This window comes from Rhinoderma darwinii, chromosome 7 (genome assembly GCF_050947455.1).
Source record: "Rhinoderma darwinii isolate aRhiDar2 chromosome 7, aRhiDar2.hap1, whole genome shotgun sequence".
Taxonomy (NCBI): domain Eukaryota; kingdom Metazoa; phylum Chordata; class Amphibia; order Anura; family Rhinodermatidae; genus Rhinoderma; species Rhinoderma darwinii.
In genome coordinates, this window is record NC_134693.1 from 131,253,158 (window position 1) to 131,325,246 (window position 72,089).

The following is a 72,089-nucleotide window of genomic DNA, read 5'->3' on the forward strand; positions in this document are numbered from 1 at the left end:
ACCTCTAATTATAATAGCACCATACACTGTGTCCCTGATTATAATAGCACCATACACTGTGTCCCACACACAGTGCTCCCCGTAGATAGTGCCCCTATAGAGTCCCCTGTAGACCGTGCCCCACATATAGCCACCCCTGTAGATGGTGCCCCACATATAGCCCCTCCCCCATAGATATTGACCCACATATAGCCTTCCCTGTAGATTGTGCCCCACATATAGCACCCCCTGTAGATGGTGTTCCACATATAGCCTCCCGTGTAGATAGAGCCCCACATATGGCCACCCTGTATATGGTGTCCCACATATAGCCCCCCCTTAGTGTCCCACATATAGCCTCCCCCTGTAGACTGTGCCCCACATATAGACTCCCCTGTAGATAGTGTCCTACATATAGCCTCCCCTGTAGATAAGGCCCCACATAAAGACTCCCCGGTAGGTTGTGCCCCACATATAGCTCCCCCTGTATATAGTGGCCCACATATAGTCCCCCTTAGTGTCCTACATATAGCCTCCCCTGTAGACTCTGCCCCACACATAGCCTCCCCTGTAGATAGTGTACCACATATAGCCCCCCCTCCTGTAGATAATGCCACTCACACTTGTAAGTGGAAAAAACAACAACATACTCATCTTGATCCCGTTCCCATGCCGTCCTTTGTCAATGCAGGCCTGATCTCTTCTGAGCAGATCTGCTGCGGCTGAACGGCGACACTGATTGGCAGGACAGAATGACTTTCCCCGTCAATCAGCGCCTTTCAACAACGAATGCGGCACAATGATGTAATCGCGCCGCTAGTGTCGTTGAAAAGCACTGATTAGCAGGGCAAAATGACTTGTCAATCCAATAAGTAAATAAAGAAGCAAAAAGCACGGCGCCACATAGTGCAGGTCAACAGGACTAAAAAGGAATAGAGATCGTAGTTGGTTATGCTCACCACGTAGAGGTTTGATAAAGGCAATAAGTAAATCCACTGGTGCTGCTGCCAGGATCCAAACCGGTGAACCGAATGGTCACCGCTAATAGAAACACATGAGGATAGTGAAAAAAGGACGGATCCTATTGCCCTGCCAATCAGCGCCTTTCAACGATGCTAGCGGCACGATGACGCCATCGCACCGCTTACGTTGTTGAAAGGCACTTATTGGATTGCACATGAGGATAGTGAAAAAAGGACGGATCCTATAGGGCGCTGCTGCGTGGCAATTTTTCATCTACAGTGATGAGTTGCGTGTTTTGGGTTTGGTCCTGTGCCCGCCTCCATGTGGAAGTGCTCAATGACCTGGTCGGACTGAGAACGGCTGTGGCTGCCTTCCTCAACAACAAGACTTGTTGGAGGCTGGCACAGGACCAAACCCAAAACACGCAACTCATCACTGTAGATGAAAAATTGCCATGCAGCAGCGCCCTATAGGATCCGTCCTTTTTTCACTATCCTCATGTGCAATCCAATAAGTGCCTTTCAACAACGGAAGCGGTGCGATGGCGTCATCGTGCCGCTAGCATCGTTGAAAGGCGCTGATTGGCAGGGCAAGTCATTCTGTCTTGCCAATCAGCGTCATTGTAAGGCAGGTATAATTAGTGCAGGAAGGGGTGGCGGCAGCTGGTTTCAGATGCGCCGCCACCCCCTGAGAGAGGCAGCAGGCCGCCGACACCAATTGTTTGGGTGGCCAGCAGGCGTCCCGCTGTTAACCAGCCCATTTGGCATTTGGCAGAACTGCCAGATGACCAGCCAGGCCCCGTATTTATCTATCCAATATCTATCTATCTATCTATCTATCTATCTATCTATCTATCTATCTATCTATCTATCTATCTATCTCATATCTATCTATCTATCTATCTATCATCTATCTATCTATCTATCTATCTATCTCATATCTATCTATCTCATATCTATCTATCTATCTATCTATCTCATATCTATTTATCTCAGTGGCGTAGCTAAAGGCTCATGGGCCCCGATGCAAAAGTTCTTATTAGCCCCCCCCCCCCCCGCAAACTCCTCATGGCCGACGGTCCGCAGCTTTCAGCTGCATCGCTGGGTCTCCTAAGTGACCCAACAATGCAGCACTAGCAGCCGGGGCGTCACTAAGGCTGGATTCACACACCCTATTTACGGACGTAATTCGGGCGTTTTAGCATTGAATTACGTCCGAAAATGCGGCTCAAAAGCGTTGGCATACATCTGCCCATTCATTTGAATGGGTCTTACGATGTTCTGTGCCGACGGTCATTTTTTTTACGCGCCGCTGTCAAAAGGCGGCGCGTAAAAAAGACGCCCGCGTCAAAGAAGTGCCTGTCACTTCTTCAGACGTAAATGGAGCCGTTTTCCATGGAAACAACACCGGAATTTCAGCCGTAATGGACGCTGCCGTGTGAACATACCCTCAGGGCTTAAAATGTCAGAGGAAATAGCCCCAATGCATATGTGTCCGCCCAAAAAGGAATGTGTGTATAGAAGACAGCATAGCATATCTATAGCACTACGACCCTATAAACTATGGATAGGATTAGATACATTGGCTCAGCAGACAGTATCACACATGATAGGATTAGATACAGTGGCTGAGCAGACAGTATCACACATGATAGGATTAGATGCAGTGGCCCAGCAGACAGTATCACACATGATAGGATTAGATACAATGACTCAGCAGACAGTATCACACATGATAGGATTAGATACAGTGGCTCAGCAGACAGTATCACACATGATAGGATTAGATACAGTGGCTGAGCAGACAGTATCACACATGATAGGATTAGATACAGTGGCTCAGCAGACAGTATCACACATGATTGGATTAGATATAGGGCCCAGCAGACAGTATCACACATGATTGGATTAGATACAGTGCTCAGCTCGCTGACATTGCGGCTCCAGCGCTGGACGCAGGAAAGGTAAGAATAATAATTTTGCTTCTTTATGTGTTACTGATTATTTTTGTGTGTTTGTGTTTTTTTTACAGGTTCGGTTGTTTGACTTCGGATTCGAGGACTTCAATGACGACGTTTTTTTTATTCTCAATAAAATGGTTAATGAGGGTTGTGTTTTTTTATTTCAATAAAATATTTTTTCCATGTGCTTGTATCATTTTAAACTTTATTATCACCGCCTTAGTAATGGCCGCTGGCTGATTGACAACCTCCATTACTAAGGCGGGGCTTAATGTTAGCAGGTGCAGAGGCCAACACTAACCCCCATTATTACCCCGGTACCCACCGCCACCAGGGACGCTGGGAAGAGCCGGGTACGAACCAGTACCCGACCATCTGTAGTGACGGGCAGGCACCGGGGTGGCCGCAGGCTGGTAGTATTAGGCTGGGGAAGGCCAAAAACAGTGGCCCTTCCCACCCTTGTAATGCTGCCTGCTGCTGCTGTGTTGTATCTGGCTGGTTATGAAAATTGGGGGGGACCCCACATCGTTCTTTCAAATTATTTTTTATTTTTTTTAAATGACGTGGGGCCCCCCCCATTTTTCATAACCAGCCAGATACAATAAAGCAGCAGCAGCCTAGCATTAGCAGGGTGGGAAGGGCCACTGTATCTGGCCTTTCCCCTCCTGATAATACCAGCCTGTGGCCGCCCCAGTGGCCGACCATCACTACAGATGGTCAGGTACTGGATCGTACCCGGCTCTTCCCAGCACCCTGGTGGCGGTGGGTATCGGGGTAATAAAGGAGGTTAGTGTTAGCCTCTGCACCGGCTAACACTAAGCACCGCCTTAGCAATGGATACTGTCAATCAGCCGGCGGCCATTACTAAGGCGGTAGTAATATAGTTTAAAAAAAAACACAGACATAGAAAAAATATTTTATTGAAATAAAAAAAAAAACACACAACCCTCATTAACAATTTTATTGATAATAAAAAAAAAGCCATCATCGAAGTAGTCCTGGAATCCAATGTAGTCCAACGACCGAACCTGTAAGAAAACACAAAAAAAAACGATTAGTAACACATGTGTTAGGCATAGATACAGGGCCCATGTGTGATACTGTCTGTGGGACCCTGTATCTAAGCCTACTACAACGTAGGCTTAGATACAGGGTCCAGCAGACAGTAATCTTATACAGTATAAGATTACTGTGTGCTTGGGCCCTGTATCTAAACCTACAGTGTGGTAGGCTTATATACAGGGCCCAGCAGACAGGATCATGCATGGGCCATGTATCTAAGCCTACCATGTGATTGGCATAGATACAGGGCCCAGCAGACAGGATCACACAATCTGTGATCCTGTCTCATGGGCCCCCTAAGCCTGCTACATCGTAGGCTTAGGGGTTGTGCAGTCCCTAAACATTGATGGCCTATCCACAGGATAGGCCATCAATAGCTGATGTGTCTCCCGGGACCCGCCAATCAGCTGTTTTGAAGGGGCCGCAGCACTCGTACGAGAGCTGCTTCCCCTTCATTTCACTACTCGCCCACACTGTGAATCGCCGACACGGATTCACAGTGTGACCGGAATGAAGTGACAGGAATGAAGGGGAGCAGCTCTCGTACGAGTGCTGCGGCCCCTTCAAAACAGCTGATTGGCGGGTCCCGGGAGTCGGACCCCGCCAGTCAGGGCTAATCTTACCTTCCTCTTCAGCCGCGGCGGTAGTTCTGTCGTCTCGATGCTGTGCGCGGCGCGGCGCGATGCTGTGGGCCCCCCTGGCTTCGGGGCCCGGTCGCATTTGCGACCGCTGCGACCCCTATAGCTAAGCCAGTGATCTATCTCATCTATCTATCTCATCTATCTATCTATCTATCTACTGTAAATCCTTTATAAAAAAATGGAAAGAATATGGCACGGCTACGAACCGGACAAGAGAAGGTGCCCACCAAAACTCACAGACCTGGCAAGGAGGACATTAATCTGAGATTCAACAAAGATACCAATGATAACACTGAAGAAGCTTCAAAGATCCACAGATGGAAGTATCTGTTTATTAGACCTATATATCTGTCCATAGGACCACTATATCCGTCCATAGGACCCTTATATCTGCCTATAGGACCCCTATATCTGTCCATAGGACCCCTATATCTGTCCATAGGACCACTATATCTGCCCATAGGACCACTATATCTGTCCCTAGGACCCCTATATCTGTCCCTAGGACCACTATATCTGCCCATAGGACCCCTATATCTGCCCATAGGACCCCTATATCTGTCCATAGGACCCCTATATCTGCCCATAGGACCCCTATATCTGTCCCTAGGACCACTATATCTGCCCATAGGACCCCTATATCTGTCCATAGGACCACTGTTTCCTCCTCCATACCACAGATGGGGAAGGGGAATGGCAACAATCTGAAATGGAACCCCAATATACAGAACCCCTCCACCCATGATAGCTGTAGCAGCTGTCTCTATGGAATACTCTTCCATCATTTCTTAGATAATTCCCAGTGAATAATTGTCACATTCTGCAATAACTTTCTGGGGTTTATTTGTTACAAACCAAGACAAAAAAAAGTTCCTTGGCAAAACACCTTATTTAGAAGAATGAGACTGTTAAATGTGCGGTCGGGGAATGCCTCTCCCCTGGGGTGACAAGCCCGACTTTCATTCTGTGAGATTTTCCAAATACTTTGGAACCAAAACCCAAGAAGTGAAATCTCCTTCAGCCACTAAACAGATTTGTTTTTGTCATGTTTGTTTTTTGATGTTTTTTGCCGGAGGTAATCTCCATCCAGCGACTGATTCTACACAAGGGTTATAATTATGTGCAGAGTGTGACTTGTGTTACTTATCTGAGGCCTTTGGCTTATTGTTAGCAACACGTTATTAAAAAAAAAAAAAAAAAATCCAAACTCCACCAGGATCCAATAATAATTACTGGTGAGAAAATTGTAATGTTCTTTGTTTCTCTAATACTTTTATATGTGTATTTTCCTGCAAAGGAGAGATCTATCTATCTATCTATCTATCTATCTATCTCATATCTATCTATCTATCTATCTCATATCTATCTATCTATCTATCTATCTATCTCATATCTATCTATCTATCTCATATCTATCTATCTATCTATCTATCTATCTATCTATCTATCTATCTATCTATCTATCTATCTATCTATCTCATATCTATCTATCTATCTATCTATCTATCTATCTATCTATCTATCTATCTATCTATCTATCTATCTATCTATCTATCTATCTCATATCTATCTATCTATCTCATATCTATCTATCTATCTATCTATCTATCTATCCCATATCTATCTATCTATCTATCTCATATCTATCTATCTATCTATCTATCTATCTATCTATCTATCTATCTATCCTATATCTATCTATCCTATATCTATCTATCGAGTGGCGGATCATCATTAGGACAGTTTGGGCGGCCGCCCGGGGCCCAAAGCTCCCGGGGGGCCCATGGCCACTGGAACCGCACATGACCGCACAGGCCCCTTCATGCCCGATGGTGTCGCTAGCACCGGAGGGGGCCCCGGTGCTAGCGGCAGCCACATTCATTTGTATCTGAGTCCTCAGGATACAAATTAATTTTATAGGTAGCAGGCCACGTTAGGCCTGCAACCTATAAGGCGCTGGGAAGACTCCCTGCGCATGCGTCTAGTCCGGAGGATTCACATGCATCCAGCTGGAGCAGCCGCCACGGGGCAAGGTAAGTAAAATATATATTTTTAGGTGGGGGTAGCGCTGTGTATATATTCAAGGAGGGGGGGGAGTGCTCTGTTGCACTATATACAAGGGGGAGTGCTGGGTGGCCCTATATACAAGGGGGAGGTTAGCGCTGTGTGGGCCCATATACAAGGGGGAGGGGAGCGCTGAGTGACACTATATACAAAGGGGGGAGTGCTCTGTGACACTATATACAAGGAGGGGAGTGCTGTATGGCCCTATATACAAAGGGGGAGCGCTGTGTTCCCTATATACAAGGGGGGAAGCACTGTGTGTATGTAGTGTTTTACAGTGTGTGGTATTATTATATTCAGGCGTGCAGTGTTTGGTGCTATAATATTTAGAGGCACAGTATCTAGCAACATGATAATTTTATTTTCGTTTATAGGTGTGGAAATGTTTGAAAAGTGAGTAGCCGAAGACATCTGAGTGGCAAATTCTGCAGAAATGGGTCATGGCCGGCAGAAGTCGTCATGAGCTCTGGACCGGATGTAGAAGAAAAGATGGAAAAAAACGACTAGAATCTGAGACGTTGTCACCTGTGAGTCACTAGATTTATAGAGAATCTGTCACCTCTCCTGACATTATTTATTTATTATAGGAAATCCTTGTATTTCACCAAAAGTCTTTCTGCAGTCCAGGACTGATAGACAATTCCCCTTGTCAGGAGGATGTGTCCCTGCACAGTGTGATACTGTCCGTATGTAGGGACACAGCCCTTTGACAAGGAGAATCGTAACACCCATTTGTTAATGCTTGCCCAACTATCTATCTGTCTATCTATCTATCACTCAATATTGACATAATTATCTATCTATCTATCTATCTATCTATCTATCTATCTATCTATCTATCTATCCATCTATCTATCACTCAATATCGACATAATTATCTATCTATCTATCTATCTCATATCTATCTATCTATCTCATATCTATCTATCTGTCTATCGTTATTGCATTTGTACCTTTTCTATAGGAAATGTTAGTGGAGGTAAAAACTGAGGTTGAGGGGGGGGGGGGGGATTGCTACACCTACATCCAACCATCTATCTATGCAACAACGTTATTTTTATCTTCCGACCAGTTCCAGTGGTGCATGCAGCCACACATTAGCTTCAGATCTTCTTATGTGGGAGCAGGCATATATAATGGCTGGCTTGTTATTGCACAAGAAAAGAAGTAAAGAACTACCGAGCTCACTGCCGTTTTATGCATAAGTCGCATAAGTCGCCACTCGGAGTGTGATGACACGTCATGGCCACGGTGCATGTTATCACCCTGTTATGGCGTTCAGACCATACATCCCGGCACCCAAAAACCTTAGGAGCAAGCAAGCCAACCATTCTTTGCCATACCTGCAAATGAACAATTAAAACAGGCAGGATAGCCACACTGATACAATTGCCATACATCACAGTGGCCGGACTGCAACGCCACCTATGGAGAACAAAATAGCAGATAACAGCACAGCAATAGCACACAATTAGAGGCAGTGTGCCAAAACGATCACATTAGCATAGACAGACAGACAGACAGACAGACAGACAGACAGACAGACAGACAGACAGACAGACAGACAGACAGACAGATAGATAGATAGATAGATAGATAGATAGATAGATAGATAGATAGATAGATAGATAGATAGATAGATAGATAGATAGATAGGTAGGTAGATAGGTAGGTAGGTAGGTAGGTAGATAGATAGATAGATAGATAGATAGATAGATAGATAGATAGATAGATAGATAGATAGATAGATAGATAGATAGATAGATAGATAGATAGATAGGTAGGTAGGTAGGTAGGTAGGTAGGTAGATAGATAGATAGATAGATAGATAGATAGATAGATAGATAGATAGATAGAATTTATTTTTTAGAGCGTAAAACATATACATAACATTTTTGACTGCAAGTTCCTACCTCACTGCTGCATTCACATTTCTTCTGGCTGTTGAGATAAAATTTTCCAGCATCCCCAGCTGGATCAGTGTCTGCACAGAGTTTGCTCTGGTTATTTTCAGCACTCACTATACAGTAACCTGACACAGCACAGCTCTGGAGTATAATACAGGATGTAACTCAGGATCAGTACAGGATAAGTAATGTAATGTATGTACACAGTGACTCCACCAGCAGAATAGTGAGTGCAGCTCTGGAGTATAATACAGGATGTAACTCAGGATCAGTACAGGATAAGTAATGTAGTGTATGTACACAGTGACTTCACCAGCAGAATAGTGAGTGCAGCTCTGGAGTATAATACAGGATATAACTCAGGATCAGTACAGGATAAGTAATGTAATATATGTACACAGTGACTTCACCAGCAGAATAGTGAGTGCAGCTCTGGAGTATAATACAGGATGTAACTCAGGATCAGTACAGGATAAGTAATGTAGTGTATGTACACAGTGACTTCACCAGCAGAATAGTGAGTGCAGCTCTGGAGTATAATACAGGATATAACTCAGGATCAGTACAGGATAAGTAATGTAATATATGTACACAGTGACTCCACCAGCAGAATAGTGAGTGCAGCTCTGGAGTATAATACAGGATGTAACTCAGGATCAGTACAGGATAAATGATATAATGTATGTACAGTTTTTCATGTAGATTATATTTATGTATAAGTTTATGGTACTTGAAGGTAAGCCTACACATTAAGAAGTATTGTATAACTTATCCATATCAACCTATATGACTGTACAATCTGTGTGATCACAATGACGGAGCTGTTGGAACACGCCATACTCAGGGGTCACATACCGTGACCTGTGTTCTGTTGGTTTAATTAAATAACTGATGGATGGATTTTGTTAGCTGGAGGCACAAGAAAAGAATCAAAGGTTTGTTTGCACGTGAGGGGAAGAATAGGAACATTTTTATAATGTCTCGTGCAAAATTAATTTCCATACACAAAACATAACTCCATCCAGCAGAGGCCCACGGGGCGGATCTCGTGGAGTCTCCCACCATAGATCCCTGTGATCTTCCTTTACACGATCCATCAGCAGTAAATACAGATTCCTGAGTGTAAAGTCTTATATTCTTTTTAGCCGTCTCTTACTGGGACGATTCTTGTATGGCAAATCTGTACCATGGGCATAAAGGGGCATGTGCCATGGGTGCTGGGTGTTGAGGGGGGTGCCGACAAGTCACTTGCCTCGGTCATGAACAGTTAATTTAATTTTTGCCTCGGCTGAAGTAAAGCCTAGCCATGACTCTGTTCAGTGCAGGAATTGGGAGGGCATGTGCCCTTGATGTCTAGGGGGCGCCACCAAATTTCAAGCCACTTTGCCGTGGCCAGGCTATTTAAATACAGGGCTAGGTCAGCTGAATCTTTACCTAATAACTGAAGGAAAGTCTAGCTATGTCTCTGAGTCTGCCCAGGGATGTAGCTGGCAGGGCAGGTCTCCCGGTGTCGGGAGCAAGGGTGCCAGAAGGTCACCCTGCCTTGGGCAGGGTGTTTAGGTACAAGGCTAGGGCAGCAAACTAAAATTTTGCCCTAGGCTAAGAAAAGCCTAGCTTGGCACCTCTAAGTCTATCTACCTAGTTTTGCAATCATATTTGCCCCCTACCTTGTCTGTATTGATTCACTAAAAAAAAATTGCTATTTGGGACTTAGAACACCATAATCGTGGCCATATTCGTGATCACACAGCTTTCCAGGAATCAGATAGAATTTTTAACCACAAAAAAAGTGTGACTATTGCTTATTTTGGGAGCAGGTTTGATTTTCACCTGTTAGATCATTTTTTTATTTATTTGGAGATAAGGGGTGCCTGGCAGCTGCTTATCTCCTTTCATATTAGAGCTGTTGGATGAACGTTACATATAGGTGAACTAAGATATGGTATTGACCAATTTATTTTCTTACATTGAATACTACATTTTATAGATCCCAGGTCAAAATGAAATGCTAAAAACAATATTCTCCAGTAAGTTACAATCTTGATGTATGAAGAGTTTATGAAATGCTTTCCTGCTGGCGCCGCTGATATGCTAATTTATCATCATCACGGAGAATGCTGTACTCCGTTTTACTACAATGATGGATTAGAAAATGATGAGATTTCACAGTAAGAGCCCTTAAGACCAGAACTGTCCAGAAACCGGCTCTTCGGGAGCTTAGTATAAATACACTGATTTGTTCCCGCAGTTTATTACAGCGTCGGAAGGTTTTCGCTTTTTAAATTGTGACAAAAGCCCTTAGCAACCCAGTGTATCACAGCGCCGATGAATATTTTAATAGACTACCATTGAGTTTTATTATGGATGGCTTAGATAAAATGGGTTATTCTGCCTTTGTCCACTAGGTGGAAGCATTTTCACTTTTTTAGTCCGTGAAAGATGAATTCAATATAATGAAATATGGTTTATGTCTCCTTTACATTTTTGTTATACAGCGATCAGACATAACCGAAAAACCACTGACAGGTGGAGGGAATAAAATGGATGATCTGATTACAATGGCGTCTGACAAGAGGTGGGAAATATTAGGCAGCAAGTGATCAGTCAGTTCTTGAAGTTGATATTGGAAGCCGGAAAAATGGGTAAGTGTAAGAATCTGAGCCACTTTGACAAGGGCCAAATTGTGATGTCTAGACGACTGGGTCGGAGTATCTCTAAAATGGCCGGTCTTGTGGGGTGTTGCCTGTATACATACCCCCCAACCGTCCCGGATCCGGCGGGACAGTCCCGGTTTCTCACCGCTGTCCCGCCGTCCCGGGCGGTCTGCAAAATATCCCACTGGGGGCTGCAGCTGTATCAAAACAGCTGGTCGCTGCTGACAGGCACCCTGCATGCCAGATGACTGTAGCAGCGATCAAAAGAAGGCAGGAGTCTTGCGGCGGTGTTCTCACTGGGATCGATGTCGGCCCGGGAGTGGACCAGTCCTGTCACCTGACCTGTCATCTGACCTCACCGGAAAGGTGACAGGTCAGATGACTGGACTGGTCCACTCCCTAGCCGGCATCGATCCCAGTGAGAACACCGCCGCAAGACTCCTGCCTTCTTCTGACGGTGAGTGAAAGCAGAGCGGAGAGTGGCAGCAGTAGGGCCGGCTACTTCTTATAAGGGGGATGTGTTGTGCTACCTACAGGGGGGCTGTGTGTTGCGCTACCTACAGGGGGGGCTGTATGTGGAGCTATCTGCAGGGGGCTCTGTGTGGCGCTATCTACAGGGGGGGCTGTGTGTGTAGCTATCTACAAGGGGGCTGTGTGCGGCGCTATCTACAGGGGGGCTGTGTATGGCGCTATCTACAGGGGGCTGTGTATGGCGCTATCTACAGGGGGGGCTGTGTGTGGAGCTATCTACAGGGGGGCTGCATCTGGCGCTACCTACAGGGGGGGCTGTGTGTGGAGCTATCTACAGGGGGGCTGTGTATGGCGCTATCTACATGGGGGCTGTGTGTGGAGCTATCTACAGGGGGGCTGTGTATGGCGCTATCTACAGGGGGGTTGTGTGTGGAACTATCTACAGGGGGGCTGTATCTGGAGCTATGTACAGGGGGCTGTGTGTGGAGCTATCTACAGGGGGGCTGTGTCTGGAGCTATCTACAGGGGGGCTGTATCTGGAGCTATGTACAGGGGGCTGTATCTGGAGCTATCTGCAGGGGGGCTGTGTCTGACGCTATGTACAGGGGGGCTGTATCTGGAGCTATCTACAGGGGGACTGTGTGTGGAGCTATCTACAGGGGGCTGTGTGTGGAGCTATCTACAGGGGGGCTGTGTGTGGAGCTATCTACAGGGGGCTGTGTGTGGAGCTATCTACAGGGGGCTGTATCTGGAGCTATCTACTGGGGGCTGTGTGTGGAGCTATCTATGGGGGGGCTGTGTCTGGAACTATCTACAGGGGGGTTGTGTCTGGAGCTATCTACAGGGGGGCTGTATCTGGAGCTATGTACAGGGGGCTGTATCTGGAGCTATCTACAGGGGGGCTGTGTCTGACGCTATGTACAGGGGGACTGTGTGTGAAGCTATCTACAGGGGGGCTGTATCTGGCACTATACAGGGGGCTGTGTGTGGAGATATCTGCAGGTGGGCTGTGTCTGGCACTATGTACAGGGGGGCTGTGTGTGGAGCTATCTACAGGGGGGCTGTGTGGAGCAATCTACAGGGGGGCTGTGTGTGGAGCTATCTACAGGGGGGCTGTGTGGAGCAATCTACAGGGGGGCTGTGTGTGGAGCTATCTACAGGGGGGCTGTGTGGAGCAATCTACAGGGGGGCTGTATCTGGAGCTATCTACAAGGGAGCTCATGTGGATGATTTTTCCATTGACCGGTAGCAGAGTTACACAACTGGAAAAAAAAAATCCCCATCATGTAACTCTGCTACCTGTCAATTGAAAAGTCATCCACCACAGGGTCTCCCTCTTGACTTTCATCGTTCTCAGCCTTTTGGTTTGTCCTGCAGCTGCTGCCGCCGTGATGAGCAAATGTTATACCCAAGATAGGAAAAGTAACACAAAGACGATACAACCGGATCCACAATATCTGTGATATCCAGACAGTCTAGAGATCCGCAGTGAGAATGTGCGCGCGTTATTTGCAGAAGGATCTGGCCGTGATTTGATGTGTTTATGCCGGATATTGGGCGAGGTTAGGGGCGTGGCTTAACATTTCCCTCTTTTCCGAATTCAAAAGTTTGGAGGTATGCCTGTATGCAGTGGTTACTTCCTACCAAAAGTGGTCCTAGAAAGGACAACCGGTCATGGTCACCAAAGCTCATTGATGCTGGTGGGGAGAGAAGACTAACCTGTCTAGTCAAATCCCACAGAAGAGATACTGTAGCACAAATTGCTGAAAAAGTTACTTCTGTCTATGATAAAAAGGTGTCAGAACAAGCAGAGCATCGCAGCTTTCTGTATATAGGGCTGCGTAGCCGCAGACCAGTCAATGTGCCCATGCTGACCCCTGTCTGTACTGCTGAACGCACCTACAATGGGCACGCGAGCATCAGAACTGGAGCATGAAGCAATGGGAGAAAGCGGCCTGGTCTGATAGATTACGTGGTTTTTTTTTACATCATGTGGGCGGCCGGGTGGGAAGAGATGGTACCAGGATGCATTATGGGAAGAAGACAATCTGGCGGAGGCAGTGTGATGCTCTGGGCAATGTTCTGCTGGGAAACCTTGGGTCCTCACATTCATGTCGCTATTACTTACCTAGGGTTGCCAGCTTTTCCACCGAAAAATCCCGGCCAGGCTCAAGGTGCATTTACAGGTGCCGATTTTGCACCATTTTCTTCCAAATCGCAACAAAAGACACCACAGAACGTGTAAATACATCCCAAGATTGGTAAAAAGTGTGACTTACTCTCCGACATACAATGATTTACTGTAACTCAGTCTGTATCCTCCTCCTCCTCTCCTCCGACCTCCGCTCATATCCGGCTGCTGAATATGAGGGTCTCTGGCTCTCTGTTGTCTTATCAGCTGCAATCTTCCGCTAGCGCCAATCTCACACTTAATTGTCCTGATACTAACGTTCCTAGGGCGTCCTGGCAAAGGAGGAAGTAACATGACTGCACACTTGCTATTGCCGGTAAAAATGGCCGGCCTTCCAGTGTAGATACCATCTGGGCAGGTGGTTCACCGGCCTGGTGGCAGCCCTACATGTACCACCTACCTAAACATTGCTGCAAATAAGTTCACCCCTTCATGACAGAGGTATTCCCTAATGGTATACCTTCCAAATTTGAAGTATCACAAAGAGGATAATTTTTTTCTTTTAAGCCATGCCTCTAATCCAACCCAATCCCCGCCCATACACACCTTGTTCAGCCCACACAGTATCATGCTCCCATAGTGCCCCCCACACAGTATAATGCCAAATAGCTGCCCCACACAGTATAATGCCCTCTAGCTGCACCCATACAGTATAATGCCCCCATAGATGCACCCATAGATTTTAAAGCCAACACAGATGCCCCCATACAGTATAATGCCCACACAGATGCCCCCATACATTATAATGCCTACACACATGCCCAAATTCAGTATAATGCCAAAAACAAATTCCCCCACACAGTAGAACTCCCCATAGCTGCCCCCATACAGTATAATGCTCCCAAAGCTACCCCTAGTGCCAGTGCCCATGTAGATAGTACCCCTATATATTGCCACAGTGTCCATGTTGATAGGGCCATACCCCTTGAAGATAGCACCACCCCCCTGTAGATAGCTCTACCCCCCCCCCCCCCCCAAATTCCTGAGGAAGCAGATACATTTGATAGTGGGACATACGCCCCACCGCACGGGACAGCGCTCGGAATCTGGGACTGTCCCTCTGAATCTGAGATGGTTGGGCGGTATGCCTAATGGCCACGCCCTCTTCCGGCAGTATAATGCCCCCGTCACACTGCAAACATTGTTCAGGAATGGTCTGAGGAACAAAGACTTCAAGGTGTTGTCTGAAAATTTCACAGATCTCAACACGATCGATCATCTGTGGGATGTGCTGGAAAAATGAGTCCGATCAATGGAGGCCGCACCTCACACCTTACAGGACTTATATGATCTGCTGCTGACATCTTGGAGCAAGATACCGCAGGAACCTTCAGAGGTCTCGTGGCGTCCATGTCTGAAGGGGTTAGCGTTATGGCGGTGTCACGAGGGCGACCTACAGAATATTTTTTTTCTGGGTCTGTATTTAGGGGGTCTTTATTTATTTAGGTTGTTTGTTGTTGTTTTTTGAGGGCCTGGTATTTTTATTTTTTTAGGCAGGTTGGTCTGTTTGTATTTTTTAAGAGGTCTGGGTTCTCCATTAGTTTAGGAGGTCTGGGAGAATCTGTAATGATTCATAGGTCCGTATGTGTTTAGGGGGTCTGGATTCATTTTGGGATTGATGAAGGAGTCATCAGTACTATTTATGCAAATGGCGTATATCGGGGGCATGTCCTATATAAATGGGCAGGGCATAATTGCCAAAAATTTAAGGCAGATCGCTTTCTATTCATAGGTGTGCCATTACTTTACTCCTCTGCATCTCTCTGGTCATTGTTGCTTTCCTTACCTGAGACGACTATAAACCCAGCACCACTATCTAGGCCTGCGTTTAGGCGCTTGTATAGGGTACGTTTGGAACGCAGGTCTCCCGATGAGCGTCCTCAGGGAACACTAGAGGGAAGGTGACTAGTGCTTTATAGTCATAGATCAACCAATGCTCAAAGCCTAGCAGTGCCGGTCCAGCGTGGGCAGCTGATGTGTAACCCGCCCCACAGTTATATGCCATGTTATAGTGCAGGACTGGCCAACACAGATGATCAGGACAGGTCTTCTGCCTCAGTGAATAGAAACATTCTTATTTACATACAGCCAGCAAGCAAGCAGGAATATTAAAAATGGTGATGCAAAACAGTATATTAGAAAGTTGCAGAACTCATACAAGGATTAAAGTGTAGCTAAATGTTTGACAAACTTCTGACATGTCAAAAGTTTGGATTGGTGGGGGTCCAAACACTGAGACCCCCCCCCCCCCCACCAATCGCTAGAACGAAGCAGTTGAAGCCCTCGTGTGAGCCCCCAGTCGCTTCGTGTTGGTTTGGCTTTTTCCAGAAAGCCGAAGTATCGGAGTACGGGCTCATAGACTTTGTATTGAGTCCGTACACAGACACATTTATTTCCGGAAAAAGCCGAACAGATAGGACGCGGATGAGCGCTCACACGAGAACTTCAGCTGCTTCGTTTAAGCGATTGGTGGGGGTCTCAGTGCTCAGATCCCCACCAATCCAAATGTCTGACATTTCAGAGTCTCGTCACAATGTTTAGCTACACTTTAATTCTTGTAGGAATTCTGCAACTTTCTAATATACTGTTTTACATCACCATTTTTATTTACCTAAAACTAGGATAGAACTTTTAATGTAGAGTGAAATGTATAAGACTGGGTTCAAGGATAGAAGTGATGTCTAAATGTTTTCTATTTTTACTTTGTACTGACCCATTAACCAAAATTTATTCCCAGAGATAATGGACACCTAGTTGCTACATATCTTTATGGTTTATTTGGTTTCTGTCTCCAGAAAGGGGACAATTTCTCAGATGAAGTAGAAGTCCATATGCAGTGCTAACCATGAACACTAGAGGGCACCCCAAGCATAAATATGTTAAAATCGAGCCATAATGTTAACCAATGGCTGCACACCCACAGCCGGTATGTATAGGGGATAGCAGAACATTGATCAAGTTCAGATATGAGAGGACGGGGCCAGGGAGGCAATAAGATGCACATCCCCTTCCAAAGCTTCCTACCATACTGCTATGTACAGAAGCACAACTTGCTGGTCTTTCCCATTGAAATCAATGGGCAGATGTTTGGAGGTGTTCTGCTTCTGATTATTCGGCCCTTAAAACAGCCGAAAATAAGCCATGTGTACAGACCTTTAAGGTTAAAAAAAAAACAACTCCACAAATACATAGATCCATCAAGGTCAACCTATAAGACATCAGTACAGGAATAAGGTTTCCATTCACTGAAAGCAAAGCTTAATCTTATGTTTCGGCTCTTTGCCATTCGTAATACATTAGAAAGTTGCAGAACTTCTCATTATGCAGCGATTAAACTTTATTTACACAATACTGGAAAATCCCTTCAAGGCACCAAACATACAGCCCATCCATGTATATACGGCACTAGATACCGCCGCAGCATTATCTGCAGAGGGCACGGACGTTCTCTACACATGAAAATCAAGTTTTAAAAAATTTGTCAAAACCAGTTACAAAACGGCCGTCAAAAACAGAACTAGATGGCCATTTTTGACAGCCGACACCCGGACCCTGTTGTGTGAATAAAACCCAAACAGCAATCCCGGTGGTGGGGGGTAGGAGATGCAACGGGGGATTGGGTAGCTGTAAAGGCCCCAAAGACCAGCTACTCCCTGGAGTCCGGTCTCGTGTTTGGAGTCTTTGCAGGTTCACAAGGCGGCTTCGAAGATCTGATGTCAATGGACAGCAGCCGCCTTCTGGGCTCTCGGCACCGGCGCTGCACTGAATGACATTACAACGTGTGCGTCAGACTTCAAGGTAGCGCCGGCACAGAGGAGAGTCCTGACATGGTAAACATCTAATCTATCATGTATCCAACCGATCACAAACTATGCACCACTGATAAAATTGGTGCATTTTCAGACCCCAAACTACCTATTAGGTGGACCACGGTGGTAAAAACGGACAACTGATGTTTTGTAGTAAAGACTGTGGGAAAAGCCTGATGGCAACGGATACATTTTTGCATTGGTTGTAATCGTGAGACTAAGAGAAAAAAAAAAAAGTAACTGATATGTGAGTTGACTGCGCTATTGAATCAGTCGGAAAACCGGAAACCATTAGCAATGTTTCCGTCACCATTGATACCAATAGTGACAGAAACGGAAGCTGTGGTTTCAGTTTGACTTTCCGTTGACGGAACCCCGGAATGGAAAGCGAACGGTGATGTGAACAGGCCCTTATCTGTTGTGTGACTGTTTTGACAGCTGTATTAAAATCAATGTACTTCTATAGGGCTGGTCATATGTGAATGCCCTGTGGAAAAAAAATAAAAAAATTTTTTTTCTATTTTTGCCATTTTCATGGATTCATTAACCGACTCAAGTCCGAGGGATCCGTGAAAATCAGGTCCCGCACGAACGTAAAATCTGCAGTTTTTTTGGGCCAATTTGACAAGTTCATGTGAATAGGCCCTTCGGAAACCGTCCTTCTGGGTACCCAAACACAGCAGAGCCCATGATGTCCAGCAAAGAACTACATCCGAAGTGGCCTGGAGTAGACGATTGCTTCACATAACCTGCGTCTGATGATTATCGGACACAACCGGGTCTACGATCTGACTGATCTTCCTCCGCATCATCTCCTCTGGTGGATTAAAAGGTCACCTCGTACTGACACTACATGCCAATAGCACCAACATAAGTTTAGTCTGCCCCAATAGTCCTTCAATGGGCTGCCTAATCAGTGCCCCCCCATGATTAATACATGTGGCACCCCTCCAGAGCTGTGAGCCTACAGGAAATTGATAATATCTATTACCCAATGGGGTAGATTTACTGATACTATAGGTTTTACACAGTGTGAACACAGACCAGGCTGTCATAATGCAGAAGTTAGATAAATATGGCACATTTTTTATGACCTCTTGGTTGGATAAAGGCCCTTTTACACCGGCCATTAATATTTAACTTTTTTTAAACTATATGACCAGCAGATTGGGCGTTTGCTCATTAATCTGATCTTTCCCGTTTACACAGGGCAACTATTGCCAACGAGCGTTATCTGAACGCTCATCACCCCGATAATTGTCCAGTGTAAAACCCCCTTTAGTTTAGCACTCAAGTTTGTACATGTGTCACTTTAAGCCACGCCCTTTTTGCTAAACCACACCCCTTTTGATAAACTGTCAATTTGAACCAGAATTCTGGCAAATCTTCCCCCTTTGTATACAAACCGATACCAGGACAACGTGATGAATTAAGAAAATCTTTATTCACAATACAACTGAATACACATATATAGGCAGTTTATAAATATAGAGGGGTGAAAAAAGGGACGCGCAAAAAATTAAATAAAAAAAGTTCCAGGATTAGATAAATTAAGATCTGATGGCTGGATGTGGCAGTCGTCAGTGCAGTCTTCTCTGTAATACAGAAGGGGGCGCTCTTCACACTACGCAGGCAGCGCCATAAGAGAAAGCATAGCCAACCAACTCCAGACACGTTAAAAACAAGACCCCCCCCCCTCCTTGCAGCGCCGACTAAACCATTACATGAAGGGGTTTGTGGGATTCCCTGTGAGCGATGAGTGGAAAACGAGCCCTCCCTATTAAATGGACGCAGCCGCCGCGGTGTAGGAAGCAGGCACACCTCCATATTGGTTTGTGTACATTCAAAGCTGACCTTAAAGTGAATGTCCGCCCCTGTGCGCCATTTTGTCTTAATCTAAATAGGATCAAAATTCTGTGCAGAGATCGATCATCCGGAGCTGTTTTTGCCTGTTAGAGCTCGGAATCACTTACATAAAAGTTGAATAAAACTAACTGCAGTCACCACTAGAGGGCGCTTACTGCACATAAAATACATTGAACGCAATTAGAAGCCAGTATGCAACCATCTCCTAAGCGCCCTCTACTGGCCGTTACAGGCAGTCAGAAAGCTACATTTACATTTTTTCTATGCAGGAGATTTGGAGCTTTGTATCGGGAAAAAAACAAAAAACAGCGTGCTGACCCAACTACACCGTAAAGAGGTATTGCCGTCTGACATTTATGGTCGCTATGCCATAAGTGTCCAGGATGAGAATACCACACCGAGTTTTGAACCTAAAACCATGGCATTCACTATAAAATCAGAAAAATCTACATCTTTGGTTCCATGAGATTAAAAATAACCATCCAGACTGAAACATAGTATTTAAAATCTATAACAAGCCTGGCAGCATGAGGGTTAACCAGAACACTGCATGGACAAAATGGAAGGGGGTGGGGAGAGGTATGTCTACACCCCACATGTGAATCAAGGGATTAAAAAAAAATAAAATAAAAAAAAAAGGCAAATCAACTTTATATGGGAAAAAAACTGTGGGGGGGGTAGATGTTCGGGGGAAATTGCGAAATGACATCTGCTATAAGTCTAAATCTAAACAAATACAATATTTCTATTAAAAAAAATAAAAGAAACGGGAGGGTCAGAGAAGAAAATTCACGCGACTCAGACGTTCCTTTCCAATACAATGGCGGTTTAAACCGAATGTCGCGATGACGCAGCCAATTACAGCGATTTATGGGCACGCGATATAGTAATACAGTCCCTGCAAGACTTTGACCGGCCCCCTCCATACAGCTTACAGTGCAGTGACCTATGAGGGAGAATCAAAGTCCATCTGTGCTTGATAGGAATGTGCTAAACAGAAAAGGGGGGGGGGGGGTGTAAATTGCATATATAATGGAACAATCCAGGGTATTGACATCTGCATCATCGTGATCCACTTGCTTCAGTATATTACTGCAAAAAACATTTGGGAGGGGAGGTCATCTATAAAACCGTGCAAAGCGACCAGATTACCGGCGCTCTAGTATGCAACCATTCATAAAAGGAGTTTAAAAAAAAAAAAAAAAAAAAAAAAACACCCCCAAAAGCAGCCGCTGAGGACAGACGGCTCCAATCACTTCAGAGTTCACCCTTAGTCACTTGACATCTCTTCATCTGGGTAGACTAACAGTTTAGCGTAGGGCAGCCATGCTTGTTCTTGAGCAGCAAAGCCATCACACCGCTTCAAGAAGCATTTACAATAAAAAAAAGTTGTGTTCTAAACGTCCAATTCTGTAGTGGAAGAAAAATAAAATCTACAAAAAAGCCAGTGTAGTTCAGCAGCAAAAAAAATAAAATAAAAAAAATAAATTTAAAATCCTGTGCCTGGCTCTGGCCTTCCTCCTGTTCGGACATTAACCCCAAGTGTGGTATTGGTGGAGCCCAGCAACACTGTATACGATGAGACCCAATTTGAAAGTTAAAGGGTTAACAAAAGAAGAATTCTGGGAGATCTCTGCTAGTGTCTTGAACGTCCGCCTTCAAACGCGTGATGCTCTTCATGGGCTGTAAGAGAGAGACAAGGCCAAGATCAAGATCAAGTTCAGACCTTTATAGATAAACAGAAAACAGATGGACACAAAGCAAATATCGTTATGAAGTGACAATCACTGGTGTCAAGGGGGTTGGGTTCTAAAAACTTACAGGATCAGCTCTGAACACCAATCTATACACACACAGATGAACAGCCCGGATTATACGCCACAATTCTGCTGGTTGCTATTGGAAACATGTTGACAAGTTTGTCGTCAGACACTTCACAAACAGCAGAGCTCCTATAATCTAGGGGGGGGGGGGGGGGGGGGACAGGTATATTTCCCCTTCATCGGACTGCTGTACAGTGCCTGGTATAAAGATGGCACTTCCCAGAACGTAAAGCAGAGGAAGCCAGATACTGAAAACAAAGAGTGCTGGAGGATTTCAGCTCCTAATCCTGCAGAACAGCGAGTGCAGCTCTGGAGTACAATACAGGATGTAACTCAGGTTCAGTACAGGCTAAGTCATTTATTCAGCTTTTTGTATAGATCACACAGACATGTAGAAAGGACATTTTAGCCAGTGTGAAAGTTAAGGATGGAAAAAAAACACACAACCCACACACGACTGTGCCACACCTGTCCATAGGTTGTGTCTGGTATTGCAGCTCAGCTCCATGAAGTGAGTCATGTCAGACAGCCTGCGGATAGGTATGCTGTGTTTTGTTTTTTTTTGTTAAATCCTACACAACCCCTTTAAGAGTCATTGCACACGATTCGTATTACGCACGGTATTGGCGCGCATATTTGCGTTGCAAAGCTGCAGTGTGATCCAGTACCAGAATAGGCAATGAACACGCTGCAGTATTTTTCTGCATGGAAATTAACCTGCGGTGGAGATTTTAAAATATACGGCATGTCAATCTGTCTAGAGTTTCCGCCTAGTGCTGAGGGTGGAGGGGAAAATTAACAATTAGGTGCGAATTTCCTGCGCTTTTGGTGCATATTTTCCACAGCAAGATACACGTGTGCTTGTAGCCTTACGGCAGTGATGAATATTTATTAATGACGTTGCACGCCAATATAAATTCTGTGCTTTAACACTTGATGAATGTGGGCCATAAGAGCATAGTCTGTTACAATTTGGTCTAGGGGGGACAACAAATACAGGAGGGGGGGGGGGCACATATCCATTTCTCTGTTCAGTGCTCTGGAGAGAGTCGCCATTTATACTAACCACCAGTAGGGGGCACAGACGACATGTCTGGTGAACCTTCACTTGGTCTCTCTGGCTGAAAACCAAGTAGTGATTGAGCCTCGTGTGTCACTTAGAATTAGAGAGGTAATAATGACTCAAAAATCCTTAACCGGGTCATTACTCATTGGTTGTTAGGAGGAAGCCTAGAAGTATAATTGCACCTTATAAAAAAGGTGTGGGTGTTTGGCCAAGCTCCATGGCTTAATGGTGAACAATGAAGCAACAGTTTTAGTCTACAGGAGTGACAAAAAAAAACAAAAAAAAAAACACTGGACAATGCCTTAAAGACCAATTCGTCAATTATAAGAAACCACTACAAAGCAGTTCCATTCTCGGCTGCCTTGTGCGAGTGGAATTTTACAAGATCACTTTCACTACAATGCGGCTATGTTTCAACTTACCCCAAACACGTTGCACCTGGTACCAGGACAGGTTTTCTGACTTAGGACATTCCCTTAAAGTGATCGAGAGCTCCTAAACAGGTAAAGTGAAGTAATACAATTCTGGCTGCCTACAGTAACCACTAGAGGGAGCTATACTGCATACTATTATAACTGCATTGGTTGTATAAACAGCCTGCCATCTAGTGGCCGTTCCAGGTTACCAGAACTTTAACGCTTAATTCTACATCGGTGCAGGGGCTTTTTTTTTTGTATCGAAAAAATAAAATAGCTCAAACCCTTATGAAGATATATCAAGAAATTGAAGTGGACATTCACATCCAGGACACCTTTATACCATCAGCCTGACACGCAGACACTTACGCTTATAAAATACAGCTTTAAAAGACGTGTTTGGCAGAAGTTCATAGATTTTTTCTAGGACTGTAGCTTCACCGACAACTGTGGCGTTTCCATTCCAGACCTGGACAATATCTTCACGGTCACGAACACTCACACTGACACCAATCACTTCATCCTCTAAGTACAAAGGGAAGAGGCAGTTAGAACAATGAAATAAAAGCAGCAAAAGTGAGAGTTGGATAAGCTGAAATACCAGACACAACCCATGGACAAGTGTGGCGCTGTTTCTGATTAACCCCTTCCCTCTTTGGCCACTTTTGACCTTCCTGAAAGAGCCTAATTTCTCAAATCTGACATATTACCACATAAAGTGAAACAACTCCGGAATGCTTTCACCTATCCAAGCGAATCTGAGAGTGTTTTCTTGTGACACATTGGACTTTAGGTTACTGGCAAAAATTGCTCGATTTCATCAATATTTAATTATGAAAGACAACCAAATTTAGCGGAAAAATTTCAGAAATTAGCATTTTTCTCAATTTAAATGTATCTGCTTGTAACAGTCAGTCAGTTATAACACAAAATTGTTGCTAACATCCCCCATATGTCTACTTTAGATTGGCATCGTTTTTTGAACGTCCTTTTATTTTTCTAGGACGTTACAAGGTTTAGAACTTTAGCAGCAATTTCTCACATTTTCAAGAAAATTTCAAAAGGTTATTTTTTTAGAGAACAGTTCAGTTGTGAAGCGGCTTTTAGGGCCTTATATATTAGAAAGTCCCCACATTTTAAAAACTGCACCCCTCAAAGTATTCAAAACAGCATTTAGAATGTTTAACCCCTTAGGTGCTTCACAGAGGGGAAATTTACAAAATGACTTTTTGCAGAAATTTTTTTAATAAAAAAAATTTTGTAACTAAGTTTTTTTTAGAGAAATGCAACTCAATATTTATTGCCCAGATTCTGTAGTTATAGGAAATATCCCACATGTGGCCCTAGTGCGCTAATGGACTGAAGCACCGGCCTCAGAAGCCCCTAGAGGATTTTGGGGCCTTCTTTTTATTAGACTATATTTTAGGCACCATGTCAGGTTTGAAGGTCTTGTTGTGCCAAAACAGTGGAAACCTGCCACAAGTACCCCCCATTTTGGAAACTATACCCCTAGATAATTTCCTCAATGGGTGCAGTGAGCATTTTGACCCCACAGGTTTTTTTGCAGAAATGATTGGAAGTAGGCAGTGAAAATAAAAGACGTAGCTTTAGCTCAAAATGTATCATTTTCTCATCAAATAAAGGAAAAAAAAAAAAAGAACCCCCAACATTTGTAAAGCAATGTCTCCAGAGTACAGCAATACCCCATATTTGGTAATAAACTGCCGTTTGAGCACGCGGCAGGGCTCAGAAGGGAAGGAGCGCCATTTGGCTTTTGGAGTGTAGATTTTGCTGGATTGGTTTCTGGCTGCCTGTGGGACCAAAACAGTGGAAACCCCCCAGAAGTGACCCCATCTGGGAAGCTACACCCCTCAAGGTATTCACCTAGGGGTGTAGTGAGGATGTTAACCCTGCAGATGTTTTGTAGAAATTAGTGTGCACTCGATGTTGGTGTGAGAATGGGATTTTTTTTTCATAGATATGCCAACATGTGGTGCCCAGCTTGTGCCACCATAACAAGACAGCTCTAATTATTATTCTGTGTTTCCCGGTTTTCAAAACACCCTAAATGTGCCTGGACATTTGACAGGGCTCAGGAGTGAGAGAGTACCATGCAAAATTGAGGCCTAATTTGGTGATTTACAAAGCATTGGTTCACAATTGCAGAGGCTCTGATGTGAAATAAGATAAACCCCTGAGAAGTGACACCATTTTGGAAACCGCACCCCTCAAGGCTTTTATTAAGGGGTGTAGTGAGCATTTTTACCCCTCAGGTCTTTTCCATAAATGAATGCGCTGTGGATGGTGCAAAGTAAAAAAAAAATTATTTTTTTTTCCCCAGATATGCCATTTCAGTGACAAATATGTCGTGCCCAGCTTGTGCCACTGGAGACACACCCCAAAAATTTGTTAAACGGGTTCTCCCGGGTATGGTGATGCCATATATGTGGAAGTAAACTGCTGTTTTGGCACGCTGTAGGGTTCAGAGCAGAGGGAGCGCCATTTGGCTTTGATCGTGGATTTTGCTTGGTAGCAGTTTAGTTTGAGTATTGCTGGTATTTCAGGGTATAATGTGGGGGTACATGTAAGCCGGGCAGAGTATATCAGGGGCAGTCAGGTGGTACAATAATGGGGTAAACAATAAAATGATCCATAGATGTGTGTTACGCTGATCCTTTCTGCACAGGCCGGTGTCGCACTGATTTATGGCCTCCTTTCTTATCCCCCTTTTGGTCCGCGCCTTTGCAGTTTGGGGAATTTTGCTGGGAAAGTGTTGTACTGGTATAATACGAGCAACGTCACTTCCAGCAGATGTGTTTGGGCCCTCCCCTTCCTGGTTCCCTAATTTTAAGGCCTTGATAAATCGCCACTTGAAAACAGAAGAAATGTTCCACTTGGGCTGGCACAACCGCATAATTTTTATTTCCTGACTTATTGGATCCATAACTTATTTTTTAATAGACGTAGGGGTATGAGGGCTTTTATTTTGATGGACGAGCTGTAGTTATTATTGGTACCATTTTTGGGTACATGCGACTTGATTTTTATCCTGTTTTTTGGGAGGCCAGATAACAAAAAAACTCTGCCATAGTTTTTTTTTATACAGCGTTCACCATGCGTTATAAATTACATGTTAACTTTATTCTGCGGGTCAGTCCGATTCCGGCGATACCTAATTTATAGAACTTTATGTTTTACAACTTTTTGCACAATAAAATTACTTTTGTAAAAAGAATGTATTTTTTCTGTCGCCAAGTTGTGAGAACCATAACTTCAGTCGACAGAGCTGTATTTTTTTTCGGGACGAGCTATAGTTTTTATAGATACCATTTTTGGATACCTGCGACTTGTTGATCACTTATTTCAATTTTTGTAGGGCAAAAACTTACGTTTTTGTACGCCGTTCACCGCGTGGAACAAACATAATATTTTTATAGCTCAGGTAGTTATGGACGCGGGGATACCATATAAGTATGGATTATTGCATTTTTTCAGTAATCAAGGACTTGATAAGGGGAAAAAGGGCGATTGTGGTTTATTTTATTACTTGAAACTGATATTTTTTACAACTTTCACACTTTTTTTAACACTTCTTTAGTCCCACTAGAGGACTTGAAGGTCCACATTCACTGACAGCAAGCAGTATAGGCGGGGCCTAATCGACTTCCGTAATGGCAAAGCAGGCGGCCATTGTTAGGTCTCCTGTTGCCGTAGTAGAGGTCCACACCGTAGTAGAGGTCCACAGCCCTGATTGTACAATCAGGGCTGCCTATCTGCCGACAATCACTAAGATGCATCGATCGTGGCATCTGAGGTTTTAATGGCAGGGATTGGAGCTAGCTCCGGTTCCTGCCGTTACAGGTGGATGTAAGATGTAACATACAGCGGACATCCACGACGGATGACGCCAGCTCAGCTCCTGAGCCGGTGTCATCTTGCCGGCGGCTACGGAAGCCTTTCAGGCGCTAGGCAGACCGGGAGGCCAGTATTAGGCCTCCGGTTGCCATTGCAGCCACCGGCAACCCGGCGATTTCATTGCTGAGGTGCCGATGAGCTGCAAACACCTTAAATGCAGCGATCGCTTTTGAGCGCTGCATTTAAGAGGTCAATGGCAGGGATCAAAGCTCATTTCGGTCCCCGCCATTACAGCAGGATATCAGCTGTCAGATACAGCTGACATCCGGGGGTGATGGCACAGACTCCGATTCTGAGCCGGTGCCATGCATTTGTCGTAAGTATACAACACTTTGCGGGAAGCACTGGCTTTCCATGACGTATATTCACGACAAATGTCTGGAAGGGGTTAACATAGTCCCAATGTGAAAGCCTGGACCGTAATTACCTGCAGCACAGCGTTCTGTAAACTGTTCGCCAATAGTAGCCAATAATAATTCTTTCCAAACGAGGGCCTAAAAGAAAAAGGACATTTACTCCCTTACTTTGTAGAGTCACATTCTTATATCTTATGCCGAGACACTCGAAATCAGACAATAAAATAATGCAGCATATTATGAAGGTGTTTTTTTTACCCATTTCATGAGATGGCATAGCCAAGGCCAGACTAAGGTTGGCAGAGGTTTGCACCAAGTCACGTTCCAGTCTTGAGCAGATCACTAAGAAATGGCAATGTCTTTCTGATTAATAGTGGGGCTCTGACCTCTGGGGACCCCACTAATCCTAAAAATGAATAAGCCCGCAGCACACATTCACCCCCCCCCCCCCCCCCCCTTCAACCACACAATGGCAATCCTGTGCAGGGGACAGCAGCACAGCCCCATTCGAGTGCATTAGAGGTTAGACCACCACTGATCAGAAAGTGATATTTAGGTTGACTTGAGCCTATCGAGGGATCCGTGAAAACGGAAGAAAATAGGACATGTTCTATTTTTCAACGGACCCGTGACCCCATTGAAATACAGGTGTCCATGTGACGGCCGTCAGACAAACGTTCATATGAATAAACCCTTAAAAGGGGGATAATCTGAGAACTTTTACATTTTGCAGAAGGGGAGGATATAAAATACTTAAACAGGTACTGAACCTTTGAAATACCTCCAGCTCTGGTGCCGAGACCTGGTTAGTCGCCTCTCCGGTCCCGGAAAATACTGCTACAGTCACGTGCTGCTGCAGCCAATCACAGGCCTTCGCGGTGACGCAGCCATGAGCAGCAAGTGATCGATGCAAAATCTTTTGGGACTGGAAAAGCGGCAAACGGTGTCAGTCCTGGAGTTGGGGGGTGTTTAAAGGCTGCAAAGTTAGAAAACTCCCAGGTAAACCCCCTTAGGCTGCACCCAGATTACAGCCCTGAGAAATCAAGACCATATTGTGTATTACTAAATGTATCAGATGAAGTGTATACCGAGCTCTCTTTTGGGATTTTCATTTTCCAGACTCCTCCTTTAGCATTGCTTTCTTCTTCCCTGCAAGACAGGATACAGATCATTTACATTTATTGCAGGATACTTGGGGTTCTGGCCGCCGGCCAGCGCTTGCGAAAGCTACGGATAATTCAGGATACAAATCTACACATAAGGGTGACACCACACACACCCTGGGGCGACTACACACAAATAGATTTTGTATCAGTCAGTAAATATGGAGCCACTTCAACACCATCATAGGTTCGGTCATGTACACTTGAGTCATATTTTCAAGAGGTTTTCCTTTAACTAACAAAATATTATTGGTTATATAATAAAAAGTTCGGGGGGCTTCTAATAAATTTTTTTTGCATTTGTTTCTTACCTATTTTCCAGATCGCCGCTTGCTGTCAGCAAATGGGAACATGGTTTACATCCAGAGGCTAAAAACTTCCATGGAACTAATATTTATCACAGCTGAGTGTTTGCTACAATTGTATCCTGTCTAGACAATCATCTAAGACCCTAAACACACGACCGTAAAAAGTCTAATTGCGGACCGTAATATTACGCCTGCCTGCCGCTCCATTCACTGTATGAGAATGGAAACAGCGGAGCCCTATTCCTAGGTGTTTGGTTTTCCTATAGACATTAAATGGGGCAGTAGTGGGCACACTCGACCTCCACTCTAGTAAATGTCCTCATTGAAGTCGAGCAGATGGGAGGATCTGGGGGTCCAGTTCCCCCAGTCTCACTATCGATAGAGCCCCCAGTGATCAAAGTTATCACGTATCCCGTGGACAGGTGATAAAGGGGTCTCCGAACATCTTAATTAAGTACCACTGCTAGCAACTCCGCACAAGCAGATACTTACCATAGCGGTTTCCTCTCGCCCCTCATTAAGTGGTAGCTACATCGTAGAGGTAGGTTAGTCACTGGGGGGATATTGTTATACACACTCCAGAAACTCTGCAAAAGAACAGCAAGGACAAAAGGTAAAGATATAAAAGAGAAAGAAAAAAAAAAAAACAAAAAAAAAAAAACGCCACTTCTATAAAGGCAAACTGATCTAGATGGTGATTTATAGAGAGGCCACAATTTGGGCAAGCAGCAGCAGGATTGGGCACAGCAGTTATTTGGTGCCCACATGAGCAGTAGAGCAGCCCGGAGACATTGGCAAGTTACTTCTGAGGTGTCAAAAAAACCCTCCATGCTTTATACGGACTTGTCCATTATACCTGTATGGTTTGTACGGTGTAAATTTTCTTCAGGTTGGATTCACATTCTGCTGCAGTTGTTCCAGGGAGAGACCTGCAGGAAAAAGACACATTAAACATCGCGCTGCTGCAACAAGAGAAGGTGTGTGTGTGTGTGTGTGTGTGTGTGTGTGTGTGTGTGTGTGTCGATGCAGCACCGTTTAATTAAGAAGTATGGGAGCACGGGCCATAAAATCAAAACATAGCACAGGTCCTGTTTTTTTGCGGATGCTTTGTAGGGCCCGAACACCTTCCTGTAAATATATGGGAAGGTGAGCCTGGGCAATAGAGATGAACGGGTCTGCAGTTACGGATCTGAAATTGCAGATCAAAATTACGGTCGTGCGGATGGGGCCAAATTCAGGGCGGAAACCAGGCAGACGAGGGGGGAGGGGGGGGGGATGGCTTTAGAGACTAAAAGAGGTGCAAGACAATTAAGCATTCATCCCTCCTCCTGAATGAAAGACTACTATAGACAAGTAAACAATCCCTGCGTAGAGGAGCGGAGGACGCCAGGAATCTGTCAAGGTCAGAGAACCAAGGTCTTCATTTAAGACAGACAAGAAAGTGGAGTTCTATCAATTAGGCCATGTTCACACAGCGGAAAAGTACACGGCATAACTATCCTGGAACCCGCAGGGAATTCCGCCTGAAAAACTGCACCAAACTACGGTGCAGTTTTTCGGGAGGAACATCTGCTGTGCAAAACATGGGAGAAAAAAAACAAAAAAACGTTTATACCTACTCTGTCATGGGAACACGCCCCTCTGTTGTGCATTAAGTCCAGGATGAAGTCCCAGGATGATGCTGCAGCCCATGTGACTCCAGCTTGTGATTGGCTGCATCAGCCACATGGGCTTAAACATCTCAGAAGGCCGGACAACATAAGCGACATTATAACAGCCGGGCTCGAAGTACAAACCTTTTTATTCAGTTTACAGAAAAAGAAAAAAAAAACGCTTTGGGCGGGCATAGAGCGAGCGGTCACATGACTGCAGACTACACGTCCCAGAAGTCCATTGTTTGCAGAACATGCTCCAGATATCTGCCTAGAACAATCCTAGTGAAGAATACGGTGCCACGGAATTAAATGGCATTACAGGACTGGGGCAGAAACTGAGTTTATCGATCATCTTGATCGACCCTTCTACTGAGCATGCCCGGCATTTTCTATGGGCATCTCCCAGGTCCGGGAAGGGGACGCATGTGCTGAAAGAGCGTGTTCACAAGAGGGGCAGCCGCCCACTGGCAGAATCTATGGCCTTCATCTGAACACGCCCGACCGTAGATACAACAGCGATTCATGGATGTATCCAAGGGCAACAGAGATGCAACCGAACTGTAAACCGGGAATGTGGGAAACGCAGCAATAGAAGTAGAAGACCTTCCTTTATACTGAATATTTCTCATCCCGAGCGGCTGCAGCAGGTGACCGGAGTGTAACAGAGGGAAGATAAATCAAAACTGGTGCAAAGGAAAGGCACCTATGGCGACCAATCAGACTTCACCTCATTTTTCAGACGCCCTTTATAAAATTAAAGCAGTGACCTGATTGGTTGCCACAAACACTACTTTTCCTTGGCACAAGTTTGGATTTCTCCCGACTGCAGCTCAAAAAAAAACGTACAAGTCTGTGCGTCTCCGCGGCCTTACACCGCACGCGTGCAGTACATATTAAGGACATGTTCAATAGGTGATCCTAGACGGGTGATCGTGAGACTGCAGCACATTGGCATTGATCTTTACGTGACCCCGGCTGATTTGGATGGCTGCCATTGTAAGTGGGTTATTTTTAGGCAGCGTCTATTAAGACTTCATGGATCAGGATAGTTATAGGGTGTATTCACGGGTTATTTAGAGATCTAAACATTAAAGGGGTTGTCCACTACAGGATAACTGATGACCTATCCACTGGGTAGGTCATCAGTGTATGATCGGTGCGCGTCCGACACCCGGACTGATCAGCTGCTCAGACTGTCCATGCCGGAAGCATTTGGCTCCGGTCACAGAATAGCGGCCAAGCTGCAGGACTAGTCAAGTGAATAGGAGCAGAGCTGCAGTACGGTCGCTATGCAGTGTATAGAGCCATCTGCTTCCGGCTCCATACACTGCGTACTGTGCAGCATCTGGTGCCCGCGGGCAGACGGAGCAGCCGCATGGTGAGGGGTCCAGATGTCAGACCAGCACCGATAATATACAAATGACCTATCCTGTGAATAGGTAATCAGTGGTCCGGTAGAGGACAAACCCCTTTAATGGCCTATACTTATGACCATCAGGACCCCACACATCAGCAGAATAAAGGGGCAACGGTGCTTCAGTAGCCACAGCGCTGTGTAAACAAGAGTGGCTGTGCCTGGTACTGCAGCTCCGTCCCATTCACTTGACCAGTTGTCCCTACGGAGCTGCTGTGCTCCTAAACCATGAACGGGATGCAGCGCTCGCTGATTGAGTGCCAATTGGTGGCGACCACTGATCAATCATTGATGGCCTAGACTAGAGATAGACTTCGGTTTAATACACGGGAATTAAAAACGCATTCGATCACTTTGTCCTATATGACAACGTCTGGTATCAGATGAGTAGACAATGGATGAGACACTAAATTAATGTCAGTTTTATGCAAATCAAACTTCATTGTATAAATGAGAATTTCTGCACATTTCCTTTATATACTTTTCGTTCTACATAAAGATGTGCGATTAGCATAATGCTAAAATGTCTCCATTCACTGACAAGCAGACATCTGGAAAACAGGAAACCAAAACAAACTAAGTAATGTCAGGTGGTCGCGGTGAACAATGGCTGTGAAAGACATCACTATGGATGAAAAGTCACTATGAAAGTAGTATTATAACTTTATGAATAATGGCCGAACCGCAGCCTCTCAAAGGCAAGGTCTAACCAGTTCAGCTATAGTAGGACCTGCTTACATGCCACCGGAGTGAAGAGCTGCGGGAGAGGCGCCCTTACTATGCAAGACTCAATGCAAGGGTCATCCATTGATGCACGCTATATAAAGAGGGTTCTCAATGCTTTATAGTAGGGGATCCGATCGCTGGGACCGCATCAATCAGTATAATGAAGAGGCAGCCGCCCGCAAGGAAAGGTTATTCTACTTCTGAAAAACCCATTAGTTTAAAAGACTCATTTCCATACACCCGATTAGGGCCTTCTGAGTTTGAGGGGGAGGGGGTCCTCGGTTCAGGATCATCGCTTGACCGGAATGGTTACAAAGAGTCTCCCTCTGGAGGAGCGGTCCTGTATTACACATCCTACTGATGTGAATGGACACTAATGCTACGAGCGCTCATCCCCGTACATAGATCCTTATGAAAGCAAACAAGCGCCGATCAACAAGTAGTCTCATTGATTGGCGCTCGTTTACATGGCCCAGGTCGGGCGGTGTAATATCTCAACCTGCCAGGTGTCCTAAAAGATCAGAGGTGATCGATGGGGGTCCCAGCAGGAATCTGCTGAATATCAAGGCATCCTTCTAACTAGTAGAGGGATTGCCCAAAGTGGAAAATCCCTTTAAGAACTCCTAGGGGGGGGGGTCTGCATTAGAAAAGGGGTTGCTGTCCAGATGGGTGTACCCACTTCAGAGGATTTACACACATAAGCAACTCCTGAAACTGTTCCAACCACAAGATGGAGGATTACACCATGACAACCATCAGACGGCAGGCAATTTAATTCACATTCAAATATATATTTTTTTTAGGATTGAACAATAAATTTCTAAAAACAAACAAACATTTTGCGCATTCAGAGGACACCAGTCATCTAAAGCAACATGAACTTTCACCAGGGAAACAAAAAAAGACTTAGAATCGCTACCGGGTCTGTAATGTTCAGAAGCAGCAGACAAAGTACAGTCCCATGAGAACTATCATAGGGTCACCGGGCGCAACAATGCATATAGGAGATAGAATGTACATATCAACAGAGGGGGAGGGGAAGCTGCAGCCAACAGAGAATGGTGACAGTGTACACAGAATGGGGGAGGGGAGCGACTAGCACCGGTAATTAGAGCCGTAGTCACAGCTGCGGGTTGATTACCGGTCCGGTTCAGCAGACAAGGAACAGCAGCCATCAATCCCTGCCCCCAGCAGCAGCGTCCGCCCTCCCCCCCGTTACCTGTCCAGCCAGAAGGTCCAGGGAGAATTTAGCGGGATGCCCTCACTATCCGGCTCCTGCGGCAGCTCCAGGTCGGTTATCTCGGTCCGGTGATGGTTCAGGTGCAGCTGCTCGTCGCTGTCAGACTTGAGCTGCAGCCGGTCCGGACCCGCGGGGAGCGCCATCTTCCTGTGGAGGCGCCGCTTACGCTCCACCCCCGCCAACATCGTCACAGGCTACGTTGCTGCTGACTCACTCACCTGACGCGGCGCACGGCTCGGCAGCTATAGCAACGGAACGCGTGACGTCACCGCTGCTGCTTCCTGATTGGAAGGGGCGGGAGAATTCATTCCTGTTCCGTGACTGGACGAGACGGGTGACGTCACGCCGGCATATTGCTGCCATTAGGTCATCTAATCGCACTGGGTTTCCCTATTTATGGTAATTTATGGTTTATGATAAAAATGGCGTCTGTGTCCTGAGCTGGAAATAATGATATATATAAATGCTGATTGATTTTTAACTATTGAGCTACAGCCGCAGTCGAGAGGAATACATTGCGCTGCATGTCGTATTGTGGACTGCATGTAAAAAAAACTGACATTACACGGACCTATGCAATTTAAGGGTATGTTCACACGAGGGCGTCCGTTACGGCTGAAATTACGGGGATGTTTCAGCCTGAAAACATCCCCGTAATTTCAGCCGTACCGGCATGTGCAGGCGCTTGAACGCCGCGTCCATTACGGCCGTAATTAGCGCTGCTATTCATTGGAGTCAATGAATAACGGCTCCAATTACGGCCAAAGAAGTGACAGGTCACTTCTTTGACGCGGGCGTCTATTTACGTGCCGTCATTTGACAGCGGCGCGTAAATATACGCCTCGTGTGAACAGACAAACGTCTGCCCATTGCTTTCAATGGGCAGATGTTTGTCAGCGCTATTGAGGCGCTATTTTCAGACGTAAATCGGGGCAAAAACGCCCGAATTACGTCCGTAAATAGGCCGTGTGAACATACCCTAATGGGGCTACTCAGACGTCCGTGATTTTTCACTGCATGTCCTAATCTGGTCCGTTTTCGCAGACCACGTCACCCATTAAAGTCTACGGCTGCGTGAAAATCACGGACGTCGTCCATGTGCTGTCCGTGTTTCACGCAACAGTTGCTAAAGAAATGCTGAGAAAATAAATTTAAAAATTGGCAAAAACTGATGGCATACGGAACTGAAATGCATAAAATACGGTCTGCGTTTTGCGGACGCAAAACAAACACGCTTGTCTGAATGAGGCCTATGGGTAAGCGACCATGGAGAATCATTAACACCGCCGCAATGCGTTTGACAGCCGCGCCGCCACCCTGTTTGGTGCTGCTGGGAGTTGCTCGTTAATGGCTGTGCGTTATTGCGGGTAAAACGTCCGTTTACCTGCAAAATTGTGCACCCATAAAGGGTATATTTGTTATCGGCTGTTTTACACGCAGCAAGGCGCCGCCATTAACTAACAAATTGCCAAGTCGCGTCAATGCTGCTTCGTGAGGCCGAATTCAGACGACCATATTGTACGTTAAAACAACGGCCGGCACACGTGCAACTCGGACGTGAAAAATTGCAGTTTTTCGTGTCCGAGTTTGCACTCGTTCGTGTGAATCTGGCCTTAGGATATGTTCACACTTATTGAAAAATGCGAGACTAATTTCAAGGTAAAACAGCCTGTGAATCCAGATGTTTTTGGAGCTGATTTTGGTGTTTGCAGTGTCTTTTATTAAGACGTTTTTCATAGCATCAGCTCCAAAAATGCCTTAGGAAGTGACATGCTACTTTTTTTATGACGTGTATTTTTCCGAGGCGTTTTTTTAATTCAGCAGCGAAAAAATACGCCTCATGAACAGCACAGTGTATTTCCCATTGAAGTCAATGGGAAACTGTTTGCAAGCGTATTTCGGAGCGTAATGCGAGCCTTTAACGCTCCATAATACGCCCGAAAATAAGCGCTGTGAACATACCCTAAGGCTATGTTCACACGGCGAACAAAAAAAACGGCTGTAAAATACGGAGGGAGGGAAAACAGCCTCTGATTTTCAGCCGTTTTTTAAGCATCAAGCGTTTTTTGATGCGTTTTTTAAGGCTGTCTTTGGAGCTGGTTTTCTATAGAGACAATGAAAAACGGCTCCAAAAACGTCTCAACAAGTGACATGCACTTCTTTTTTACGGGGAGTTTTTTTTACGCGCCGTTTTTACAAACCGCCGCATAAAGAAAACGCCCCGTGGGAACGAAATGCAGTTTTTCCCATTGAAATGGGCTGATGTTTGGAGGTGTTCAGCCCCCCCGTATTTTCATTTAAAAATAAGCCATGTGAATATACCCTAAGGGCGGATTTACACGAACGTGATTTACGTCCGTGCAACCCGCGTGGGTCGCACGGACCTATGCAAGTCTATGGGGCAGTGCAGACTGTCTGTGCGTAAAACTCACGACATGTTCTATATTTCGGCGTTTTTCACGCATCACGCACCCATTGAAGTCAATGGTTGCGTGAAAATCACGCGCACCACATGGAAGCACTTCCGTGGGACGCGCGTTATTCGCGCAACAGCAGTAAAATAATGAACGTAAACAGAAAAGCACCACGTGCTTTTCTGTTTACAAACATCCAAACGGAGTGTCAAAATCACGCAGCCGCGCATCCATATGAACATAACACACGGAGCTGTCAAGTGCCTTTTGCGCATGCAAAACGCTGCGGTTTTTGCGTGCGAAAAACACACACGCTCGTGTAAATCCGCCATAAGGCTGAGTTACGTGGGCAGATTTCCGCCGATAACAGGTAAATCGGCACTCGTACTTGGGCTGATGTTAACAGTATGGAGACGAGCAATGGTTAAAGGGGTTTCCCAGAATCAAGAATTATCACCTATCCACAAGATAAGTGATCGTTTTCTGATCCCTGGGACCCCCACCAGATCCTCTTTACTGCACCCGCCACAGCGAGGAGGAGCTTGAATGAAGCAGCGGTCCAGCATGCACCCGCTTCTCCATTCAATGTCTTTGAGAATGATGGAAACAGCCGAGCACTGTACTTGGCTGTTTCCGTCATTCCCATAATCTTTTAATGAAGCGGGAGTGCGCACGCTCGACCGCCGCTCCATACAATGTCCTTCTCCCTGCGGTTGGGCAGTGAGGAGGAACAGGGGGTTCGGGACCCAGCGTTCAGACAATTATCACATAACTCTCAATCGGCAGTCATTTTAATTCTGGTACAACCACTTTCATACAATCATTTGGTCCCCATACAGTGTACATATTGTCGGCAGCACATCCCTCTTGTGTGCTGCCGACGACAACAATTATTTTTTTGGGTCACAGTAAGGTGGCGATCAGCTGACAAAAGATTGTTTGCTCGTGTGTCGGCTGATCGCTGCCCTGTTTACATGGGCCTAAAATCGGGATCGAGCGTTCGTACGAAGACTTGTTCACACGATCGTTGGCCCATGTAAATGGCCCCTTTCAGACGGGTGTAATACGGGGGGCTTTTGTGAGTTCAGTTCAGTAGAACCACAAAGGTTTGAGGTCTTGTGGCCGTGACAATATTATTGCCGTCTGACAGAAGCCTAAGGCCTCATTCACACTTTGCACTCATTTCACACCATGTTGCAGTGAGTTTGGCTCCATATTGCACACCCCATTTCCTCCTAGAAGTTGTAGGCATTATGCTGTGTAAAACGGCTTGTGAAATTGAACGTCTCCAGGGAATTACATTCGACCTACTCCACATTGACTGACTACGGAGCCAACACAGTGTTAATGAGGCCCAATGTTATCTAATATGGATCTAATATTAGGTAATTCAGCTATTTGTATGGCCACGTTTGGGTGCGGCACATGTGGCGTATTTGCCTTGTATTTCCGCAGCATAATAAGTGGAGTAGCTGTCCATAGCAACCAATCAGATTGCACCTTTTATTTTTCAGAGAGCCTATTGAAAATGAAAGCAGCGACCTAATTGGTTGTCATGGGCAAATTCTCATTTTTCATAAGTCTCCCCCAATGTCTGTCTGATACTAAGTGGAAAATCACATTTAGGCCTCATTTACACGAGCGTGTGCGTTTTGCGCGCGCAAAAAACGCTGCGTTTTGCGCGCGCAAAAGGCACTTGGCAGCTCCGTGTGTCATCCGTGTATGATGCGCGGCTGCGTGATTTTCGCGCAGCCGCCATCATAGAGATGAGGCTAGTCGACGCCCGTCACTGTCCAAGGTGCTGAAAGAGCTAACTGATCTGCAGTAACTCTTTCAGCACCCTCGACAGTGAATGCCGAACACAATATACACCAATCTGTGAATAAAAAAAGACTTTCATACTTACCAAGAACTTCCTGCTTCCCCCAGTCCGGGCTCCCGGCCGTTGCCTTGGTGACGCGTCCCTCTCTTGTCATCCGGCCCCACCTCCCAGGATGACGCCGCAGTCCATGAGACCGCTGCAGCCTGTGATTGGCTGCAGCCTGTGCTTGGCCTGTGATTGGCTGCAGCTGTCATTTGGACTGAACTGTCATCCCGGGAGGTCGGACCGGAGTTATCGGTAAGTCAGAACGTCTTTTTTTTTTTACAGGTTCATGGATTTTCGGAGCGGAAGTCACTGTCCATGGTGCTGAACCAGTTTAACGCTTTCAGCACCGTGGACAGTGACTGTCTCCTGACGTCGCGTACCCGAACATTTTTTACCGGTTTCGGTCAAAACGAGTTTGGCCGAACCCGGTGAAGTTCGGTGCGCTCATCTCGAATTTGACACTCCGTTTGGATGTTTGTAAACAGAAAAGCACGTGGTGCTTTTCTGTTTACATTCAGGAGTTTGACAGCTCTTGCGTGATTTTCGCGCATGCAACGCAGGACCGTCCGTGTGGCATGCGTTGTTTTCACGCACCCATTGAAGTCAATGGGTGCGTGTTGCGTGAAAAACGCAAGAATATAGAACATGTCGTGAGTTTTACGCAACGCACTCACGCAGCGCAAAATTCACGCATCGTCTAAACAGCCCCATAGACTATTATAGGTGCGTACGACACGCGTGAAAAGCACGCGCGTCGCACGCGCGTATAATACGCTCGTGTAAATGAGGCCTTAAGGTGAAGCCACACCCCCAAAACCACACCCAGTTTCTACCGGCGTTAAAATGTATTTACACGTGCCTATTTTGGGGTGTTTTTTGCAGCACGTGTAAAAACACCCCAAACCTGGCCTTTTTTTTTTTTGGTTGAAAAATGTGGCACCCCTAATTGTGATCTGTATATACATCTATATCTGTAGCTGCAATGTCGGGGGGGGGGGGGGGAAATACAGCTCAATATGGATATAACATTGTGTATTATGTGTCTGTATTTTGGGCCATTTAATGCGTCAAAACCTGAATATCAAACCAGCTGTGTAAAGCTGACCTAAGACCCTGTTCACACACAGTTGCCAACTTTTGAGAACACGCGTCAGGATGATGCATACATTTTGTGTACATAGCCGTGCCCCCAAATACTGACCATACCCTCATGATAACTGTCGGAGTGTCCGCATTAACTGTGCCAGCCATAGGGTGCCCCCATAAGCAGTGCCCCTATTAACAATGCAAGACAGAGAGTGCCCCTATTAACAATGCAAGACAGAGGGTGCCCCCGGCAACAGTGCCTAAGCCAGTTACAACTAGCAGCCACTAAGGCTATGTTCACACCTGCGCTAGGAAATCTGTTTTTCTGTTCCGTCACAAGAGCAGAAAAAAGGAATTCAATGCTGTCACATGACTGACACCAACGCCCCCCGATGGACCCCAATGACTTTAATTGGGTCTGTCGGGTCTCCGTCATTTTCCAGGAAAAAATAGCTTTTTTGAGGATTTTTTTAGGGAATCAGAGATGTAACAGCTGCTTTGTGTATGTCCCAACTGGACGATCCTTTTCCTAATAGACAATATGGACATCCCAGAGGGGGGTCACCCTATGTAGGACCCCTCTTCATTACCCAGAGTGGAGAGCAACTGGAAAGAGCATCTCCTTCACGGATAAACTTGTTGACACCGGGCATTGCAGCAGAGTGTGATCCTTCACAGCAGGTAAAATCTGTGGACACCGCAGCCCATAGTGTCAGGGTTTTCTTTTCAGCAGTCGGACCTGCGTCAGTCGTCTGATCACTAAGAGAGATCTATCCGTCATCAATATACATTTTCTAATATCTATCTATCTATCTCATATCTATCTATCTATCTATCTATCTATCTATCTATCTATCTATCTATCTATCTATCTATCTATCTATCTATCTATCTATCTATCTATCTATCTATCTATCTATCTCTCCCTATCATGTATGTATCTATCTATCTATCTATCTATCTATCTATCTATCTATCTATCTATCTATCTATCTATCTATCTATCTATCTCATATCTATCTATCTATCTATCTATCTATCTATCTATCTATCTATCTATCTATCTATCTATCTATCTATCTATCTATCTATCTTCTACTTCATATCTATCTATCTATCTATCTATCTATCTATCTATCTATCTATCTATCTATCTATCTATCTATCTATCTATCTATCTATCTATCTATCTATCTATCTATCTCATATCTATCTATCTATCTATCTATCTATCTATCTATCTATCTATCTATCTATCTATCTATCTATCTATCTATCTATCTCTCCCTATCATGTATGTATCTATCTATCTATCTATCTATCTATCTATCTATCTATCTATCTATCTATCTATCTATCTATCTATCTATCTATCTATCTATCTATCTATCTATCTATCTATCTATCTATCTATCTCATATCTATCTATCTATCTATCTATCTATCTATCTATCTATCTATCTATCTATCTATCTATCTATCTATCTATCTATCTATCTTCTACTTCATATCTATCTATCTATCTATCTATCTATCTATCTATCTATCTATCTATCTATCTATCTATCTATCTATCTATCTATCTTCTACTTCATATCTATCTATCTATCTATCTATCTATCTCATATCTATCTATCTATCTATCTATCTATCTATCTATCTATCTATCTATCTATCTATCTATCTATCTATCTATCTATCTATCTATCTATCTATCTTCTACTTCATATATATCTATCTATCTATCTATCTATCTATCTCATATCTATCTATCTATCTATCTATCTATCTATCTATCTATCTATCTATCTATCTATCTATCTATCTATCTATCTATCTATCTATCTATCTATCTATCTATCTATCTATCTCTCCCTATCATGTATCTATCTATCTATCTATCTATCTATCTATCTATCTATCTATCTATCTATCTATCTATCTATCTATCTATCTATCTATCTATCTATCTATCTATCTATCTATCTCTCCCTATCATGTATCTATCTATCTATCTATCTCATATCTATCTATCTATCTATCTATCTATCTATCTATCTATCTATCTATCTATCTATCTATCTATCTATCTATCTATCTATCTATCTATCTCTCCCTATCATGTATCTATCTCTCCCTATCATGTATCTATCTATCTATCTATCTATCTATCTATCTACTTCATATCTATCTATCTATCTATCTATCTATCTATCTATCTATCTATCTATCTATCTATCTATCTATCTATCTATCTATCTATCATCTATCTCATATCTATCTATCTATCTATCTATCTATCTATCTATCTATCTATCTATCTATCTATCTCATATCTATCTATCTATCTTCTACTTCATATCTATCTATCTATCTATCTATCTATCTATCTATCTATCTATCTATCTATCTATCTATCTATCTATCTATCTATCTATCTATCTATCTATCTCTCCCTATCATGTATCTATCTATCTATCTATCTATCTATCTATCTATCTATCTATCTATCTATCTATCTATCTATCTATCTATCTATCTCTCCCTATCATGTATCTATCTATCTATCTATCTATCTATCTATCTATCTATCTATCTATCTATCTATCTATCTATCTCATATCTATCTATCTATCTATCTATCTATCTATCTATCTATCTATCTATCTATCTATCTATCTATCTATCTATCTATCTATCTATCTATCTATCTATCTATCTATCTATCTATCTATCTTCTACTTCATATCTATCTATCTATCTATCTATCTATCTATCTATCTATCTATCTATCTATCTATCTATCTATCTATCTATCTATCTATCTATCTATCTATCTATCTATCTATCTCATATCTATCTATCTATCTATCTATCTATCTATCTATCTATCTATCTATCTATCTATCTATCTATCTATCTATCCATCCATCCATCCATCCATCCATCCATCCATCCATCTATCCTAGCAAAGAAGTTGCAGCACTTCAAAGAACTGCAATCAAAGTAGTGCTTTATTCATCAATGATGCAACGTTTTAGTCCTATCATCACAGGGCCCTTTTCAAGCTCAGTGATAGGGCTAAAATGCTGGTCCAGCATCAGGGGGGGAAACTGGGCTATCGCCCTGGGCCCCCATCCCCGGAGGGGCCTCATGCCAGAGGTGTAAAGAGATTCTCCTGCTGCCACCGGCAGACCCTCTTCATCTTTGGGCCTAGTTGCACGCCCTGCGACCAGGGCAGTAACGCAGAGGATGTCAGCATCCCGGCGCAGGCGGTATGATGACATCACTTCATCACACCACCTGCATCGGGTAGTGTAGAGCAGGAAGAGAACCCTGACTCTCGTCTTCGTGTGAACAATGTTTTGGTGAGTGTTAGGGTTTTTTCATTTATTTGAAGCAAATAGGGCAGTATTACTGTATGAGAGCACTAAAGTAGGCATTATTACAGTATAGGGGTACAATGGGGCATTATTACTGTATGGTAGGACAAAGGGGGTATTATTACTGGATGAGGCCACTAAAGGATGCATTATTACTGCATGGGGCACAAAGGGGGCACCAAAGGATGCATTATTAATGTATGGGGGCACAAAAGGGGCATTATTACTGTGTGGGGGCAAAAATGGGGCATTATTACTAATGGGGCTCTTTTACTGTATGAGGGCACAAAGGAGGCACTGTTACTGAGGAGACACTTTTATTCTGTGTGGGATCAAGGGGCATTATTACCATCTGGGGCACTAGATGGTGCGTTAGTTTAAAGCAGGGGTCTCAAGCACGCGGTCTGCGGGCCGCATGCGGCCCCTGGGGCTGTCATCTGCGGCCCGCGGGACACAGAGCCGCTAGTATAGGCTCTGCCCCGAGACTCTGGAATTCCCTGACATCGCTGTCCACATATGAACAGCGATGTGCCGCAGTGTCCAAAGGGGCTGCCCAATCTTGACATGTGTGTCTGCCAAACGCTGCTAGCTGAGCCGCCGGACTGCATTTAGCAACACTTAAACTGGAAAACTGGATTGTTGAAATAAGCACGTGGAGAAATCTCTCAAATGTTAAACCTAACGGTATTATTATAGTAATGTAGTATTATTATTATTATTATAGTAATGTAGTATTATTATTATTATAGTAATATAGTGTTATAGTAGATCAAATAACTAATTGATTAACAATAATTTTGTATTGTATCAAATGTGAAAGTAATGCGGCCCGTCAACTTCCCATTTTTTCTATATGCGGCCCACTTACCCGGCCGAGTTTGAGACCCCTGGTTTAAAGAGTGGGGTATAGGTGGGGAGGGTGCTGAAAAAGCGAGGAACCAGTATGTCTGTGTGTCAAATTCTGCAGAGACGAGTTGAGGCTGAAAGAAATCATAATAGCAGTCTGGGCCGGATGGAGCAGAAAAGGGAAAGTGAACAACTCCAATCAGAGAAGACGTCGCCGGCGAGTCACTGGATGTAACTGCACTGTATTCACTTATATAGTCTGCAGAGCGCCTGTGTAGGACTGGTATCTACCACTATATGGTCATTGCATTGTGGTAATATTGTTTTTGTACACTGTTTTTTATTCAGTAACAGTATGGTAATATTATTCAGTAACAGTATGAGGGTATTATTCAGTCACTATGTGGTTATGGTGTGGAGGTATTATTCAGTAACAGTATGGGGGTATTATTCAGTCACTATGTGGTTATGGTGTGGAGGTATTATTCAGTAACAGTATGGGGGTATTATTCAGTCACTATGTGGTTATGGTGTGGAGGTATTATTCAGTAACAGTATGGGAGTATTATTCACTCACTATGTGGTTATGGTGTGGCGGTATTATTGCTCTTTGTATAGTGAGTTGTGTTCAGTAACATTATTGTTAAAGGCATGGTGTCGCCCCAAAAACATGTTTTTTTTTTTAAATTTAAACATTTAGTGTGTGGGTGATTAAACATTGTTCAAATTTTTTTTATTTTTTTCGCGAGTCAGGAAATATTATAAATTTTTTCAAATTTATAATACTACCCATTTTTGGTCACTAGATGGAGCTAGTTGGAGCTAGTTCCCAAAATTGCAGCATTGCAACATTGGGTTAAAAGCTCTCGCTCTAGTGAGCTCTCAGCATCCCCCCCTCCTTTATCCTGGCTAGTGCCGGGATAAACGAGGGGTTTGAAAGGTTTAACCTCCTACACTGTGTGTCGCCATTTTTTGAGGTAACCCACAGTGTAGTAGGTTTACATACAGTAGTAAACACACACAAACACTAACATACATTGAAATCGCTTACCTGCTCCTGCCGCCGCGGCTCCCTCCGGCCCGTCCGCTCCCTTTGCTGCCGCTGTTCCATGTGCACAAGTCCGGAAGCCGCGACCGGAAGTAGTAATATTACAGTCCGGCCGCGACTTCCGGTCCACAGGAAAATGGCGCCGGACGGCGCCAATTTCGAATAGGACTGTGTGGGAGCGGCGCATGCGCAGTTCCCACACAGACGCCGTACACGGACGTGAATGGGACGGGAGCCGTTCACAGTCCCTATGGGACTGTGGCTGCCGTACTCCATGTCTGTGTGTGTCGTTAATCGACACACACAGAAATGGAACAAAAAATGGCAGCCCCCATAGGGAAGAAAAAGTGTAAAAATAAGAAACAGTAAAACACAAACACACAAATGAATATAAACGTTTTTATTACAGCACTAACATCTTTAACATATTAAAAAATTATTTGCCATGACACTGTTCCTTTAAGGATCTGCCAGGCACAGCTTCTGTATCCACGCCCATAGGTAGTCAGTCTGCACCTGCTTCTATGTCTGTGAGACTGACTCCATCTTCCACCACTCAGGATGCTCCCGCCCTCTGTCTATTTATACCTGCCTTTCCTGTTCCTCCTTGCTTGTGATTCTTGTTTTGTTTCCTGGCCCTGCTGCAGCTTCTTGTACCATTTGACCCTGCTTCATATTGACCCTGGCTTACTGACTACTCTCCTGCTCTGCGTTTGGTACCTCGTACACTCCTGGTTTGACTCGGCTCGTTCACCTCTCGTTGCTCACGGTGTTGCCGTGGGCAACTTCCCCTTTTCCCTTGCTTCTGTGTACCCTTGTCTGTTTGTCTGTCGTGCACTTATTGAGCGTAGGGACCGTCGCCCAGTTGTACCCCGTCGCCTAGGGCGGGTCGTTGCAAGTAGGCAGGGACTGAGTGGCGGGTAGATTAGGGCTCACTTGTCTGTTTCCCTACCCCCATCATTACAATTATGCAGGTAATATTTAATCTCTGTATGGTGGAACTGTTTGGTCCTGATATAGTGGTTATATGTATATGTTTTGTGTGTGAGAAGGGGGGACATATGCTTTGGGGCGTGCAACACTCATGGAGGTGCTAAAAATCAGCGCTGCCGCTCTCTGTACATCGACTTCTGAAATTGACTGTGTTGTTGATACAATAATTCAGCATTTGGGGCCCCACTTTTAATTTTTCCCATGACCGCACTTTTCTAAAATTGGCCCTACTAAAAAGTGGCATCATGGATGAATAAATTACTACTTAGATTGAAATTCTTTTGGAGTGCTGCAACTTCTTTGCTATTTGTTTGACTTGGACCCGAATCAAGGTCTTGATCACTGGAACCCATCTATAATACACTTATTGAAGTACTGCTTCCCTGTGTATCTATCCATCTATTCATCTATCTATCTATCTATCTATCTATCTATCTATCTATCTATCTATCTATCTATCTATCTATCTATCTATCTATTATCTATCTATCTATCTATCTATCTATCTATCTATCTATCTATCTATCTATCTATCTATCTATCTATCTGTCTGTCTGTCTGTCTGTCTGTCTGTCTGTCTGTCTGTCTGTCTATCTATCTTTCTATCTATCTATCTGTCTATTTCTCATCACCGATTCACAGATCATCTACATGGATTGAATAGCACTCAATTTAGGGAAGATGACATCAATGTACCTGCTGCGTTTGTGTTTCCCATCCCCATGGATTTCACTGACCAGAGAAAGGATCCAGTTGTACAGATCAGCAGCGATGACAGAGGCAGTCGTCCTGCAATCAGACGTGGGCAATCTGTGTATCCAGCACACACTGTGCCTGCTGCTGCTGCTGCTGTGCCTTCACCTTGCATATATATTATAGCAGAGCCTGAGCTGCCGGATGATTCTCCTGATCTGCACAGGACTTGCAGGCAGCGGCTGTCTCCATGGCTGGTCATGAGCTGCAGAAAAGCAATGCATCCCTTCTCCCCACTGACATCAGCTCTGGCTCGGTGGCTAAGCTGGCATCCCTGGGCATCATCGCCTGTGTCAGCTTGCTGGGCAATCTTCTATTTGCATTCATCACCCTGAGAGACAAGAGCCTGCATAGGACTCCCTATTACCTGATGCTGGATCTGTGCATTGGAGATTTCATCCGTTCCTTGCTTTGTTTCCCTCTGGTGCTGAAATCCATCAGCAGCGGATCCCAATGGACCTACAGCAAGAGGAGCTGCCGGATCATGGCCTTTGGAGCGGTTTTGCTTTGCTTCCATGCTGCCTTTATGCTGCTGTCCATCAGTTTGACCAGGTACATGGCCATAGCCCACCATAGGTTCTACTGCAAGAGGATGACAGGTTGGGCATGCATCCTAGTCATTGCTATGGCATGGATCCTTTCCATGGCTATGGCCCTACCACCTGTCTTTGAGGTGGGCACCTACAAGTTTATTAGGGAAGAAGACCAATGCATTTTTGAGCATCGTTATGTGAAGGCCAATGACAGCCTGGGCTTTCTTCTAATGCTGGTCTTCATTGTGGGGGCCACACACTTTATCTACATGAAGCTTCTGTTCTTTATATATGACCACAGGAAGATGAAGCCTGCTCAGTTGACTCCAGCCATCAGCCAAAACTGGAGTTTTCATGGACCTGGGGCTGCTGGGCAAGCGGCTGCCAACTGGATAGCAGGATTTGGAAGAGGTCCAACACCACCCACTTTGGTGGGCATGAGGCAGACCACTCAGACCCAGATCAGGAGACTTCTGGTGCTGGAGGAATTCAAGCTAGAAAAGAGGCTCAGCAAGATGTTCTATATCATTACCTTCTTGTTTCTCCTCTTCTGGGCCCCTTACCTAGTGGCTTGCTATCTTAGGGTCTTTATGAAGTCTGCCGCTTTCCCCCAGGGGTATCTGACTGTGGCAGTGTGGTTAACATTTGCTCAGGCTGGATTAAACCCCATTGTCTGTTTCATGCTGAACAAAGAAATCAGGTTGTGCTTGAGATCCTATATACCTTGCAGGAACACCCAAACACAAAGGGAGCCTTATATTGATACATAACATCTTAGTATATCCCTGGAATAGAAGGGCAATTATAATTCATTATGCCAGGGATGGTTTGGGGTAGCTAATGCCACCTACTGCTCCAATATTTGTGATTCATTGGCTGGCATGATGTTGTGTTGCCTGGGTGCAGTGGTGGGGGCTGGCAGCTTTTGGGTTGACTACCAGCTGACCTGCTGTCAATCATTGCTCTCCTGGAGTGATCCTCATGATGATGAGGGTGGCAGGATGCAGCTAGACTACAAGATATCAGGATGAAGACTGGATACATTGTGGGTAACCATAGAAACATGAAACATTTACTGCAGTCATTATTGTATGTTAATAGCTTTGACACCCTGTTGGGGGGTGAGGTGATAATTATGGGCTTCCTCATGAAGGGGTCGGGGGCAGTCATGGATTTTAATAGAGGGCAAAAACATATACTGTTGTTTTATAGTCCCCTTAGTAGAAGAAGAACCTTTTATGACTGAACAGAATTTTGTAACATTGTATTAATTTGTATGAAAGCAACACAATTGTAGTTTAATTGTTGGGTCTGCATAAAACTTTTTTGGGGTACTTTCGCCTTTAAAAAAGAGGGAGGGGTAATTGGAACAATTTGCTCTATCTATCTATCTATCTATCTATCTATCTATCTATCTATCTATCTATCTATGTATCTATCTATGTATCTATCTATCTATCTATCTATCTATCTATCTATCTATCTATCTATCTATCTATCTATCTATCTATCTATCTATCTATCTATCTATCTATCTATCTATCTCACATCTATCTATCATCTATCTATCTATCTATCTATCTATCTATCTATCTATCTATCTATCTATCTATCTATCTATCTATCTATCTATCTATCTATCTATCTATCTATCTATCTATCTATCATCTTCTACTTCATATCTATCTATCTATCTCATATCTATCTATCTATCTATCTATCTATCTATCTATCTATCTATCTATCTATCTATCTATCTATCTATCTATCTATCTTCTACTTCATATCTATCTATCTATCTATCTATCTATCTATCTATCTATCTATCTATCTATCTATCTATCTATCTATCTATCTATCTATCTATCTATCTATCTATCTATCTATCTTCTACTTCATATCTATCTATCTCATATCTATCTATCTATCTATCTATCTATCTATCTATCTATCTATCTATCTATCTATCTATCTATCTATCTATCTATCCAGCTTCTACTTCCTATCTATCTATCTATCTATCTATCTATCTATCTATCTATCTATCTATCTATCTATCCAACTCATATCTATCTATCTATCTATCTATCTATCTATCTATCTATCTATCTATCTATCTATCTATCTATCTATCTATCTATCTATCTATCTATCTATCTTCTACTTCATATCTATCTATCTATCTATCTATCTATCTATCTATCTATCTATCTATCTATCTATCTTCTACTTCATATCTATCTATCTATCTATCTATCTATCTATCTATCTATCTATCTATCTATCTATCTATCTATCTATCTATCTATCTATCTATCCCATATCTATCTATCAATCTATCTATCTATCTATCTATCTATCTATCTATCTATCTATCTATCTATCTATCTATCTATCTATCTATCTATCTATCTATCTATCCAACTCATATCTATCTATCTATCTATCTATCTATCTATCTATCTATCTATCTATCTATCTATCTATCTATCTATCTATCTATCTATCTATCTTCTACTTCATATCTATCTATCTATCTATCTATCTATCTATCTATCTATCTATCTATCTATCTATCTATCTATCTATCTATCTATCTATCATCTATCTATCTCCTTTGTAATATATATACTCTACATTTTCTGCTATTTTAACTTTTCTCAGTTTGTTTTTACTTTGTGCAGTGTAGGACATAAAATATCTTCTTCCTGCCTGGAAACCATCAGCAAGCTGCTGTTATTGTGACTTTCTTGTTTTGGGGTTAATGTATCAAATGATCACATTTACTAATACAGGCATACACCAGTATGTAATTACAGTGTAGTGTATACGTATTGTTGAGGAAAATGGCGCACACTACTGAACTACGGCAGGATGTGCCTTGCTGAACAGAAAAATGGTGGAAAACATTTTCAATTTAGTCGCACTTTAAACCAACTTGAAAATGTCTTAAGCATTGAAAAAAATGATTCAGGGCTCATGTACACAGCATTAACAAGGCGTCCCTATGTATTTCAGAACTGTAGGCACCCTGTGTGCCGCCGTATGGTGCCTCCATGAGGCAACGTATCATTTTAAAAAAAAGCATGTTTTGACAATAGGACAGTTGTAGTATATATTTAAAGGACCAGAACACTCTTAAAGGGCATGTCCACTTACATTTATTGGTTTATCCTGCCCTTCAGACGGGTATTACCAAAGCATTCTTTAATATTATTCACACAGGCTTATTTTACTTCTTTGGGTACTTGACATAATTATTTGCGTTATCAACTGGTATCTGTGTTTGATCTTAAATAAATTTTCTGTCTTATCAGAGACTCCTGCCCTCTGCCTCCCTCATTCTTTACACTGCAGCTCATCCTTTTCAGATTGGCTGCTGTGTGGGTGCACAAGCCCACCACAAACTTAGCAATTTGCTTGGAATGCCTCAATAAGGGGGAGCTTGGAGCAATGTCTCAAGATGTCATGTGCTGTGTCTATTATACACCAGTTACACCAGGTGTATGATGTACATGTTTTGAGATATAATATTAACCCTTGCTCTTCAATAGTGTTGTAAGTTGTATATTAACCTGATATGTTTAGCAACATGTTAGGATTTGTGGTGCTATATTCTATCTGACAGTTGATGGAGTGGTGGAATATGTAGACGATGAGAAAAAGGTCAAGAAAATGATTATATGATGTATAAACTTTTTGATCACTTGTGTATCAGGGCTATTATAACCCAGAGTCTACAAATTGCGTAGACTTCTATTGCAAATATATTCAGCGGTATTGCCAATATCGACCAATCAGATTACAACTGTGCTTATTCTCAGAAGACGAAAGCAGTGACCTGAATGTTTGTCATAGGCAACTCTTCCACTTGTTCTCTGCACTCATTTTTATAAATTTCCCTGTAGATGTGCCAATGGGGGTAATGAGGAGGCACGGTGTTAATAACAAAACTGGAATTATATTGGTTTTCATTGATTGATTTCATTGTGCCATGACTTTTGCTGCCTGCGTAATGTTTACATTCTGCAGCATGCACACCGCAGACTTTATACAATATTTTGTATGGTATACTGTATATGAACTCTGTATAGTCTACAAATTACATTGTAACATAACTATATCAAGAGAAGGGCTTACATTCACCACCTGGTGGCCGAAAGTAGTACTGCAGCTTTTCTTTTTTCATGATTTGGGAAGGGTTCCTAATATTTATATTACTAGAGTTCCCATTATAGCTAGTAAATTTAAGCAGCCAAGGGTGAATGTACTATAGAAGCAACCCTGGCAGCTAGTGCGGGCCTCATGAGGAAGGAGCTCCAAACATTTAGGAATATGGACATCATAGAGGGGGTCCCCAATAGGGACCCCTCTCTATAAGACAGAGCAAGGAGTGAGTAAGGAAGTGCTGGTTGGTCCCATCCTCTTTGCTGTTGGAGGTAAAAACTTATGCAGGACTCCCCTTCTCCAGATAAACTGCATTATCTAGAAACAAGGGGATGGGAATTGCCCCAGGGGTTATAGAAGGGGTGGAGGGGAAACAAACACCAAGCCATAGGTGACAAGACATCATGATAGGGAGTAATTTTGATTTTTGCTATGAGCCCCACTCCCTCCTATGTACGCCACTGACCACCTTATGGGGTGATGGGAACCAGTACCAGGATGGGGGCTCATTTTGAATCTTTATATGGGCTCCCTATCCTTTAAGTACACACCTGAGCTGTTCTTTGGAATTTTATATTTTTAATAATTAAAGGGTTAAATTCTTGTAGGAGTATACAATACACTTGGCCATTTTGTTGTGTGACCTGTGGTGAACGTATAGGGTCTTGTAGGATTTTTTTGCTGATGACATTCGGTCGTATGTGTGTAAATACCTGAAAATAATGTGGTTGATTTCAGAGAATATCTGTGTATTTTCTTCACTTCTATGCATTGTTATACCGAATTCACGCCTCATGCCCCTTTTATACAATATCTTTTTAAACTGAACTCTTTTGTATAAGAACTTGAAAATACAAAATTACAATTTCTTTCCAAAAAAGAAAAAATTGTAAAGATGGAAAAAATGTTGAAATGTGAAAAAAAAAGAATCTTGTAACATTTTACTTGTGATGTAGTCATTTCATATTTGCGCATTTTCAATAAACCTATTAAATAAAATGGAATTATTCAAATGATTGTTTTGTATCAATTCAATAAATTAAAATCAAACTTTGGTCTGAAACGCATAAGCAGTACATGATGTGATTAGGTCCTGTTTTGCTGTGTGGCTTTTTATACCTAAAGATTGCCTCAATAAAACTTTTGGATTTTAAAGACATAAAGGTACTGAACATATCTTTATTGTGCTATCAGTGTCAGTCTTCACTGTAGTTCTAGCATTCTATTAGTAAGTCAAAGAGATCACAATGAGCAGAGCTATAGATCTAGCCCTTCTATTCATTTAAATGGGTTGGGACTGCAATACTAGACGCAACCCAGAGTGGCGCTGTTTGAAGAAATCAGAAAGGTTTTTCTAAACTCATAGAACCCCTTTACTGTGAAAATCCAATCATGAACACCAATGCGTTGTATCTAAATCGGTCCAGTATGCTATGCTCAATAATACCTTAATATATCTTTATAGCTGTCGGAGCTTCATTTTTACAGAGCTCCAAATTCCTGGCATGGATGTATATAATAAAATTCTGGCTACCTGTAGCCACTAGTAGAGGGAGCTGACTGTATACAGTGTTATTATTGAGTCCACTGTATAATCAGTATGCAGTAAGCGCTTAAGCTCCCCCTAGTGGTTGATGCAGACAGCCAGAATTTCATAATTTATCTCAATGCAGGGTATTTGGAACTCTGTATCAGAAAAACGGACCACTGACCACTAGAAAGATATATTATGAAATGTAACATTAGTGAGTTTCGGACCGAAAAAAAATGTGGACATTCCCTTTAAATTAATTGTATACATTTGGAAATCTCTAAAGGGTTTTCCAAAACTTGTTCCTTTGTATTTGTTCTTCTGGGGTTCATATTATACAATAAAAAAAAATATGAATGTCTGACTGTCTGTGACTGTAGTTGTTAAATAAGCAACTTTTAGCGTTTATTTCTAGTTATTTCTATAGCGCCATCATGCTCCGCAGCGCAGTACAGACGATGTAGCCTCTAACATGGGTCATTATGTCAATGCTGATATTGCACCAATGTACAATAAAAAATATACCGCAAAACAATAAACCAGGATGTTGATATTCGACACAATGTTGTTATTCTGATACAGAATTATTACACCGCAATATAAATCCAGAGTGCAAAGTGACAAAATACAAAGCAGGACATGGTGGATTCCTGTTTGTTTATACATGACTTTACCAATGTAAAATAATTACATTCTCTTCATAATATATAATCTATGATCTACAATGCAAGAAAATATCCACTCTATTTACATATAAATACTGTCTCACAATAATTGATATAATTGTTACATTTTACTACCATATGGACCCCCAATAATAAGATGCCCTAGTAAATATAACTAGTGGGTGCTGAATCCGATACATGTACATATATGTCCTAACATCATAGGATCAGTCTGGTGACAAATACCCTTTAAAAACTCAAGTGGTGATTCACCAAACCACAATTTCCAACAGCTTGGAGTATATGAGTATCCATTTAAAGGGGCTGCCCAGGATTAGAAGATAATAGTATATTTTTTTCCCCCCAGAAACAGCGCCACTCTTGTCCATGGGCTGTGTCTGTTAATGCTGTATTCAATAGAATGAGGCTGAGCTGCAGTACCAGGTCCAACCAATGGACATAAGTGGCGCTGTTTTTTTTGGAAAAAAAACAGCAGACCCTTTTTACTAGTCTGGGACAATCCCTTTAAATTGGTCATAAATAAGACAATAGTTCTGACTGTATTGGATTTTATTACTTCTTAGGGGCAAGACAAATGATTGACTGTTCGATCCTTCGGCCAAAAATGTGTTGGACATATTGGATATCTAGTAAAATAGATTTTTTGATATTTTATAGATACATGTGAGAAGATCACAGGAAAAGGATTCTATACAGCTCATTAACCCCTTAGGCACGGCTCAGATATTTCTATTACTGAAGAATATTTCTAAGCATGTCATACACCTGACCGTTCGGCCGACAGCTATTGCCTTCAAGATGGGAAAGAGGGAGACAAACCGCTGTCAGAAACTTCTGGTAGTAGTTTATCACCCTATCTGTGTTTCCCCTAACATCAGATTTATGTTGAAATCTGACACAATACTCATTAGATCGTCGGCCAGTCCCGCTGAAATTGGCAAATTCAGCCGACGTTAATCTAATGTGTATGGGCACCTTAAGGGTATGTGCACACGCTAGCTTCCTTTTACGTCTGAAAAGACAGACTGTTTTCAGGAGAAAACAGCTGCGTAGTTTCAGACGTAAAAGCTCCTCGCATTATGCGAGGCGTCTTTGACGCCTGTAATCTTGAGCTGCTCTTCATTGACTTCAATGAGGAACGGCTCAAGTTACGTTGCAAAGAAGTGACCTGCATATAATGTATATAAGTGTCCTGCACTTCTTTGCCGAGGCAGTCATTTTACGCGTCGTCGTTTGACAGCTGTCAAACGACGCGTAAATGACAGGTCGTCGGCACAGTACGTCGGCAAACCCATTCAAATGAATGGGCAGATGTTTGCCGACGTACTGTAGCCCTATTTTCAGACGTAAAACGAGGCATAATACGCCTCGTTTACGTCTGAAAATAGGTCGTGTGAACCCAGCCTAAGGGTATGTTCACACGACAGCGTCCGTAACGGCTGAAATTACGGGGATGTTTCCGCCTGAAAACATCCCCGTAATTTCAGCCGTAACGGCATGTGCAGGCGCTTGAACGCCACGTCCATTACGGACGTAATTGGCGCTGCTATTCATTGGAGTCAATGAATAACTGCTCCAATTATGGCCAAAGAAGTGACAGGTCACTTCTTTGACGCGGGCGTCTATTTACGCGCCGTCATTTGACAGCGGCGCGTAAATATACGCCTCGTGTGAACAGACAAACGTCTGCCCATTGCTTTCAATGGGCAGATGTTTGTCAACGCTATTGAGGCGCTATTTTCGGACGTAATTCGGGACAAAAACGCCAGAATTACGTCCGTAATTAGTGCGTGTGAACATACCCTTAGAGTATTATGTGAGATTTTAACATACATCTCTGAGCAGTGCCAAAGTTCTGCATAGATCCCTTTCAATCTTAAAATCACTGTTGATCCTACACTTCATTAATGTGATCTTCATATCAGAAGATCATTTTGACTGGACATTTCCCCTTTAAAGGAAAGGTGTCATGAATTATTTATTTATTTTTTATTATATTGCTTTTAATAAAATATAAACAAAAATTTTATTTATTAGTGTTGTGACTTCAAAACTTTTACTTTGTTCTTACTTTTACTTCTCTTTGGGGGCTGCCATTTTTTTTTCCATCTCTGTATGTGTCGATTAACGACACATACAGAGATGGAATACGGCACATACATCCCCATAGAGAATGCGAACGGGAGCCGTTCCATTCTCTGAAGCGTACGCCGTCTGTGTGGGAACGGCGCATGCGCCGCTCCCACACAGTCCAAAACGAAGCTCGTTCGTAGAGCGAAATCCGGCGCCATTTTCATGTGAACCAGAAGCAGCTGCTGGACAGTAAGATGACGAATTCCGGCCGCGGCTTACGGGCCGTATGTTCAACGAAGCGAAGGCGCAAGGAGCGTAGACCAGCGGAGGCGACGGCGGCAGGAACAGGTAATTTATGTTTGTGTATGTGATGTGTGTATAATGTTCGTGTATGTTCGTGTGATACTGTCTGCTGAGCACTGTATCTAATCATCCTACACTGTGCAGACGCTCAGAAAATCGCGGCACACAGTGTAGGAGGTTTGAAGATTCAAACCCTTCCTTCTCCTGGCACTAGCCAGAATAAGCGAGGGGGGGGGATTGTGTGAGGACACTAGAGCGAGTGTGTCCACCCCAAATTTGCAGCATAAATCAATGAGGTTGCTTTACCACAGTGACCATGCTGCACAATTTTGGGAATTGCTCCCTCTAGTGACCAGCACATGGAAATGTTATAAATTAGAATCTAATTTATAATATTTCCTGACTTGTGAAAAAATAAAAAAAATTAAAACAGTGTGTAATGACTCAAATTACTTTTTTAACTGAAAGAAAATAAAAAAATTCTAGCGACACATTCCCTTTAAAGGAGTTGCCCCTTGTTATATGTCTCAATAGGGTATTTATGGCCAGTAGGAACATGCATCTATTAAAGTTCTGGGGAACCACTGGCTTCCATTAAAAACATGTTCATTGGACACCCTGTAATACTTTTTCTCTCCACTATGGTGCCCATCTACCATTAGGGTGAACCTGCCAGGCTGCCACAGAGAATCGCGGCCGTAATGCCCATAGAAACAAATCAGAGTTTACTTTTAATTTTTCCAGTGCAATTTAAGAAAATAATTGCTGACCTCTGATTGGCTGCTATTAGCAATAAGGACTTATTATCTCCGGGCAGCTGTCATACATGAGGCCACTATTCTAATGTGACTTTAGCTTTCAACATGAAAAAAGTTTACAAAACAATTTTTGGCATCAGAAATTCATCATTCACAATAACATTTCTTCATCGCTGACATTTTCTGGAGTCTCCTAAAAATAAATATCGTTGCTCTTTAGGAACGGCAAACATTTATATGTGGTGTCATCCAGCTTTGTACAGGCCAGGTTTGACAGACATGGACAAGTGTGATGCATTCTTTTTCCAAAATATGGAGTCTGCAGGAAAAAAACAGACACAGACGATGTTAGGGACTATTTCAATACTTTCCAACATTCTGAAATAAAAATTTGACTACCACATTGTCGTATTAAGGCTGGATTCACACGAGCACATTACGTCCGTAATGGACGGAACGTATTTCGGCCGCAAGTCCCGGACCGAACACACTGCAGGGAGCCGGACTCCTAGCATCATACTTTTGTACGACGCTAGGAGTCCCTGCCTCTCCGTGGAACTACTGTCCTGTACTGAAAACATGATTACAGTACGGGACAGTTGTCCGGCAGCGAGGCAGGGACTCCTAGCGTCGTACATAAGTATGATGCTAGGAGTCCGGCTCCCTGCAGTGTGTTCGGTCCGGGACTTGCGGCCGAAATACGTTCCGTCCATTACGGACGTAATGTGCTCGTGTGAATCCAGCCTAATAGTGCCATCAACAGTATGCCTATAATAATGTCTGTCACAGCTTCCCTTTACCAGTGCCTTCTAACCAGTGCCCCATAATAGCCGTTGTCACAGTGCCCCTATAATAGTAGGAGTCACATTGGACCCATAAAAGTGGTTGCCACAGTGCCCATATAATAGTGGCTGTTACAGTGGCCCTATACCAGTGCCTTCCATGGTGCCCCATAATAATGGTTATCACATAATATGCTTTCCACATAATATTGCCTTCCACAGTAACCCTATAGTAGTGCCTCCCACTATAGTGCCCATTAAGTTCACTTTCATAGTACCAACCACAGTTCCCCTATAATGTCTTCCAACGTGCCCCTATAATAGTACCTTCCACAGAGTTCACAAAGTGCTTCTGCAATGCCTCTTTATTAGTACCTGAACAGTGCCTATAAAATACTTTCCCAATCTCAGTGCCCCTATTGTCCCTGCCAAGATAAATTCCTTTCTCCAGTATATTCAACTGTTAAAAAGTATGTTGTGCAGACATGTCAGATATTTTATGGTGCATATCTGCTGGTACGGTTGGTGTAGAAATAGTAGTCACACCCGGTGTCTGCGGTGGCCCACAGAAGACACCAGTGTTATAAATGGCATATAGCAGGTTGGGGGGCCCCGTCAAAATGCGCCTATGCATGGGAAATTAGGAATTCCTTGCAGCGAGGGAGCATTGACAATAGTAACATTAGGAATAGGTTTTTACGCAATTTTATATATTTCATTTTTGTATTTTGTTTATTTTCCTTCCTTCCGTAAAGGGCATGTACAGTATTGTCAAAGCTAACGCAAAATACGTCTGAAATTACGGAGCTGTTTTCAGGCTGTTTTTGCAAGTTTTTCGCGGCGTCCATTGCGGACGTAATTGGAGCTGTTTTTCAATGGAGTCAATGAAAAACGGCTCCAAAAACGTCCCAAGAAGTGACGCGGGCGTATTTTTACGCGCCGTCTTTTGATAGCGACGCGTAAAATGACACCTCGTCTGAACGGAACATCGTAAAACCCATTGCAAGCAATGGGCAGATGTTTGCAGACATAATGGAGCCGTCTTTTCAGGCGTAATTCGAGGCGTAAAACGCCTGAAAATAGGTCGTGTGCACATACCCTAAAAGTTTTAGCTTTCTTCCTATCTACCCTGACACCATTGAAGTCTACGGCCTGTTAGTATGGTTAGATGAGGCTGAAGGAGATTTAGGGCTTGTCCACACGTAACAGAATTGCTGCGTATTTTCCGTCTGGAATTGCGGACGGAGAATACGCAGCAGAATATAGTAGCGGCATAGTGGATGAGATTTAACAAATCTCATCCATGCGCTGCGTAAAATTTCCGTGCAGAAATTCACATGCGGTGCGTATTTTTCGTACTGCATCGATTCAATTCCTGCTGCGGAAAGTGGCCTGAATTGCTCCATTTTTCACAGGAGATGTCACCATCTCCCGGCACTGAAAAAAACGCAGCATAATCCGCACCATTTTCTGCAGTAAAAACTGATGCAGTTTTTCCGCAGCGGAATTTCTGCTAGTTTCTGCCGAATTGCTGCAGAATTTTTTTGCAGCAATTCCGTTACGTGCGGACAAGCCCGTATAGGAGAGACCTCACTAAATAGACGGCGTTCATAGTAGATGTTGTAAGTCATTGATCTGCTTTGCCACTCGCATCGCCCTCCCTTATGAAAAAAATGGTCAATATTTGCTGCCAGTTGACGTAAATCTGAAAGGCAAGGACAAGAAAAATGATCTGGTGCAAAAACCCTTGTGTGTCTCCACCCTAAATGATGCTGGTCACTCAACATAACATGTAGTTCATCATCCATAAATGTCCATATAAAACAGCAGTCTGCCACCTGTTGCTCCCCAGCTGTTGTGAAACTACAAAACCCAGCACTCCCTGACAACTGCTTGCTAGGAGTGATAGTTTCACAATAGCTGGAGGGGCACAGATGGCACACCACTGATATAAAGAATGCATATAAAGTCACTGTATGTTAAAGTCCTATACGATATTATGATAGGATTAGTGGGTTGCTTTAGGTCAAGGCGTAACTCTGGATTCACGTAAGGTCAGCTCAGATGGCTTATTAGACTGTTTATGGCATAAATCTGAAAGGAAATGAGCTGAAATATAAGTGAACCTCCACCTTTGGCTCAACTTTAAGAAATATATTCGAGAATTGCATAAATAGCAATTACCAGTTGGGAAAACAGACCAATTAGCAGAATACAGGCTGCTGTTTATGGCATCCTGTATTTTGCCAATGGCCCCAATACTGGAGGGTCCATAGAAAAACTGCAGTAAATGTCTAATTTCCTGAATTTTTACCCATACGGCTAATAGGGGTCTTTCCAATATTAGGTAATCAAGTAATCACCAATAAGGCCCCATGCACACAACCGTATATTTTATCTGTAATTAAGGACCCATTCATTTCTATTGGCCACGGACACCTTTCCGTGTTGTTACAAATGGGTGTCCGTGCTGAAAAAATTATAAAACCTGTCCTATTCTTATCCGTGATTATGGCAGGGACTCTCCCATAGAAGCCTATGGGCCCTTCCGTAAATACGGATGTGCATCCGTAAACCGTCCGTATTTACGGAAGCGTTGCTATGCAACATGTTGGTGACATCATTTGCAGCCTCCCTCTTTTTTTTACAGATCTGTATATACGGATCAAATACAGATGCAGTACGGACCGTATCTGCGGATACCGTTCCACATATACGGATAAGTTACGGATGACTACCGATCCGTATTTACAGACAGTATAGATGAAAATCCGGTCGTGTGCATGGGGCCTAAGTACAAGTTCTCGAGTTGTCAGCCATTTGTTCTCTCTGTTTTAGGTCCCATGCACACGACCGTAAAAAAAAAACGGACCCATTCACTTCCATTGAACGCGGACACCTTTCCGTATCGTTACGGATGGGTGTCCGTGCCGTAGAAATGTTACGAAAATTATGGAACATGTCCGTTCTTTTGCATTTTGCGGGCGGTGCTCCCATTCTTTTTATGGGAGCATGGCCCGAAAATGCAGGTAGCAGTCGGCAGCCGGGCCGTGATTACGGGCAGGGCCGTGTGCATGGGGCCTTAGGCTTCATGCACATGACCGTAGCCATGTGCACGGCCGTGGGTTTCGGGTCGGCCGGACACGGAGTGACAGCCGCGAGCTGGCCGCAAATCGCGGGCCGTGCACATTATTTGCTATGAGCCTGGACCGCAGAACACGGCCGTAATAAGACATGCCCGTTCTTTCTGCGGTGCGGGCTCCTGGGCCATGCACGGACCGTGAAAACCACGGTCGTGTGCATGGCCCCATAGGAATGAATGGGGCCGCAATTTTCCCGTTGATTTTCGGTGGAATTGTGGCCGCAAAAGCACGTTCGTGTGCATGAGGCCTTAGAGAAATCTAGATGACAGCCAATATGGCTATTCAGCTGCCACGGGACTTTTCCCCAGCTTTCTGAGACCCCTGAATGGCAAATCCGCTTGCATATGCACTGATATATCCCCTGTTTCCAAATCGCTGCAAATTTGTCAGTCAGGGCATTAAAAGAGCCGGATGATAAAATGGTGGGTGCTGTAATGGCGGCAATATGGGTTGTCATCTGGTTTGCCTAGTAACAGAATATGAGGGGAACAGTGGGATGTTTATATGTACACAATTGGTCCTCATTTGTCAAAACTGTCTAAACAAAATCTGCTATGTTGCCCATAGCAACCAATCAGAGCTCAGTTTTTAAACGGCTCTGAATAAAATGAAAACTGCGTGTTTGGTTGCTAGGGGCAACAAGGCAGATTTTCTTGACAGTGTTAATAATTGAGGCCTACTTTTTGGGGGTCATATACTCTAAATTGGCTTTAAAGGTAAAATTTTACAGGTTGGTAATCTTTTTTTACAAGAAACGGCAAATTGTGGGAGATTCATCAATAATGTCACAAAATGCATGTATTTTAAAAAATGGTACAAATTGCTCCATGATAAATGTGACTCTTTTTAAAACTGCCACGGTAGGTGTATAAAGCGAAACACGGCATATACCCCATTATTTTGGCGCAATTTGTGACACAGTTCTGTAAGAGACACATTTATATTAACTAATACAAAAACTGGTCTTGTTGCCCATAGCAACCAATTACAGTGCAGCTTTCATTTCTTAATTTGCTCTGGAAAAAAGAAAGCTGAGCGCTGATTGGTTGCTATGGGCAACAAGGCGAGTTTTTCTATTGGTCAGATTTGAGCTCCCAGTGCCCTTTAATGCCTATTTGAGACACATGGAACCTCTAATACAAACCCTAAAATGCAGCTGTATGACATATGGCTGCTCGTACACGTACCGATTGTGCTGGGGTGATTGCAAAGCGGCCCGAGAATCACACGGCAAAAGCTGCAACACGATTTATTACTATTTGCTCGGTTTCACTGCATGTACAGATGAACCTGTACTTTTTGCGAAACTGTGTGCGTTTTTTGACGCACTTACTCGGCCGCTCGGCAATCACCACAGCACGACCGATTCATGTACGAGCAGCCTAAAGGCTCATGTACCATACAGGCTCCGTTCACTGGGTTCCGCCTGCAGCTCCGTACTAGGCAACTCTATGGCGCAATATTAAAGGGGTTATGTGGGGATCAAAAATTATTAGCAGTGTAGTCCCTGCAGTATGTGATTACACTCGCTAATATATATTCCGGTCCCCCGCCGCGCTGAATCTGAGATTTTCATTGATTTTTATAGCGCTACCGGAGGACCGGAAGTCTAGTTGCACAGCCTTCTTTGATGATGATACGACTCTTCGTCATGTGATCGGTCCCCGCTGTATTCCATGTACAAGCAGGAGCAGTAGTACAGCGAGCACATAGAATACCGTGGGGTCAGTCACGTGATGAAGAGTCGTATCTCTATCAAAGAGGACTGTGCAACTAGACTTCCGGTCCCCCGCTCGCGCTATAAAACAGGGACCGCAATGTATAATAGCGAGTGTACTCACATACTGCAGGGACTACACTGCTAATAATTTTGGTCCACACATAACCCATATAAGGCTGAGTTCACATGTTGCGGATTTGTCGCAGATTTTGTTGCGGTTTTGAGGCAGATCTCACCCTTTTGCATTGCAAAGAGTAAAATCTGCGCTGAAAATCTGCGTCGAATCCGCGACGTGTGAACTCAGCCTGAGAAGTAATTATTTTAGGGAAGAATACCTCTGTAATATGGCATCCGATTTTTTTTCTTACCGCAGAGTCCCATGGAGTTGGATGGAGCCATAATACGCTTGTATGCATGAGCCCTTATTCACATTTTCGTTAATCCCTCATTCTTCAATTGCTCATGTACATCGCAAACAGAGTCAATTTGTTGGGTGTTTCAATCCTCAATTATGGGGAATTAGCAGCAACAACATTTCATTATCAGTGACCACTTACTTTGTGAGTTAATGGATGACAGTCGTCGCCTTCATTGCCAAGAGGAGTGCACATCCGTAAGCTTCTTATCCAGAGGCTGACGGCGCAGCACATCCCTCCTCCACACTGTAGATCCCTTTCACAAGCCTGGAAACATAAAAAGCAAACAAAATGCATCATGTAACAAAAGCAGAAACACACAATAGCAACAGCGAGCTCCAGAGGAATGCCATTATGTGTCATACCGAAAAAACATAAACGCTCACGCAACGAAAACACTTTTAGGAGGTTACAAGGATTGCGAGAATCTCTTGTTTACAATATTACTATTCAACTCTTAATATATTTGTACAAAACTGAAAAAAGAAATTGAAGAAAAATGCTATGAAATGCGTACCGATGTAGCAGAGCTGTGTTAGCGTGGATTCCCATGTGGCGTATTTTTTACGGCACAGATTTGTCTGCTGCGGATTTGGTTTGCAGATTTGCCACCGACTGCCGGGGATTTATTTTTCTACAACGCAAAGGCTGAAATCTGGCGCAATTCTGTGGCAAATTCTCATCCAAATCCACAACAAAATTCGCATGCGGTGGATTTGCTGCAGACAAATCCATGGTGTAATTCATGCCACCAGGTAGAATGGGGGGTCAACAAATTTGGGCCCTGCTCCTCCATAATGGTTGGGTGTGATGGCACCAAACAAGTATGGGGCCCCATTTTGTTTTTTCTATGCGGCCCCCCTATGCTTTCATGTGGCTCCTGACTTGCCAAACCCATGTCAAAAATTCATTGACACAGTCCTAGATTTCTGACATTAGCTGGAGGCTGGATGGATGGAGACCTGGGAATCATTAAAACGGGGAGGTGAGTTTCGTTTTGGGTTTTTTTAAGCTTATTTTAAACTTATTTCATCTGGACATGCGGATTCTTCTGCAGATCCGAGGGTAATCCGCCGCAAAATCCGCAACAATTGGTATTCCGCTGCAAATTTTCCAAATCTGCAGCATTTCTGCTACGTGTGATCGCAACCATAGGCCGTATTTACACGAGCGTGTGCGTTATGCGCACGCAAAAATCTCTGCGTTTTGCGCGTGCAAAAGTTACTTAACAGCTTTGTGTGTCAGCCCCGTATGATGCGTGGCTGTGTGATTTTCGCGCACCCATTGACTTCAATGGGTGCGCGATGCGCGAACAACGCACAAATATATGACATGTCGTGTGTTTCACGCAGCGGACACACGCTGCGTGAAAATCACGGACTGTCTGCACGGCCCCATAGACTAACATAGGTCCGTGCGACACATTTAGTGGTGACGTCTTGCCGTTTTCTCTATAGCTACATAGTCCATGTTTTGCAAAGTAATGAGATGGGCTCAGACGCAATATCTCAACCGCATTTCTAGGAAACCAATGAATCCTATAACAAAAAACCTAAATATTCAGGGAACACTTTATCCCATCCGTGCAATGTTTCTCCGCTGCATCACACAATGTATTAACAGAATGACCGCTCTGACTGCATAAACATGATAATCCAATAACAAGGAATTGACCATTAACCCATTCATTGCTGGCATTACATTGTAACATAAGAAGAACAACTAATGTATAACCTGGACATAAAGTCCCATTTTAAGGAGAGTTTCCCCCCCCGCCCCCCGAAAAACAAAAATATCCCTACAAATAAATGTCCCTGTGTTCCCTTCTGATGGATGGTGGTGACAACCGTAGCTGTCGCCCATCTTTTTACATTGTTATGAAGAGTTACAGTCTATTGCAATATGGGCCGGATTACTGATGACGAAGGTCCATGGGCAAAAACACTGGATGGGGGCCCTCACCCTTTGGGACAAAAACATTGGGTTGGAGCCCCTCACACTTTTATTTAAGAAAAGAAAATAATATCTCGGTCTGCACTTATGCCAAGCACTTTTTGAGGACCTAAGTGGCGAATGCTCTTGGGGCAATTGCCCAGTTTGCCCTTATTGCCATGCAAATTTTTGTCATTCAGGATCTGCAGGGAGCTGGGTGGCAGGTACTAATGGGTATTGTCATCGCTGCTATTCACCGTCCAAAACATGGATAAAAAAACATAGAAACTGCTTAATAAAAGACTTCACGTCATCCAAAAATTCTGATTGTAACACAGAACTGCATGGTAATCCGGGATCTCAGACCACAAGCCAAAATAAGAAGAATATAAGTATCACATCTTATATTAATATTTTATTATGGGCTGGAGTTTCTCTCCTCTTACAGGTCAGTCTTATATACTTTCCTCTGACTAATTTTTTAATCCGGCACCTATCGGGTCCCATGAATACCAGATTAAAGGAATTTCACTGTATCATTTCTGATATATCACAATATTCCTGGGTTTTATTATCTTTAAGCATGGCTACTTACTAACTGCTGTTAGGTAAATGAACTTGAATGTGTTAATATTACTTGTCCGACCTCAAAGTAACATTGTGTTCTCTGACTAAAATTATCCCAAATCCAGGACTAATCTGATAGACACGACTCCAACATCTGGATTTATTTTTGTATTATTAAATATATTAACATTTGGCTAAATAACCTTAATATGGATTTTACATAATATCCTGTTTAGGACACGATCAGATCTCAGACCCATAAAATCTCATCCTATCCATCATTTGTAATTCACCCCATTATTCCTTATAAGAACAGATCATTTGAGACCACCATTCCTTAAATTTGCCCGGAGTCAAATTATACTAATTTACCAAAGTATTAGGTAAATACTAGATCAGGATGTTATTCATTCATTGCTGGCTTTGTTTTCATTTATATTTTTGGATTTTTCTGTGGCTCAATAAATTAGCGTGGCTCAAACCCTATAATTGGTCATAATTGGTTTTGAAAACCCTCCCGGAGAATTTAATGACCCTTCATGTGTGGAAGTCAAATCAAACAGGATGCTGCTACATCTACATTGAGGCAATGGAAAATACCAGTCGGCTGGTGGTTATTTACATGGAAAATGGTCAATTCAAGGAGAAAAATCCCATTAGATTAAAAAAAATAAAAAAAAGGGATTGACACAAACACATAGTATAATCTCTCATAAGGCAAATATGGACCCAAATATGAAACAAAGAGTAGATGGCCATACCAGGATTTGCCTTAAAGTCCATGTAGTTAGATTTTTGAAATTTATTTTTTAACTAATCAATACAAATAAGACCCCCCCCCCCCCCCTCAATTAATCTTCACACCCATTAAACCAGTTCTAGCATTTTGGTTGTTGTATACCAGTGCTCCTTAACTAGTGCCTCGGGAGTCCCGCTAGGGTAACATTAAGAAAAAACGGGCTCCAGGATCAGAACCATATACCAGGCACCTGAGTCAAGATCATATAACAGGTAGTAGTCAATGATTTTGCAAGTAGGAACATAATGACGGGTATGTAGTGGGATCCCAGTACCCCACATGCTGGTGTTGGGGGTCTGTCATGGTTGGCTTAAAAAACTTTGAACCCATCAGGCTATCGGTGAAGTACAAGACCTACCTTACTTTGACCAATTTAGTTAATCTATGATTTTCTATTCCCATACTACCAACCCGGGTTCCTCAACCAGTTTGTAGCCTGTAAGATCCAGTACAAACCTTAGCTTGCTGATTCTTATAGTTCCTCAAATAAGGAATGGTTGGATGGAAGAGTGTTCCATATAATGACATTTCGAAGCCTCCAAGAAAGTTCTTATTATGATAGACCCCTTGTTCTTCAGTCTAAAAATAAACCTTTGGTAATTAAGGAACCATCATATGGACTTATGGCATCGGATGGGAACACACCAGTGAGAAGACTCAAAAAAGAACACCCCAACCGAAGATATTCTGGAGAAACACTATTCATATGGTCACCAAGAGTTGAAAAAGACGTAATAATAATACTCACCCCGGTGATGACTGCAGCTTCTCCAGGCTTTAGAAGCAGAAAAGCACCAAAGAGGAGTGATAGTAACTGTACCCTTCTCATAATAATTCTAAAGGAGGATGGAGATGGGGATGATATATATCCAAGGGAAGCTCCTTGGGGGATGTCAGGATAAGCCCAGAAAGTCAACAGAAGAACTGATGTTCAATTCTTGATGGATCTGAGGAGAAGTCCTTCTGGTGGTGGCTTTGCAGGAGCTGAAGAAAGTGTGTTGTGGTTCGGTCACTTGCTCCAGTTTCTTGAGCTGTTATAAGGCTCGGCTTCCCATTCATATCGACCTCCATGACTCAGAGAAAGCAAGATAAAGCTCTGCACAACGATGTAGTAGGTGCCAATCACAGGGTAGGAGACAGGCAGCAAACTCCGCACCCACGCCCAAGAGCCTCAGCCCCGGTCTCTCTCTTCTCTTCATTGGTTGTAGGATAAATTAGCAGCAGAAGTCACAGTTCTGAGAAGCTCAATTTACAAGGTTATTTCATTTCTGTTTCTATGCTCATCCCTCTTACAGCTGGTGATGTGAATGGAAAAGCAAAATCACATGCAGAAGGGAATATTCCAGAGGTGCTACTATAGTGGTTAGAAACCAGGTTATCTTAAAGGAGAACATAAGATCGAGTCATAGAATATGAAATTTACGTATCAACATGCATATTCAAATACAATGAGAAATCTGAAAAAAATAAATTGTTTGCCAGTCAGCTATAATATATTACATTTTTCTGGTTTTTATAGAATGTACATATTGTAAGAATTTTTTCACTATGGGTACAATATTATAATGTATGTTCACCTTTAGTGAGCCATTAAAGCATTAAAATCATCATATTTACTGAATAGATAAAAAATAAATAATATTTCCCATCTACATGCTGTTAAAAAATGATCCAGTGAAGAGTTTGGACATTTACTTACATAGTGTGGCACCACATGGTGTTAAAAGTGTATAGCAATGTGCACGACAACCTAATAAGTTGAGTGCTCTTGGACAAGCATACTCAGTGACTATCCACAGCCAAGTCTCTGCATAGTGATTCTCAGTTCACTGCAGAGCTGACAATAGAAATAGCTTTCTGACCTGCTTGTCAGGGAAGGAGCAAAGCTTCTGCAGTAGCATGGCAGTATAGCTGAGGTACCTCCTTCTTCTCAGCTTGTCAGGGAAGTAGCATATCCTCTACAGTAGCATGGTTGTATAGCTGAGGAGACTCCTCCTCAGTTTTTTAGAACTGTGAAGCTGTACATCCTGACTATCTGTTAAGCCTGCACATCACTACTCAGTCTTTATTGTTTTATTTTATTATATTTTCATTGGTTTATAAGAAATTGCATACTGTGGATGTCACTCGGTATATATCAGTACTTCTCTGGGTCCCATGTTACCTGTCTGCAGTAAAAGTAGCACAGATTAGCAGCAGCACCAAGGGAGTCACAGAAAATAACGTAAAAGAAGGTATTTTTATATGCTAGAAATGCTGCAAATTACTTTAAAGGGAACCTACCATCTTCATCATTCTGCCCATTTGCCGCTGAATGGCAAATATTTCTCCCTATACACAGTAATAGGGAGAAATTTGACACTTATCGGTGAGCGGGAGGAGGGAGCTGCAGCTCATGAAGTTCTCAAAAACGACTTCACGTTAATCAGCGTATCTATCACTACATTGTACTGTCCTCAGTGAGCGCAGCATAATGTGGATGACAGGTTTCCTTTAAAACAGCTTTTTACAGCATTTCTGGACATTTGGTATAAAAATTATTCATGGAATGACCACTTTTACGGAATTGCATCAACATCTGATATATAGCTATTATGTGAATATCTCCTTACTGGCAGGAAGCTGCATACAGTCTTACAACCCATTGAAATGTATTAGGATTGCATGTGGCTGAGGTCTCAATGATCCTGCATATGTCCCATATCACCACTGTTTTCACTTTAGTTACAGAAATCCTTGTGCTTTTTTCGTGTATTTTCTTTTTTTATTCTTTTGGCCCTTTTTTTTTTTACATAGAATAGGTCATGGGAGAACATATATTGTATGTAGCAATACTTCTACTTATTTTAAAACTACCTGTACTCAAATTAGACCCCCCCCCCCTGGGACCTTATACAGGTGAAGAGGCGGCACAGGTTATATGTCCACCCCTGGTATGGACCATAGGCAACTGGCTTAATTTCCATTTAATTATTCAAAATGTTTAATATTTTCCCAGCATTGCACATAAAGCTTCATGTGGTCATTTCATGAATCAATATATACAGTCAGTCTGTCAAGAGGACACATTAACCAGTTCTACAGATAAAACTGATATGTACGGCTTCGTTCACACCTGCGTCAGGGCTCCGTTCATGGGTTCCGTCTGAGCTTTCCGTCAGGGGAACCCATGAATGGAACCCTGGCTGAAACAAACGGAAACCATAGGTTTACATTTGTATCACCATTGATTTCAATGGTGACGGAACCGGTGCAATTGGTTCCCTTTGTCACCGTCGTTTAAGGGTTTCATCGTTTTGACGGAATCCAAGCTCCGACGGAACCCGTGAACGGAGCCCTGACGCAGATGTGAACGAAGCCTTACTGAGGGTGATTTGTTTCGCATTGACTGATAACGTTTTCCATGACCATGAAACATCAGATACATTGTGAACCATGAAAGTAAAAATGTGGTTTGTTCGAGAACTTTGTGCGTTTTTCAAACTTTTCGCAAAAAAATGGATTGAATTCTCGAGGACACAGCACACATGGTTCTCCTTGACAGAAATTCCATGAGTAAATCTCATCAACATGTCAACAATGTTTTAGGTCTTTTGACATCTTATCCCAAAATAGGCAAAGCGTTTTCAGTTTTGGCCAAAAGAAAAGATTTTAACCTTACCTGAGTCAGGCTGACATGTCAAGCAGGGAATAATGGAGGCTCGGTCCACGACAAGAGATAAAAGTGGCGACTGGTTCAGACAATACCTTGTGAAATGTCATATTTGTGAACTTAGAGATATTCGAGGGGCTCCTTCAAATGATAGCCCCACTATTAACCCAAAAAAAGGACAATGTCCATTCAGTAGGGTTCTACTGCAGTGAGCCCTGCCGATTTCTGGAATAAATTGGCCGCGGTGTTGGAAAGCAGCATACCACTACGGCTTCTGTTGGCTCCACTTTTTTTTCCAGAGGGCGCTTGGTTGGCCCGTTATATTGGCCATCTATTTGATGACATGAATAGAGACAATCACAGAGATCTTCGTTGTGCAATTGAGAAGCCTGGAGAACCAAACATTACATTCTAAAGAAATACTTTCCATGTGCTCACTAGGTGTCAAAGTTCACTTAATGGCACTTAATAGTAGTAGGAATGACAATGAAAAAGTCTTACAAGTGCACAGATCATTGGTTCTTTTATCTGAATAGGTCCAAATTATTTTGCTGATTGTTTAAATACACATCTTTATAAGAACTCTGCTTTTTCTGTTACAGAGCTCCAAATCCTCTGCAGAGCTCAGATAATAATATTCTAGCTGCCTGTAGTGGCCACTAGGGGGAGCTTACTGCATACTGTTTGTACATTGATTTGAATAATACACCAGTATGCAGCAAGCTCCTAAGCTCCCCCTAGTGGTGGCTGCTGGCAGGACGAGTTCTATAGTTGAACTCTATGTCAATGCAGGTCATTTAGGGCTCTATATCAGACAAATGGAGTTCACACCGCTATAAAGAAAGATTAGGAAATTAATCTGAACAGAATTTTTAAACTTTTCCGATAAAACCCAAAATCCTTAAATGATGAATACAATTAAATGCACCAGTAAATGTTTGTAGTCTGAGTGGGAAAAATTAGGAGTTGTAGATTCCTGTTTTGGAGGCGTTATTGGCTTGGAGGTATTATTAATAGTGATGATATATAATTTAATAGAAAGTTACACTATGGTGTCTGTATTTTACCTTCAGAAACCTTATAGGGGACAGTTTTAAGCTAATTTGTATCTGACCAGTGAGATGTTTTTGCACGACATGTTTGTTATCTGCTGTCAACGTATATTTCTGAATTACTAATGCATAGAGACTTATTGTTCAATGGGAAATGACAAAAAAATTTTCTGCATGTCCTTGGTATCAATTGTTTTTCTCTTTAAGGCTTTCAAAAAATATTGATCAGACCCGGACATGCTTGAATAAAGGACATAGATGTCTCCTCCTGTCCTTGGTATGTATAAAGCTGTAAGACTCTGCTTTAAATTGCTTACGCAGGGCACATTGTTCGCATGTGACATGACAATGGTTCAGAGCTCTGGGAAGTTGTTTTCATTGAATTCTTCAAATTCCATCCGCATGTATATAGGTAAATCTATTGGCTATTATATTAAAGTACAAAAATTAACAAGCTTGTTCCAAAAGTAACATAATGGAATATAGGGATGTCCAATAAAAAAAAAGGGTCTGTTTTGTTTTTGTTTTGTTTTTTCAGAAACAGCGCCACTCTTGTCTATGGGCTGTGTCTGGTATTGCAACTCTGACCCATTGACTTCAATAGTGATGAGATGCAATATCACGCACAGACCATGTACAAGAGCGGCGCTGTTTTTGGAGAGGAAAAAAAAACGGATCGTTATTTCTAATCATGGAAGTCCCCTTTAAGACTAGGACTCTATGGCATATTTATATCGCCTTTGAGCCCCTGCAAAACCGCACTTATCCTCTATGTTTCCTATAGAGGAAAAAGTCGTGAGACAAACATAAGGGGATTTCTGTACATAAAGCTTAATATATATTCAAGAACAGTGCTTGCTGTCAGAGAATAGAAACATTCTTGTTTTCAGTCAGAGACTGAAATCCCCTTCTGACCTAATACTTCTCACAGCTGAGTATTTGCTACAATATCCAATCCAATGAATCATTTGTGAGCTAAACACACCAGCAGCATAAATCCCTCTCCTGTGCTTTAGTATTTAGGTCGCAGTCTATGTAGACTAGATACAATTGTAGCAAACTCTCAGCTGTGTGATTATATATTCTGTATGGGTTTTCAGCCTCTGGATATAAACCAGGATGGGTTTATCACTCCTTTTCTTAACTTTACCCTCGTAACTTCTTGCAGCTGGACTTCAATTTTTCCACCCTTTTGCCTCCCAAATTCGTTCACATCTGCGTCGGGACTCCTTTAGGGCATGACCACACGTGGCGGATTTCCTCCGCAACTGTCCGCATCAATGCCGCACAGAATCTGCGTTGCAGATTCTGCTGCGGATCTGCACAAAATGTGCAGTAAATTGATGCGGACTAGCTGCTGCGGACTGCGGTAAAAGTGCTTCCCTTCTCTCTATCAGTGCAGGATAGAGAGAAGGGACAGCACTTTCCCTAGTGAAAGTCAAAGAAATTCATACTTACCGCCCGTTGTCTTGGTGACGCGTCCCTCCTTCGGCATCCAGCCCGATCTCCCTGGATGACGCGGCAGTCCATGTGACCGCTGCAGCCTGTTATTAGCCTGTGATTGGCTGCAGCCGTCACTTAGACTGAAACGTCATCCTGGGAGGCCGGACTGGAGACAGAAGCAGGGAGTTCTCGGTAAGTATGAACTTCTATTTTTTTTTACAGGTTGCTGTATATTGGGATCGGTAGTCACTGTCCCGGGTGCAGAAACAGTTACTGCCGATCGCTTAACTCTTTCAGCACCCTGGACAGTGACTATTTACAGACGTCTCCTAGCAACGCTCCCGTCATTACGGGAGCCCCATTGACTTCCTCAGTCTGGCTGTAGACCTAGAAATACATAGGTCCAGCCAGAATGAAGAAATGTCAAGTTAAAAAAGCAAGACGGATCCGCAGCACACATAACATGTGCATGACAGCTGTGGACTTCATTGTG

The 72,089-nt window shown here is 43.3% G+C and overlaps 3 protein-coding genes across 4 annotated transcripts; 1 reads left to right on the top strand and 2 right to left on the bottom strand.

Annotated features, from left to right (window-relative positions):
• Positions 1-19,126: 19,126 nt before the first annotated feature.
• Positions 19,127-46,097, bottom strand: EIF4E3 (eukaryotic translation initiation factor 4E family member 3). Of its 2 annotated transcripts, none has more exons than XM_075834039.1 (7): positions 46,024-46,097; positions 29,471-29,543; positions 29,107-29,201; positions 28,232-28,292; positions 27,215-27,281; positions 23,242-23,397; positions 19,127-21,250 (listed from the first exon to the last, which is right to left on the bottom strand). In XM_075834039.1, exons 3-7 carry the CDS (start codon positions 29,130-29,132, stop codon positions 21,204-21,206), a joined length of 357 nt encoding a protein of 118 aa, XP_075690154.1. In that variant the 5' UTR covers positions 29,133-29,201; positions 29,471-29,543; positions 46,024-46,097; the 3' UTR covers positions 19,127-21,203. The 2 variants fall into 2 exon arrangements, with proteins under 2 accessions (XP_075690154.1, XP_075690155.1); XM_075834040.1 differs by lacking the exon at positions 46,024-46,097 and adding an exon at positions 33,629-33,887.
• GPR27 (G protein-coupled receptor 27) lies at positions 45,869-48,027 on the top strand. The gene has a single exon (XM_075834038.1). The coding sequence runs from the start codon at positions 46,230-46,232 to the stop codon at positions 47,340-47,342; it is 1,113 nt and encodes a 370-aa protein (XP_075690153.1). The 5' UTR covers positions 45,869-46,229; the 3' UTR covers positions 47,343-48,027.
• Positions 48,028-55,426: 7,399 nt separating this feature from the next.
• Positions 55,427-66,598, bottom strand: PROK2 (prokineticin 2). Its single transcript, XM_075834041.1, has 3 exons — positions 66,198-66,598; positions 62,293-62,418; positions 55,427-56,409 (listed from the first exon to the last, which is right to left on the bottom strand). Exons 1-3 carry the CDS (start codon positions 66,276-66,278, stop codon positions 56,284-56,286), a joined length of 333 nt encoding a protein of 110 aa, XP_075690156.1. The 5' UTR covers positions 66,279-66,598; the 3' UTR covers positions 55,427-56,283.
• Between the last annotated feature and the right edge of the window lie 5,491 nt (positions 66,599-72,089).

Coding starts and splice junctions, on each gene's coding strand:
- EIF4E3 (XM_075834040.1), bottom strand. CDS start 33,834: ATGTTGGCGGGGGTGGAGCGTAAGCGGCGCCTCCACAGGAAGATGGCG. Junction 29,544..33,628: donor TGGACCTTCTGGCTGGACAG/GTAACGGGGGGG, acceptor TTTTTCCTGCAG/GTCTCTCCCTGGAACAACTG. Junction 21,251..23,241: donor TAAAGCTGTATTTTATAAGC/GTAAGTGTCTGC, acceptor TCTCTCTTACAG/CCCATGAAGAGCATCACGCG.
- GPR27 (XM_075834038.1), top strand. CDS start 46,230: ATGGCTGGTCATGAGCTGCAGAAAAGCAATGCATCCCTTCTCCCCACT.
- PROK2 (XM_075834041.1), bottom strand. CDS start 66,278: ATGAGAAGGGTACAGTTACTATCACTCCTCTTTGGTGCTTTTCTGCTT. Junction 62,419..66,197: donor AAGCTGCAGTCATCACCGGG/GTGAGTATTATT, acceptor TTATGTTTCCAG/GCTTGTGAAAGGGATCTACA. Junction 56,410..62,292: donor GTCATCCATTAACTCACAAA/GTAAGTGGTCAC, acceptor TTTTTCCTGCAG/ACTCCATATTTTGGAAAAAG.